We start from the raw sequence: 72089 nt of genomic DNA, 5'->3' as shown, positions 1-72089 counted from the left end.
GTCTCAAGTATTAAACTTTTATGCCCTGCTGTAACATGAACCTTGGATCCTGTGGGTGTATTTTAAATTTTGTTTCATACGTAATTGTCAAGATTAGTGAATTCTTTATCTGAACTTGATCGATTGCTAGCCTGATAAGCATGTGTGGAGGTCTAAAATCCATAAGGTCAAGCCAGCATCCATACTATTGGTTGTTAACTGAAGTTGATGGCGCCATCTAGCGATGAAAATAATCCGGTGTTAATTCAAGGTTTTTTTTTTTTTTCCCAGGAACAAATTTTAATGGTTATGAATGGAAGAATATATTTGTGTATGTTTATATGGTTTATCCAATTAGTAATTTGTATTTGGTGTTTCTTGTTAATTTGTTTAATGAGGTAGTTTTGTCCCAGTGAATACTATATTCAGGCTTGCTGTTATAAGTTTAGTTATTCTTTAAACATTTTTTTTAAATCAGATCCTCTCAAATCTCCTGTAATTTCAGATGCATATTCAACATTTATTTTCTGCATTATGTGAACAAAAATATCATAAAATTGATATTAACGTACAAACTGAAATCCTATTTTTATGACTTTACAAAATTAAAGGTCGTAAGGTAGTTTTACAATCTTACTAACTATGGTAATATTTATCAACATTCCATAACGCATTTCTATGAAGATGTGGAAACAGAGTGGATACCTCATATATAAATCATGAGATTCTATTGAATTAAGTAACGTAACCTAATCCCTGGAATTATACAAAAGAACAAAGATAGTAGAATATATAAAGCATCGGGTGCTAAAACAGGAAATGTTTTTTATGATAACAATTAAGAAAAGATGGCAACGTAAAGTAGTTTCTGAATATTTGAATAATATTTGACAGGACATACGAAATTTATATTTACCCAGACTACATATCAACCAAGATACACAGATGATTTTTTTTTAAATGAATAGGTTGTAACGTATTTCAGCATGAGTTATTTAATATTGCCAAATAACAGTTAAAATTGTAAATTAAGTACATGTTACAGGATAAGTAAAAATATAATAATTTATTCCCAGATAAAAGTAATGAGTATTAGGCCTGTTTCATTGTAATGGTTGGTTAGCTGTTGGCTGGAAAATGTGTACATGTATTATGCAGGAATAATATAGAATAATAGATAAACAGCAAAAGGAACTAAAATTTATTTTTATGTGAAAGAACAATGTGGAGTGGTTTTCTAATAAACTTTAAAAAAATGTACTTCCAATCTTCGCCAATTACATCACGAGAAAAAAAAACAGTAGTACCTAAAACCTAGTGTGTTATGTGTATGACGAATAAGATTTCGATTGTAGTATGATTCATCTACAGGGGCGGTCATGTAAATGAAATAAGACACCCTACACTGTTCTTGTGGAAAATACTGATGTGACAACGAGTGGTTTATAAAAGCATGATTGATGTCTTAGAACCTGCTGTTACATGAAACGTTAAGAAATATTACACAAAATGAATAACAGCATTTTTTATTTTCAGATAGATTTTTTTTCTATTTGACAATAGGCTTCACATGAACAATTTTTATTCTTGTCTTTTTAAACCTTAATGCCTACATTTTCAAATATATTTTTTCTTTTATCTAGAACCAATGTTCTCGAATAAAAGTTTGACTTCAGAGGTTTCTTGAAAATAAATTTTATAAGAGCAGTTGGGGGCTGCCCAATCTCTTCTGAAAGCTCCCCAAAATCCATTAGACCTACGTTTCGCCTACATCAAAAGCCTATTTTACACTTAAAAAACACTATGTTACTTTGGTTATGAATCAGATGATTTCAAATAAGTTTATTGCCAAAAGTTGGAGAGTTTTGTCTTCAATGTGTCATTTTTGTTATTATAGAACCCCTCGCTAGTACAGCGGTATGTCTCCGGATTTACAACTCTAAAATCAGGGGTTCGATTCACCTCGGTGGGCTGAGCAGATAGTCCTTTGTGGCTTTGCAATACGAAAAACACACTTGTTATTATAGAAATTGTGAAGGTTATGTTTGTTGTATATCTTATGTTCTAGCTGAAGCTTATAAAAATACTTGAGCTAATTTAACTGGAAGTAACCTTATTCATTTGCAGGTTGTTGCTGTGAATCAGAGATTTCCTTACGTTTTCAGGATACGAATGTAATGTTGCGTTACATTTTTCAAAGGAGAATCAAACCAAATGCATATCCATTACAATTACTTTTAACACTAGACCAGTTAAAAATTGCTCTTTCTTTTTTTCAGTGTTTTACGCAAAACTAAGCTTTTCCTCAGAGTAACTGATTTTATTTTTATCTGTTATCAGATGCTATTAATAGTTTCCTCCAATTCAAATATTTTACAAAAAATAAATCCGAGTATTGTGCTTTTTTTATATTGTAATCTTTAAATAACGTTTAGTAGAGAATTTCTTCTTGATAAGCAGTTTTTATTAAAGAATAAATGATGTTTAGACGACATGGGTCTCAGCCATTATAGGGCTTTTCTAGTAATTTTAGGAATGTATTCAGATATTAATAATTCTTTTTGCTTTTATCTTTATGAATGATGAATCCGTTTAACATGTATTTAAAAAGACAATATGGTGAAAAATGTGTAATTTGACGAAGCTAATGAAGGTTCTGAAAGCTACTGAAACAATCAAAAATTTATCTTTTAAGCATTGTTACCCGTTTTATCAAGGTTCGAAAGTGAATATGTTCTTGATAGCTTGAGGCACCAAATATAAATGCTTGTAAATATTATTCTTAACTTATATGAAATGCGAAAGAAAAAACAAAGGAGTGTGTGTGTTTTTATAACAAAGCAACATTTGCTATCTGCTGAGGCCATCGAGGGGAATCGAACCCCTTATTTTAGCGTTATAAATCCGTAGACTTACCGTTGTACCAGTAGGGGACAAAACGAAGGAAGTCACACACACCAAAATCCTATAAAACGTAATCCAACGTGTACCTAATCAAAGTCCATTGGTATAAATTGAACATAGACACAATAAGAGATACCTGTTGTATGTCTTTTTTAATGGACGAATTATTGGACAGTCATACAGACAGATAAGTAGAGTTTGTTAAAAAAATGTCGGAAGCTCACAGTATTAAAAGTTTTACAGTCTTACCAACTGGGCTACAATCGAATTAATAGTGAAGTTATTGTTGTTTGTTTGTTATTACGCACAAAGCTACACAAAGTGTTATCTGTGCTCTGCCCACCACGGGTATAGGAACAGGGTTTCTAGCATATATACCACTGTGCCACTTCGGAGGTGGGGGCAGTAAAGTTATAAGATCCAATCTATAAAATGCTTTATCGTGAATTTACGGTACGTGTTATGGCGTTCGTCATGCCGTAAACTTTCATTCAGTAGATTTATCTCTCAGACTGTTTAGGTTTCCACGGTGACTTGAATAATAAGTCTTCAACTCATATTTGAAGTATGTCTGTTTTTGAAAAAGAACACATATTGGTACCGGTGTAATCTCAGCCTGTGCAGCTCAGAAACAGTTTTCAGTTATTTTATTCAATCCGCGAGTTAAAATGAAATAATTAAATATCTCAAATTATACTAATCTACACAGTACAGGTACATATAGAGATTGATTTGTTTTGTTTTGAATTTCGCACAAAACTACACGAGGGCTAACTGCGCTAGCCGTCTCTAATTGAGTAGTGAAAACTAGAGGGAAGGCAAGTTGTCACTACCACCAAAAACTGCCAGTTCTTAGTCTTCTCTTTTATCAAACGAAAAATATGATGTATCATCATATTATAACTCCTTCATGGCGGTAAAGGCGAGCATTTTTGGTGGAACGGGGATTCGAACTTGCGACCCTCAGACTGTGAGTTGAGAGTAGCACAGTCTATTATACTGATAATAAAAAATAGACCGACTGTTATATCCAAGATCCGAACATACGTATCTGTTAATACACCCTATGAGTGAAAGTAACAAATACTGTATAAGTAACATGTGAAGTACACTATATCCAGTGCAGTATAACTTGTGTAAAACAGTTATATTTTCTTGGATTCATATCACATTAATTTATTTTCATCTGTGACTGTATACTGAATTTGTTACGTAATGTAGCTGTAGATGTGTTAGAACACCACCTGAGTACTTAGTGATTATATCCATACATGGAGTCTATAGCAATGTATCTATGACAAAAACGTGTTAAAAGACTACCTGAGTATTTAATGAGTATATGCACAGAAAGGAGTCAAAACTATGCGCATTATGACGTGTGTACTAAACCGATCATTGTGACTGTAGAGTATTCTCTGTATATTTTACATATAAGCACGCTTTTTAAAATTTCCTAACATCTCCAGAGGAAAACACGAAGTTATGAAATGTATCTTTCTCCAGGACATACAAAAAAACAACAACAAATAAATATGCGGTGGGTAAACATAGTCCCAGCTACCATAAAAAAGCACACACAGGACATAAGTGGATATCAGAATCTCCAGCTACCACTCGAACACGAACATACGAAATAAATGTGGAAATATACGAACTCAATAATAATTTAAACAAAGGCACATCACTGATGTGTAGTTATGAAACTCAATCCTAACTATCACTGAAATAAACATATACACGCAGAGTGATATAAATTGGTAGAACGTTACAGAAATGTATTGCACTATTCATAAAACATCACAATAATCTTTAGTACAACAACTATTCACACGTATGAAATACAATATCTAACTTTTCGTGCATAGCAATTCCAAATTCTCAAGCATTCACACAGTTATTACTTGCTTTGTTTTATAAACATGTTCACGCCTCTTTAAAATCCACAAAACATGTTATGAAGTACATTTATGTATCTCACGTTAGAACTGTCTCTCTCTTTTTATATCAACGATAAATCTTCTTAAAATAAATCTTATTTTACGTTCCGGACGTGAACAGCAAGAAGTAAACGGATGAAATAAACTGTTAAGTTCCATCACAATTTCTCCTCAGTTTTCCGTCCCTTTTCCTCAACTATTAGCTAAAACTCTTTAGACTTTTTGTACAAAAACAATCTCCACATTACACTTCCATTAAACTCAAACTGACTTACGGCTGAGTTTGGAGTACCCTTGAATGACGAAAACAAAGTGAATGATTTTATAGTATTATTTGCTCACGAGCTTCGTGTATGCATTGGACTTAAGCTTCGAAGCTTTCGCATTATTTTGAAGAATAAAATTTTATTTACATTTTTGGCTATTGAAAATTCCATGTGGTGTTGCCATTCGTGACATTTATTATCTAGTCTTAGAGTTGTCAAACGAATATGAAACTGGTGAAATATTATATAACATAAAAGAAAACAAGTAGTGATGGTTCTTTTGTATACAAGAAAACACAAGTTTTTGTACCTTAACAGTTTGCGAAGTCGTAAAGTATTTTTCTTTCAGTTTTTTGTTTGAATTCTTTTGATGTAAGCTATATAAAACTTTCATTCGAAAGGATCGAAGTTTATTGTTTAGGATACTCACATTCGAACAGTTTCAGCAGTTTTTTGCAACAACGTTTTTACCATTTGTACAGACAAGACTTCTGAAAGTTACTTTTCAAACGTTTACATGAAATCTAACAATGATTATTAAATAATATATATAAATTAAGTTGTTAATGGAGTTATTTCATAACAGTATAGGTGGTTTTTATATCAAGTCAAAGTTTAACGTGACAATTTTGAATAATTAACACATACATTGTTTTAACACAAAGAAACAATGTCCAGAATATCTGATTCCATATAACTACTTTATACACTCACCTACTTTATACTGTGCACATCACGTTTGTCTGTGAGGGAAGAGTCGAAAGTACCAAATGAAATTGAAAAAGCAAAACACATGTACTATAACTGTAGAAAAATTGCACTTTTTGAAATTAGCGATTATTGTATTTATAACTAAGCGAGACAGAATGTTTAATTTAGAAAGGCTATTATGTTTTCCTGCATATCTGAAAAATTCTTGAAATTTGGTTTCCCTCCCTCTGATTTCTCTAATTCGATGTATGTCTTGAATATTTTGATTAATGAACTCCAAATTAAATCACACCCTATCAATAAAAGCATCTTGCACAAAAATGTTCCGTATTATCAGGCTATTGCATGTGAAATACCGGATTTTTAAAGGAAAATGTGAAACAACTACATCCTTTTGTTGTTTTATTTATTTAATGAAAATAAGCTATTTCAGACTTAATACACTTTTGTAAAGAGCTGTAAATTTATAAATGCTATCTTTAAAGAATTGGACGTCCTTTGATACAATGAAATCTTCAAAGAGAAACGTTTTTTCTTTCTATTAAAATTGTCCAATTGTTTTATACTGAAGTTCGCTTAGTTTTTGGACAGTAATGATACACGAGGTCGAGCACTGTCGTGTGGCACTATGGTCCACTGTAATTGACTACTGCTGGATGTTTTCGTGGAAACATTTGATGCACAATTTCAAGTTCACAACAATATTTCTCTGCTGTAATTCTTTCTCTTGGGTTTAAGAATGAATAATGGACAATACCTGCTGACAACCATTAAACACTGATCATAAACTTCTTAGGGTGAAGAACTGGTTTTGGCATATATTTTGGTGCTTCTTTATAGTCAAGTCACTGTCTGGATCGTCGTAAAAAATCAATTTTTCATCACAGGTGACAATTCTTTTGAGAAACTGGTTGTATTTGTTGCGAATGAAGAGTGAGAAACAAATTTCACCTCGTTTTGTTTGATGGTTTTCAGTCAGTTCATGAGATATCCATTTATTGAGCTATTACACCTTATCAATAGCTTCAATATGTCGGGAAACTGTTGAATAATAAACACTAAGTTTGTCGGAAAATTCTCTTACTTATCTCGGAACGACTGATATGGGTATTAACACTTTTATTAATAAAGCAGAGGACAACATTTCGACCTGAAGATGACCTAGGAAGGTCGAAACTTTGTTCTCTGCTTTACTAGTAAAAGTGTTAATACCCATATCAGCTGTTCTGAGATACATTTTTATTTCATGTGGGTATCTCGTCGTCAAGAAATTCTCTTACGGTTTGGCGGATATTTGATTCAACTGAAGCTTTCAATTCTTCCTCACTAATGGCTGTCGGAGAGTTGCCCCGAGGCTCATTTTGAAGGCTTGTGCCACCAGAGCAAAATGTTCTACCAACGCCGTGCTATGCGCTCATTAGCTCTACCATCCAGAAATGCATGATTGATATTACGAACTGTTGTTGTTACATTGTAACCCAGCTTGAACTCGACAAGAACATTACACAAATATGAATTTTATCTATTGTGGCAAAAATCAATATAAATATGATTTAGTTTCTGAAATAATAAAACTAAAGTGAGCTTGAAATGAACCAAACAATAAACAATATTATTATGACAAATTTATAATCGTGCTTCCATTTCAGCTACTAAAAATCGGGTTTCAGATTTGCAAATGAAAATCCAACATTTCATATGCAACAGCCTGATATAATATACTATCAGTACGTACATTTAAAAAGTGTAATAAATTACTACTTGCAGTATACTATATAATTTTCGTCATATTTTGAAGAAATCTAGGATATATATATATATAACATGCTGCAAATAGTAATATATAACTACATTCTACTATCGTAGTTTGAAATGTGCTTGCTTGTTATAAAGCAATTTTCAAAAGTTTAGCTAAACAATGAATTTACTAAATTGCAATAGAAACAATTAGAGTCGAACATAGTAATGTATATTTTGTTAAAAAGGCAGTTACATATGCTAAAACTTCTATCATAAACGATTTCAAGTTCATTGGCTCTTTACATAGTAAGAAATTTCCAAAGAGTAACAAGTCAGTAAGGCTGACTTGTATTTAACTTATAAGAGATAAGATGTATTAGAATATTAGGTTCTATTTATAAACATGGGGCAGTTTTATGAAATAAAACCCTAAGAGGTAACAGTTTGTTCTTCTATTTTTAACGGCCTAGCACAGCTAGGTTTTTAGGGCGCTCTACTCGTAACACCAAACATGCTCACCCTTGCATCCGTGGGAGCGTTATAACTCATGGTCAATCCCATTATTCGGTGTTAAAAGAGTAGCCCAAAAGTTGGCGGTGGACGTTGAAATGACATTTCAACATAATTTAGTTATGTGCTATAACTCACATAGCAGTTAATATTCCTTCTCTCTAGTCTTATACTACTAAATTTTGACGGCTAACGCAGATAGTCCTCGTGTAGCTTTACGCTAAATTCAGAAAATCAAAAAATATTTTTTAAAGAATTGCATATTCTGTTGTTTTTTTTTGGAATTTCGCACAAAGCTACTCGAGGGCTATCTGTCCCTAGCCGTCCCTAATTTAGCAGTGTAAGACTAGAGGGAAGGCAGCTAGTCATCACCACCCACCTCCAACTCTCGGGCTACTCTTTCACCAACGAATAGTGGGATTGACCGTCACATTATAACGCCCCCACGGCTGGGAGGGCGAGCATGTTTGGCACGACTCGGGCGCGAACCCGCGACCCTCAGATTACGAAGCGCACGCCTTAACGCGCTAGGCCATGCCAGGCCCAAAACTCAACTTGTTCGTAAATCTAATTTTGTTGTTGTTGTTGTTGTTGTTGTTTTGAATTAAGCACAAAGCTACACAGTGGGCTATCTGTGCTCTGCCCACCACGGGTATCGAAACCCGGATTTTAGCGTGTAAGTCCGCAGACATACCGCTGAGCCACTGGGGGGCTTCATATTACGAATGTTTTTCTTCTACAGAAGCCTTTTTGCTTTTAAATCAAGCATAATGATTTCTTTTACTAATTTTTCTTACCTTTAACCAGAAGAGGATGTAGTTTTCTTGTAAGTTAAGTAACTGATCATGTTGAAAATCGATAGACTATAATCTGTTGTTTTTATTCATGACGCATAGAACTAAATAGAAAATTTTAATTATATTTCGTATTAAATCCTAGTATCAAAATTTCCAATTTTTTTCACAAAAGGAAATTTATACAGAGAACTATTGGAAAATTCTAATTTGAAAAAAATTAAAAAGAGCTATTTTAGTCAAAAATTCATTGCACATTTCTTATTTGTCACAAGAAAGTATATTATAATGATTTTATTTTATGAAACAGATTTGTATCTGCAACTTACATATGTATGAATCAAGAGTGACATATGAATTATAACTAAAGTTTCGAATACTTTTTTATCTAAATTACACAGTTCGGATTTTAAATAAATATATCCATAATAACAAGCAACGTGTGACCACATTATTAAACTTGGAAGCAATTGAAGATATGCAAAAATGCAACAGCGTGATATACGGATATAATATATATGTACTGATATAATAATTACACAGTTCCGATTTTAAATAAATATATCCATAATAACAAGCAATGTGTGACCACATTATTAAACTTGGAAGCTATTGAAGATATGCGAAAATATTGATATTTTAGTTTATAGAAATGGTTGGATATTACTTAAAACTTATTTTTTTAACTTATATTTTACTTCTTCTAACTGAGTTTTATTTGATTATAATTTCCTAACAATATATTCATTAGTTAATTGATCTGCCAGGTGATGATTTTGGTTTTTAGAAATATAAAAGCTTTATTCTTCTATTTCAGGTTATATCTGCCCATATTGTTAATTATATTTGCTTATCCAGTCCATAGACACGTTTTAATGAATTTAGATTCATACAAATAAATTAATTACAATGTTTCGTGTATATTTTGCCATAAGCATACCCAGATGGTAACGTGCGTGTGAGAAGATGATTTATCGATGCGTGATTCCCATGTGTTGAAAACTTTCTATGTAATTGGTTATGATTATTTTGAAATCGCAAAATGTTTTAAAAGTAGCTCTTGTTAAAAACATATCCTTGGTTCAACAATTCCAGTCAATAATTTTAATGAACGTACAGATTAATTAACGTACTCTTCTAAATGCTTTAAAAGTAATTATATTAATTAATTTCTTAAATGTTTGTGTTAAATTTTTTTCTCGAAGTCTTTACATTAGAAGAACGTCTAAAATCTATTTGTTTCAGAATTTTTACAAACAAATGCTACAGGATAAAATTTACGGATGAGAAAAAAGAAGAGTATTCATACATCCGTTAAGTATTAACAAAAGATACTTATTTCCTGAATGAAAGAGTTATTGTACAACAGATTTGATATTGGATAAACGTGAGAATTTAGAAAAGAGATGGTAAGAACGAGTATGTTGAATCAATTACTTTTTCTGTCTAACGGTCAACAGAAGTACTACACAAGAATAGCAAACGAATTTCAAAAGCAAACAAATAGAAAAAGTAAATGTTTCTGTGTGTGTGTGACTAAAAGCTCCGCAAAATCAGGATCACATGAGCCACTTGTCGAAAAAAGCTTGATTGTTCTTATGACACTTCTCTCGTTGTTGAAATATCACAAGTGCGTGCAATCATTCTATATTTGCATTCTCATAAATTTCGAAAACAAAAGTTAGTATTGTTTAATACTGAAATACCTTCGATAGAAGTTTGGTTGTTCTTATGACACTTCTCTCGTTGTTGAAATATCACACGTGCGTGCAATCATTCTATATTTACATTCTCATAAATTTCGAAAACTAAAGTTAATATTGTTTTATACTCAAATATTTTCGAAGACGAATAGTATCAGTAGTTAAAAATAATTTCCAGTCATGATCATAGATGTGAAACGTTACATATAGCTATTTCTAATAAAAATATTACTTTATTGTGTATAAAATAATACAGAACAAATGAACCTCTAAGCCAACAGCATGAACATTTATGTTTTTATAAAAGCAGAAAAAAGTGTTGTTTTGATTTTCATGTTATTTTGTATTCTATATTAAAACGTTAAATACAAGGAATTCACTTTCGAATTCCCAGATCCTGTATTCCTGAATTTATTTGTGAGAAGTCTTGAATTGATTTCGTATTATAATTCTTTGATGCTTTTCAGATTTATTTTGATGAACATCTAGTTGTTGTTTTTATTAATCTCCCAATTGCATCAATATTTTCTAAAGTTTTTAGGAACATGGCTTTCAATACATCACGTTATGAGAAATACGTTTTTAATGTTTATTTTTGTTATGTAATGTAATTATTCGTGTTTGTCTTTCACTTTTGAAATCTAAATATCCTTTTTCTCACTTTTGCCATAACGAAGCTTTTATTCTATGGATGATGACACTTTACTGGTCACTCACATCAATTAATTCAGCTGAAACAAAAATGTTCGTGATTTGAAATGTGTAATGATTTTTAAATACAGCCTACTGATTGCACATTTAATTACGTCTTTCAGTTAAGTGGATCATTAATTGTGTCGTGATAATACTTAAGAAATGAATAACCATTTGTACTGTAGTTACAGAACTCGGGCATAAAACAGACAAGAATGGTAGGTAAAGATAAAAGTAATTTGTTGTCATTTGCTGAGTGAAAAGTGAACCCTGGATTTTAGCATTGTAATTATGTAAGTTTACCCCTAACCCAACAACGAACTCATGTTCTTGTACTTGGATTTATGACTATTACTGAATCTGTATGTAGATACATTTTGCTGTTATATCAGATTAGAATAATTAGAACTTACTTGTATGAACTTGGTCAAGGGAAACCCATTCTTTTTAGAAAATCAATATTTGAGGGTTGAACGCTGTGCATTTGTAATAAAGTTTTTTTCCTTATCCAGTCAAACCATCTCCAAACTTTCTTCTTTAGTTGTATAAAATTTTAGAAGGGTAAAGAATGTAGTACTGTCATCTTTAAAATTGTATCTAGAATAGAAACTAATTTTTAGAAATGTAAAATAAAAGTATTAGAATAGATAATACTACATCAACCTATTTATTTATCTTATCTAGTTATCAAATGATTGGTTTGTTTTGAATTTCGCGTAAGGCTACACGAAGTCTATCTGCACTAGCCGTCCGTAATTTAGCAGTGTGAGACTAGAGAGAAGGCAACTAGCAATCATCACTCACCGCCAACTCTTGAGCTATTCTTTTACCAAGTAATAGCGGGATTGATCGTCACTTTATAACGCCCCCATAGCTGAAAGGGCGAGCATATTTGGTGGAAAAGGAATTCGAACCCGTGACCATCAAATTACGAGTCGAGTACCTTAACCACCTGACCATGCATGGCCCGTTATTAAATGATATTCTTACGAATCGATTTTTTATTATAAAGTTCAATCTGTATTAGCGGTCACTTATAAGACTAAGTTGGTAAGTTACCATATGGTAGTTTTTCATACAGATAGAATACAACATGCGTGGCATGGAATCATATTTTGTCTAAATTAGTCAAACTCTGTTTTAATCACTTTTGAAAGTAATCGATATATAACATTACCGAAATTAGTAATAATACTGTTAATTGAATAAAACTATTGATTTCACATACATTCTACAATCTGAGAAAACAAAGTTTTAACGACCTTCTCAACCACTTATGTGAGTGCATTGTGCTAATGTGTTTGTGAAAAACGTTCGATATCAGAATATTTTTTTATTTAATTAGAGGAAGTTCATTTCTTTCCAATTTAACTGTTATTTAAGATCGCTTATCTTGCTTTTTTAAAAATAATAACAGGATAAAATGAGCTTTTGATTTTTTATCTAGTAAAATGTTTTTTGTTTAATGTATAGCCTTCTATTTTGTTTATTTTAAATTCAATTTCTACCGTTACGTAACAACATAAAAGATCTTTTTGAGGGCCTTGCATGGCCAGGTGGTTAGGGCGCTATAAAATTCAAATTATATACGTAAGTGTTGATTTGTGTTGTGCTGTTTGAGGTTAAACACAAAGTTACACAATGGTCTATCTGTGTTCTGTCCATCACCAGTATCGAAACCCGGTTTCTAGTATTGTAATTCCACAGTCACTGTGACGCTGGAAGGCATTTTAAAAGTAGCTGCTGAAACAATGAAGGTCTAACTTTGTAGTTGTGAATTTGCATTAAGAAGGTATGTAAATACAACTTTACTTGCTTTTGCTGTTCTTTAAGATTTGAGAAAATGTTTTCTAGTTGTACAAAAACAACTTGGTAATTTCATAACATTACAACTGGTAAAAATTTACAAGACTTATTTCTAAACGTTGTCTGAAGAGTTAGCAAGTTACGTAACACGTATCTTTACTTACTTGTGATTCATGACAAATAAGGAAGTATTCAGTATCTGTTACGCTGACTGACAACTTTATGATTTCCAGATCTCACATTTGAAGAACCTTCTGTTTATGTGCATATAAAAATAAACTGATTATTTGATGTATCAGTAATCGTTCGAACTTTATAATAACGGAGAGATAGTCACATCATGGATAGTCTGCCAAACGACGAATAAGAGTAGTGGTCTCTCCGGCTTTGAAAGAGACATGATGTTGGGAATTTTTGTAGCGGGAGCATCTTTATCAAATATTCTAGATTTTAAGTATATATTAAACAGTGCTAATATGAAAAGGAAAGCGAATGCTTCTAGAAAAATCAAAGATGTCATTCAGTGACTGGTAATTGATTGCACTTAATGTCCCAGTTGATCATTTCCTTCATCAGTGACCAGAATTTTACTGTTCTCAAACGTCTTATTCTTCTTTGCGATTGTTCCAATTACTTGGAGCCTGTTTTAGTGGTCCTTGTCCACCACTTTTTACTATTTTGTGTCAGAGTTGTACTCAAACCGCGTTTTCGCATGTCTTCTCTCATTGTGTTCTTCCCCACAGTATGTCTGCGAACTTATAATACCAGAAACCGAGTTTCGATACCCCAGGTGGTCAAAGCACAGATATTCTATTGTGTAATATTGTGCTTAATTACAAACAACTAATGACTAAATAACTCACTATATCCTCCCACCTTTTCTTCAGTGTTCCTTTTATTGGGTAATAACTTCTTTGATGTATCTGTTTCACTCAGGCTTTTCAAGTACATTTGAGTGGTAAAGTGTTTTATCACCGCCCTTCCTGTACCTTTAATTTTATAATTCATCACCGTAACACTACGTTGTGGCATCAGATTATTTTCAAGTATAACTTTACATATTCAACCCTTTTTCACTTCCTTTCTCTTAACCGGCCTGGCATGGCCAGGTGATTAGAATGCTAGACTTGCATTCTGTGGATCTCGGGTTCAAATCTCTGTCACATCAAACATGCTCGCCCTTCATTCGTAAGGGCGTTATTATGTGGCAGTTAAACCACTATTCGTTAGTAAAAGAGTAGCACAAGAGTTGGGAGTGTGTGCTGCCTTCCCTCTAATTTTACGCTGCTAACTTAGGAACGGCTAGCGTAAAAAGTCCTTGTGTAGTTTTGCTTGAAGTTTATAAAACAAACAAACAAACAACTTATCTTAACCGATAAGTCATATATACGATTCCTAACATTCCCACATACATATGTTATCGGGTGTTCTTTTTTTCCCTATTTTTTTTTAGAAAACCGAATCGGCTATGGCCAAGTCATGTACCTGAACCACCTGCAGGATCTCCTTGCCTTCTTGATTTCTTAACCCGTAATAACCATGTTCTCCATGTTATCTCTCATAGCCAACTTTCTCATGTTCATGTGTATTCATGTAAGTGAACTCCAACTACAACTAACTCTTGTCTTTGTCCAGATTCTTTCTAAATTCCCATTTTAAGCACACCACATCCACATCAACATCACTAGTTCACTGAAACGTTTCACTGCCCTTTCCTTTATTTATCTTCCGTTACAGCTGCTAATTTATTTCTTTTCTTTGTTGTACCTGTAAAGATGAATCTGTAACTTTCTCCTAGTTCTCGTGCTATAAATGCTCTTCCTCTCTTCAGGATGTCCGCAGGTTCTGCATGCTTTCCTCTCAATGTTTCTACATTCTAGTAGTTATTTTGATCTTTAAAAGTCTCACCTGACGACGAGTCTGCATTACTTCACTTTTCACACTACTTAAGCGACGACATTGTTGTTTCTAGAGGTGCTTTAGTTCTGTAATCTTTGTTTTTTGTATTTAAACCAAATTTCATAGTTTGTGAAAGTTTAGATTTTACGACTGGCTGCCTGCATGACGTCAACCCTCGTTTTTTGGTAGCTGGGCTTGAGACCAGCTTTGGTGGAGTTTGACTATTTTTAATTTTACGACACACACTCAAAAAGAAACTGTTGAGAGTATCACCCAGTCCGGCGATCTAGCATGGCCATGTGGGTTAAGGTGTTCGACTTATAATCTGAGAGTCACGGGTTCGAATCCCCATCGCACCAAACATGCTCGCCGTAAGGGCGTTATAATGTTACGGTCAATCCCACTGTTTGTTGGTAAACAAGTAGCCCAAGAGTTGGCGGTTGGTGGTGATGACTAGCGACCTTCTCTTTAGTCTCACGCTGTTAAATGTTAGATAGTAAAAATACCTTCGCTGCGCAAAACACATCGTACGTTTTTTTAATAATGTCGAGATGTTTATTTATTGAAAATAATTTTTGGGGAAAATTTCCAGACTGAAGACATACAAATAAACAACAAGATATTTCATTCTTCCAGTGGTAAACAAAAGCCAAAAAATCGGGTCATTAATATTACTTAATAGAAGGTATTGAGGTGAAATTGTATACTTAAATGACAAAACACATTGTAAGGAATCTTTTCTAAAATGTATTAAATTAAACTCACATACTTTATTTCTCATAATAATTAATATACATTTCAATGTTATAATAACTTGTAATCCAATTTACACAGTTACATATGCATTAAATCCCGAGGCTCTGTGAGTTAGTTGTATACTTAATTGTTAAGTTCAGTTAATCAGCTTTAAAACTAGAGCGTGTTATTGAACGGCTGATATAGCACATACCTGTTCATTTTATATTGTATTAAGGATTTATATTAACTTAAAGTCGTAAAGTTTACGAACTCACAACACTAAATTAAGATGGACAAAGGGCAGATAATCTATTGCGTAAATTTGCATTAATAGTACTTGTTCACATATCTTGGATGTATTCTGTGAGATTTTTATCAGTTTTTAATAAATTGTTATGACCGTTAAAGTAACTAGTTTACCTCCAGTAACAAACATCAATACTTCGTTATAACTGTTTTATACGTCCACATGTTTTTACTTTTTTTTTAAACACAGAAACTATTTATTTGTTTGTTGTGTTTCGCCCAAAGCTACTCAAAGGATATCTGCGCCATCTGTTCTTATCTTGTAAGTGCTAGACTAGAGGAAAGGCACCTAGTTAAAACCTACCACCATCAACTCTATAAAACCAGAACGAATAGCAAGTGTTCACAAAGTTAAAGTGTTAAAATCCTTCAATATAAATGTAAATTTCTGGTGAATTTTTTTACTTAATATGCATTGAAAGATGTTTACCACATCTACGGAAAAAAACATAAAGATTCTGTACAGATTATGAAAGTGGAAAGCCAAATATGTAAATCATTTGCACGTGTTTGTATTTCCATACGAATACGAACGTACAATTATGTTTCTATCTTTTCAGAATTCAAATCTTTGTTTTATCGCCTGTTCTGTTATTCAGCATATTTGAAAACTGATAAATATTAAAGCTGACAATATTCTTATTCCATGCACAAGTCCTCTAGTAATAGTATTACAGATCAAATTTTATTATAAACTGATTCTATATACAGCAATAAATATATCTTATATTTCTTTATATTTAAAGTAAAAACCTTTCTTGAGATAGGAAGTACATTGACTATCATGCTTCTAATAAAATAATTCATTTCTGGATTCACACACTACAGTAATTCAAGAGTTTCGCTTCACTGTATTAAAATAAAACAATAATACAACTGATTGGTTAATCCGAGTATGCCCAGCTCATACTATTTCTTTTACTTACCAGCTCTATTTCATAAACACCAAGTATAAAACTAAAAACTTTTAACAGTATTGCTGTTTCATTAACAGTTTTTTGGATTAAATCACATAGTTTATTATTTCATTTACGAAGTGTAAAAATAGTATTAGTTTTCCAGCGGCACAGCGGTATTTCTGCAGACTTAAAACAGTAGTAACCGGGTTTCGATGTTGGTGGTTGACAGAGCACAGATAGCTCATTGTTTAATTTTATGTTTAATTACAAGCGAACAGAAACTCAATGACTATCTTAGACAACAGCTCTTTAGACTTGTGTAATGGTTGAATTATACTATTGTTACTAACTGGTTCTACAGATATATTTTCTCTCACACATACACACACACAGGAGACCTAAAGGAGCTTTCAAAATGATCGCATACTATGAAACTTAATTGATTCGCATCGTCCACACATGCGTTCTCTCACCAGTTATTCCATTTCTTGGCGACAGCATCATGGCCTAAAACGTGAGGTCCAGTGGTAAGATCTGTCTAACGATTCCGTTGAAAAATTTGAGAGTACTACAAGCACCAACTAATGGTGTTAATGGTATGTTAATCTACTCATGAAAACGTTGCTAAGGATAAACTTAAAATCTGATTAATTTTATTTTTACGTTATAAATCAAACACTTCGTAGATACAAGTTGTTATTTGAATTATTTTGCAGATAGCCCTTGTGTGGTTTTGAGAGAAATTCAAAACAAACCTAATGAAACCTAACACAATTATATTTTAAGTACAAACAACAATACAATTTATAATAACGGTTATTACAAATAATGATTTATATTCAAAATTTTACAAACTTACAAACAATACTGAGTCTTTTATGTGCTCTGAAACTGTTTGTTTTTTTAATTTCGAGCAAAGCTATGCGAGGGCTATCTGCGCTAGCCGTCCCTAATTTAGCAGTGTAATATTAAAGGAAAGGCAGCTACTCATCATCACCCACCGCCAACTCTTGGGCTATTCTTTTACCGACGAAATGTTGGATTGACCGTCACATAATAACGCCCCTACGGCTGAAACGGCGAGCATGTTTGGTGTGATGTGGATTCGAACCCGCGACCCTCAGATTACGAATCAAGAGACTTAGCCACCTGGCCGTACCGGGCCGTCTGGAACTGAATACTTTATCGACGGTTCATAATGAGCGAATTAATTCTATGTTGATATAAGGGTACACTTTACTTGACAAAAAGCTAGTTCTCTCTAATCTTGGCCTTACGCAGTTTATAAGCTGACTTTTCCCCAGCAAAGATATCTACTGACCTCGTAGAAATAACAACTTCCAAAGTTAATTCTCTGAAGCTGAACAGTTTGTAATGTTCGAAATCTATTAAAGTTCCTGGTCAAATATCTGTAGTTTTCCGATTAATAAGTGTTCATTATAGTTATAGCTTTCTGAAAAATGTCTCTTGGTGCGTCGATTTATGAACTTTAGGCTAGGTTCTCGAAAGTTCAGTTGGCAACAATATTTTATTTACAGACATAGTACATTGTTGATTCTTACACTGAATCTTCTATATATTCAGAGAATATATGGGAATTTCGCAACAGATTTTTAACATTATAAATTACGTGCATTTTTAAATTTATATTAAACTAAAACATACATAGATATCAAAATAAATATATAATAGTAAACCTATCACATGATTTAAATAGTTCTCTTGAATAACTTTACTACTCAATATTTCTCGCAAGCGTAAATTGTACCATGTTTTTATCATGCATGCAAAGTTGAAAGGATGCTTTATATTCCTGATACTACCAAAGTATGCTGCGAGTTGTGTTTCATAAACATTTACATTAAATATTCATAAAATAACCAACATACGCAGCCCTATAATATAATAATAATTACACAACTTGCTAAAGTTGTAAGAAAATGGCCTGTCATAATATAGTGGTGAAGGCATGAATTATTATAGTGTCATAGAGTTTGGAAATGGAGTGCTGTATAGTGCAATAGTTTTGTAATTGTTTCTGTACAATAGAGAAATCTCAGAACGTAGCCTGCTGTACAGTTTAGAATTCTTAGGAAATGATCTCATCTATAGTGTAAGACCATAATGAACAGCTATATTGTAAATGAGTGTCAGAAAATGAAGTGTTTTACAGTATAAAAGTGTCAGGAAGTGAACTGATATACAGTAGAAGAGTGTTAGAGAGTGAATTACTCTTATGTTTAAGAGTGTTGGAAAACGAACTGCTTTACAGTAGAAAAGTATTAGGAAGTGAACTACTTTACGGCATAAGAGTCTTAAAAATTTAATTGTTATAACGTGTAAGAACGTCAGGAATTAAATTGTTATATTGTAGAAAAGTGTGAAGAAGTGGAATGTCGTACAGTATGAGCCTCGACTCATAAAATGAGATCTCAACCGAAGATTAAATAAATAACAAAAATACATTTAAACAACTTATTCCAATCTCAAGGCACTTGTGATAAAGAACGAATAACACGAACATTTTGAAAATTTAAAACCATATTACATAATTGCTTTTAATTGTTTATAGAGAGGACGCACTGCTATTGTATGCTAATTTCTTACTATCTTTTACATTTAGTTCAACACTATTATCAAATGTTTCTTACAGAAATGTTGAGCACAATTTAACTCAAATTTTATGTGGCTTTTATTGATTAGAATCTTAATTTCTATCCTGAAGACGAGAAGATGTTCTTACAATGTCAACTGAAGAACCCTCATCTGCAATGTCTGATTATGAATGATAATTTGAAAAAAGAATTATTGTTTGAGACAAAAAACGAGTACAGAGAGCGGAAAATAATAGCAGGTGTTAGTAGAATTAATATATCACAACGACATCAAACTTCTTTCTACATCTGTAAATCTACTAAACAAAAATCTTTAAGTTGTAAATATTAAACATAACACTTCGTAAGTATAATGAAAAACTAAATACATACTACATGCTTGAACAAAACATTTGTCAGTCTTCTACGTTTTTGTTATAAAGTCTACTAATTATTGTGTTATTTTTATACAAGTTGTCATGCATAACATGCCTTCCTACACAAATGAGAAACCTATAAGTACTTGATTGGTAAATAGGGGCGAAACTGTCACGTTATTGACGTACAGGTTTCAGGTATAGTTGTTCCTTCTTTTAATCAACTGACCAAAACATAGGAAACCAGTCATTAGCACCCACCCTCAGAAATAGAAGACAATTAAGTACAAGACCTAACCTTTATATTGATTAGGTTTTGGCTTGTAATGTTATATAATGTTATATAAGAAGTCTCACAGTTTTTTCTCTAGGAAATTATAGACTTCTGAGATATAACTTGTAAACTTACAAATCGATCCTAAGTCCCTACACCATTAGAAATCAATCCTAACTCTCTATATCATTACAGATCAATCCTAGCTTCCTACACCATTATAATCAATCCTAACTTCCTACAGTATTACAAATCAATCTTAAGTCTCTATACCATTACAGATCAATCCTAACTCTCTATCCCATTAGAGATTAATCATAACTTCCTATACCACGCTGTTATATGCTGTGTTATGCAACTTCATTTCATTTTAAATCAGTTTCCTGGATTGTGTTCTTGAATCTGTTCATATTTCAGTGGCGTTAGTGAAACCTGCAACCAGTTTTGCCCATTTTCTCTACCATTCTGATACGTAGCTTAGGTTTCTTTTACAAACCTGGATAATTATGTAATTAATTCTTTATTAATTTGGTAGCTAACCAATATTAAAGGAGTTAAGATACACTTTAACTCATCCTTGACTTTCTGTATACAAGTAAATTATAATTAGTATTTTAATTAGCTATTCAACTTTCTGAATTTAGTTTAACTATATGATACTTCTTTCTTCATTACGTATGTTCTTCAGAACATAATATACTGAGCAGTGTTTTTAGTTTCAGAATAAACATGAAACTATTACCACTAAATCTATTTCAGAACTTGCTACATTTGTAACTAGACACCAGAGTTATACAGATCAGGTATCGTTGAACTTGTAAACGTTTTGTTAGTTTTACAATAATACAAACCAGATGAATTCAGTCTACAACAAATATTGACTCACAAAGAATAACATCCGATTCGTTTTGATCAAATTTCAGTGTTGACTAAAATAAGTTATAGTGTGACACAAAACTACTTTGGTTTTACCATAGTTCTTTTTCTCAAGTTACGATTATTTTATCATTATTTTTAACATGTTTAGGACTAATTCTGTTAAACCATGTTTTAGTTGCACTCTCTTTATTGAAAGTTCGAAAAAAAACTGTTGGAAAGACCGCAATATATAAATATATATTACGTCATTATACAAAATGAGAAATGAAAAACTGTACTTTCCCAATCAATCAACTTACAATTGACGAGACGGTTGTTTTGGACTTTCAGGAATGAACGACAAGTCTATATGCAAAAACGGCTCGTTTGGGTTGATAAAATATTTTACATAGAAGAGAGAACAACGTTTCGACCTTCTATGTAAAATATTTTCTCCTCCCAAACGAGCCGTTTTTGCATATAAATTTCTTAACAAGTGAGTTTCTCGACATCACTGAATGACAAGTTAGCTGGAGTAAACTTTCGTGAGAAGTTAGTTTTCTATAAATATTAATCGTTTCGGTTAAGTTCATTGTTTCTGTTCGAGGACTGAACATTCTAGATATTTTTCATACTTGTTTTGCTAATATTAATCGGTCTCTTAGTTGTTAATTTTAAACCATATTAATTATATGATCACCGTAGCTTCTTTCTTATGTATTAAATGACCTTGTATACCGGTTTTAACGTCTTCTCTTTGGGGCGACTACAAGCGGAAATACATGTTTTTTGTTTTCGACATACAAAAGTCTTTGCTACACAATAGGCTCTTTGCATTCTGCTCATTCCGTAAACTTAACGCTGATCCACCAAGGAATGAATCAAAATGAAACGATATCATGACAAATAACCGGTTAGTACAAGTTCATAAAACTGGTTTTAAGTGGTTCATAACTACATTATTTCTTCTTAAGAGTCCCCACTAGTGTCATAGCGGTATATCTGCGAACTTATACCGGTTTAAACCAGGTTTCTATACTCGTGGTTTGCAGAGCACAAATAACTCCTTGTGCTTAATAACAAACAACATTAGTTCTTCATAAGAAATATGGTAAATTAAAAAAAGTTAAATTCATAAGTTAACATGACCGCTATATTTTGTTATTTTCCTGTTTCGTTTTTTACTTTTAGCTACAATTATATTTAATATTTTGCGGCGCTATTTGAGGTAGTTATTGTTTGAAATGTTTCATATAGATATTCAAGGATTTTTTCTTTTTGTATCTGTATGTTCTCAGAATCATCTGATGAACACAAACAGTAGCTGTTGTATTGATTTAAGATTTTCTGGTATTGTTAAAGCAAACAAACATTAGACTCTTGCATGTGTTATCTTATAGATGTGTTATGCACATATAAAACGGGAACAAACTAATATACAAATTATATATATGTATTTTTATTTTCATGCACAACAAACCTCCATAGAAAATATACTTGTACACACGAGTTTTGTGTACAACTGAACATGCGAATACCTTAAATATTTACTATTTTAAATTAAGAGTTAATGACTGTCTCTGAAATAAATGCTAAACTACTCTGGCAAGTGTTATTTCTTCTTTCCAAGTTATAGATTCCTCACTCGCAGTCTGATAATTTGTAAGTGCAATACACAATGAAATTTGATGCATTTCTTAGAAATTATCAGATAACCAATCTGTTTGTTTCGAATTTCGCACAAAACCTTTGTTTGTTTGTTTGGAGTTAAGTCCAAAGCTTCACAATAGACTAACTGTGCTCTGGTCACCACGGGTATCAAAACCAGATTTCTAGCGGTGTGAATCAGCAAACATACCGCTGTACCATTGGGGGACAAATAAATAGTACATGTTGATTGGTTGGTTACAGCTAAGCATAAAGATATACAATGGGTTATGTGTTTTGCTACCCATGAGTACTGAAACCAACTTTCTAGCAGACATACTGTTGTAACATGTGGGGGCATTTGCGCAAAGCTACACAGGTGTTATCTGTGTTAGCCGTCCCTAATTTAACAATGTAAAACTGCAGGGAAAGCAGCTAGTCATCACCAACCACCAGCACATTTGGGCTATTATTATTTTTTGTTTACCAATGAATTATGGAATTAACCTTCACGTTATAACCCCCATGGTTGAAAAGGTTAGCATGTTTGGTGTGAGGAGATTACAACCTGCTTCCCTCAGAATGCAAGTCGAGCACCCTAACCACCTGGCCATGTGGGGCCAAAGGAACCAGTCCTTTATTAAAGAAGCTGAGTGAGGATCATCATACGATTTACAATATTAAAATTTATTAAAGTAAAATTATGCAATATTTCAATAAATTTATACAAACAACGTTATGATATTAAATAATCGCAAATATTAACGTTATATCTTTGAGAATATTAACACGCACACAGTTACAAAGCATCATGAAATATCAAAATCAGATAGAGATGAGCTTGACTTATAAGGTTTGCGTTACAATGCTGTATAACGATTATATTTTCTGGCTTACAAAAGGAAAAGCAAAAGTTAGACCATGAAATCAGGATGTTTAACTCTCTTGTAAATAATATTGAAAAGTAGTACATTAATAAATACATAACACTGGAAATTAGTACAAAGAAAATCCTTAATCGTTACTTCTCCAATTGTTCTTTGATTAACATATTTTATCTATTTTTTATTAAAAGTTAAGATACATTAGCATAGATTATCTTGGTTTAGTTACTAAGATGAAACCTCTTGAAAATGAGCATAGAAGTGGTTGCTTAATTTATTCATGCCATTTCTTTAACAGTGCATGCTTGTTTTGTGTTCAGAATACAAAATATTTACTGATATAACATTACTAATTTCATACAAGTATTCAAATCAAATGGACACAAACTACTATTGCATATTTTTCAGTTTACCAAAAAGTAAATATATCTTTAAAATGTTTTGCCACGAATGTGACCAAATAATCTTTACTTAACTTTTATGTCTCGCAGAAAACGTTATATATATTTCTTTTTCATCATTGCTTGATGCACTTCTTTATAAATTAAATAAAACTGTTTAGACGTAATAAATTGCAAGGAAAAGAGCTTCTGTTCCATTAAGTAGTTTCAAAAACATTAATTTTCCAGGTTTAAATAATCCAATAATTATATTTAAGAAATCTAAAATTGAAAGGACTGTGGATTTTTATTTAAATTCCCTATGCCAAGGAATGCAATCAAATCCCACAGGTTAGTGTAATTATACAATGGCTAATTTTCTAAGAACTTTATGTTATGGTATTTATCTTGTTGAAAGGTTAAAAATGAGGAATCCAATTTCTTGAAAAATAGTTTTAGTGTACATTTAATATTGCTCTTTTTATATTTAAAATTTTCGTTGTTTACTGACGAAATATAGTTACAAAAGTATGCCCAACCAGTTAAGTAATATTTCATGACACCAACATTTAGTTTTTCTACTGAAACAAAATTACCAGTGATTGAGAAAAAAAATTTAATTTATCTAATGGTGGATGTAAAAAATTGGATCTCGCTTATTTTATATAATTCGATTTCTTTCTGTGGCTAGATTAATTTGATTTTCTGGGTGTGTGTTTTCTTATTGCAAAGCCACATGAGGCTACACCGAGAGGAATCGAACCCCTGATTTTAGCGTTGTAAGTCTGTAGATACAGTGGAGCGTCGTTAAGTCGCGGTATTTGGGGGGTCAACCTGCTTAACCGTGGCTTAAACCTTTGTGACTGAAAAGCCGAAGTCGCCAACAGCTCCGCCGAGGAGCCTCATCCGGGCCATTGCGTGATCATTATATCGGATTATCGAATTAAAAATAATACTTTAATTATTGATCACTTTTCTCACGGATTTACCGCGGATTAACTTTAATGTATGGAGAGATGTTATTCGGTAACAATGGCGGCCTCCGTAAAGCTGACATAGAGAGCGGATAAGGTAGATTAACGGTCGATTTCTTTTGTAATAGGCCCCCCGCTGGTACAGCGGTATGTCTTCGGATTTACAACGCTAAAATCAGGGGTTCGATTCCCTTCGCTCACAAGACTTGCTACAGCGGCTTAAGCGATTTCATTGTTTACTGGTCCGGGGCTTAATGGTGCTCCACTGTATACTGCTGTACTTACGGGGGCAATTTTCTGGGAATAAAAAAAGAAACGCAATTTGTTTCATAACTTCGAAACAGAATTACTGTAGTAAATGAAGAATTTAATGACAAATTTTGAGAATTATCTCTTTAAAAATACTTTTAAGCTAACAGGACAAATTGAAAATGTATCTGTTTTTGAGCCAAATTTGTTGTACACACCATATGACTCACAACCAAAATGTAGCATTATAAGCCCTAAGATAGGTAAAAAATAAGGTTTCATGAAAAATATTAAGAATTTTTATCGATATAGATAACGTTCAAGATACAAGGAATTTTATGTATTATAATTTATCTCGGACGAATCTCCCATTTCCTATGCTGCGTATTATGATTTCAAATAGCTGGTAATTTTGAATTTAATTTAAAGGTTAATTAAATGTTGATATATATAAAATTTATAATATTTACCAACAACATTGATACACAGAATTTTTTTATTAACACAAATATATTTTAATTTTACAAACAACAATACAATTTATAATAACAGTTATTACAAATAGTTATGACAAATAACGATTTATATACAAAAGTTATACAAACATACAAACAATAATGAGTCTTTTAAATGGTCTAGAACTAAATATTTTATCGACGGTTCACGATGAGTGAATTAATTCCTTATTTATATATAGGTACACTTCAATCAATTGACAAGAAGTTAGCTAGCTTTTTCACGTGCGTTTTTTTCACAAATATCTTTAGCTCTCTTTCACTTCTCTCTCAGAACTTGATCCTTCTGCTGTTAGTATTCTATCTATAACAACTGTTTGGAAGCAATAACTGATTGTATTATTCAAGCAGCTGCTCATTTTATCCTCAAAACCTCGAGACGTTTCCTAAGGTAACCTCGTCCATGATGGTTTCCTACCTGTCAGCGAGCATGGAATGCTTATAAACGGGCCTGGGATACCTGCAAAAGGTATCCCACTTTTTACAACCATGTTACATTCCAGTGTGCCCCAGCTCAGCAGGTAAGACATCAAACCCAGAATGAATCTTTGGTTAAGTTCACCACCAGTTCGAAAGTCACCTGAAACAAAATTAGAAGGTCGATGGGAAGTATTCTTCCCACCCCTTCCTTTTCTGCTCTCCAATGGCCAGATAGTTGTTGATATTTAGAGCAAACTGATACTCTTAGAGATTGCTTTTCCCATCTTGCAGCTCCTCTGTCTTTTCTCCCAATATTTGATCATCAAGTCTCAGACTGAGAGATTTACCCTTTCCTTTGTGGCAAATTGTTTCTATAATAATATTTGCTCACTTACACCAGTGGAACTTAAGCTTGCTCTTCATTAGTCTGGGAGTCTATCAGTCAAACTATGACATTCTGCAACATCGCTCTCCTCACTTGCTCTTCTCGTTATTTTACCCAGAACTGGCAGAATAAGGTTTTCCAAATGCTTGGAACAGGGCTATTGTTTTTACCTTTTCAAAGCATGGGATCCCAAGACTTTTGTAATTATTGTCCAATTGCTTTGAACAGCTGTGTATGTAAAGTATTCGAGGAGATTGTTAATACAAGTTTATTTAGTTCCTAGTTTAAACACCAGTTCTGAAATTCGACTTAGTAGTGTTATTATTCTTGTGGTTCCTGAGGCAAAGTTTTTGATGCTTATCGGTGGCTGTAAGCTTACTCTCTTTTCTCACATCAAGTAGCTTCGTGTCAAGAATGCAAGTGCATTGAATATCTTTCATGTTATCTCTTGGGGAGCAGATCGATGTTATATGTTGAGAATTTATTATGCTCTCATGCGTTCCAAGCTGGATTTGGATGTATAGATTATTATTCTGTCAAACACTCTGCCTTGAAGATGTTGGACTCTGTTTACCTTCTGGAAAAACTAGTTTATCCGTGAATGGTAAGAAATGTAGGTTATTTAGTGATGGTTGTAAAAAAGATGGATTTCACTCTTTATGACATTCGATTTCTTTGGATCGCTAGATGAAGTAGATTGTGTGGGAATAAACAAGAAACGTCATTTGTTTCATAACTCCAAAACTGACATACAATAGCAAACGAAGGATTGAATGACGAATATTAGGAAGTATCTCTTTAAAAATGTTTAAACTAATAGTACGTATGTGAAAATATATTTATTGTTGGCTCAAATTTGTTGTGCACACCATATGATTGACGTTTAAAATTTAGCAAGTCCTAAGAATGCTGAGCCATCGAAGTAGGAGCAAGAATAGGTAAAAATAAGATTACATGAAAAATATTAATAATTTTATCGATATAAATACAGTGAAAGATGTAAGGAATGTTATATATTATAATTTATCTCGGACGAATTTCCCATTTATTGTGTTGTGTGTTACGATTTCAAATAGCTGATAATTTTGGTTTGAATTTATAGGTTAATTGAATGTCGATATATATAACATTTAAGATATTTGCCAAAAAGATTGATACACAGAATTTTCTTTACTAACACAAATATATTTTAATATACAAACAACATATACAATTTACAATTTATAATAACGGTTATTACAAATAGTTATGACAAATAACGATTTACATACAAAATGTTTACAAACTTACAAACAATAATGAGTCTTTTAAATGGTCTAGAACTAAATATTTTATCGACAGTTCGCGATGAGCGAATTAATTCATTATTTATACACAGGTACATTTTACTTGACGAAAAGCTAGCTAGTGTTTTCACAGGTGCACTTTTTCCACTGAAGTTATATGATGACTTATTCTAAATTTTAATATCCGTATTTAATTTACTGAAGTTAAACAGTTTGTAGTGTTCAAAATTTACTAACATTCCTCATCAAATATCCGTAGTTTTTCGACTAATAAGCGTTAATTATAGTTATAACTTCCGAGACTTAATGTATACGAACTGTATCAACCAGTAATACAAAGCTGTCTCTCGGCATGTCGGTTTATGAATGGTAAGGTGAGCTTCTAAAATTTTTAAATGTAAAACACATACCATTGATTCTTCCACTCGACAATCTTCTACAAATTTTGAGAATAGACAAGAATTTTGCAACACATTTAACACAATAAGTTACATGCATTTCTAAATGTATATTTAACTAAACCAAAAAGCGATATTAAAATAAATACCTAATAGTAACTTCGTTACAGGGATATGTAAGTAAAATATCAAAGAAATATCCAATGATAAGCATTAGAATTTTAGCTAACAAAAACGATTTATTATAACACACGCAAGATCTTAATAATTATTATTAAAGACAAATGACGACCTAATTTACGACGACTATTTCAGCACTGTGTGAGTGAACTTTCTATTCTATTACCGAGTGGCACAGCGGTATGTCTGCGAACTCACACCATTAGAAACCGGGTTTTGATACCATGGGTAGTCAGAGCACAGATTGCTCATTGTTTAGCTTTATGCTTAATTCTAAACAAACATACTTTTTTCTTAATAGCTTTTTCAGAAAGCATTTGACACAGCACCATAGGAAAGGCTTGTAAAGAAACTTATTTCAATGGGTGTGGGGGACTAATTAACTAAATGGATAGAAAAGTGATTAAAAAAGTAGAGGGTTGTTATAAATGTAGACAAACTGGATTAATGTTGCAAGTTTTGTGTGTACTTAAAGTCGTAGTCATAGAACTATTGCTCTTTTTGACATTCATGAATGATATAAATGAAGGAATAGTCAAAATATTACTTAAATTTGCTGATGATATCAAGGTATTTGGTGATGCTGGCTGTGAAGAGGATGCTGCTGCCTTACAAAATGATTTAAATCATTTAATAAGTTAAGCAAATAAATGGCAAATAAATTTTAATTATGATAAATGCAAGATATTGCATGAGGTTATAATTTGAACTGTAAGTTTAGATAGGAATGTTTTTAAGAGTGGTATAAAGAAAAGGGATCCTGGTATAATAATCGATCAATCTCTAAAGCCATCCATACAATAAATTGTTGAGGCAAATAGTATTTTAGGTTGTCTAATTGAATACAAGTCTAAAAAGGTAATAGTTTTATTCTGAAGGTCACTGGTTAGGACATACTTCGACTGAAGTATTGTAGGCATTTTTGGCATTTACAAATGCTTCAAATATTGAGCAGTTATGTGTATTAAAGAGAAGTGTGATGGATATACACAGAAGTTAAAAATAGTGATATAACGATGATTGCCTAAGAAGAGAAATGTAATGAGAAACTTCCTGTTTGTCTCTTTATGCTAACTACAAGCGATGATGTCAAGGTGGTAAAGAGAGTTATGAAAGCCTCATTAAAACACAGAACTGAGATTATTCCCAAAAACTTGGCATCAACACAGCATGGGAAAAGCTACAAAGAATATTTACTTTATAATGCACAAAACTGCCAACAAAGGAAGTGAGTCGGAGCTTTGAAGAAGTATCTGTGACAAAAATGTGTGTGTATTTACAAAAGAGAAGGTTCACAATTTACCGACTCTATCTGCAACCAATGAACAAGCAGTTTTGTTTTTGTTGTTGAATATTGCAAAAAAATCTTGGAAGAATAACCAGATAAGTTTCAGAACTACTCGTGGGTAGTTATGTGTACGTTTTGGAAGATTGCAATAATACTAGAAGGAGTTTGAATAAAAACTCGTGTTTGAAGCTGCAAAATCAGTTCTCATGAACTCAAAGGAGTTCTTCCGAACTGAGAAAGACGATTTCTGAACCCTGAGCCAATTCTCTTGAAAATTCTGCCTGAGCTGAAGTGAGTTACATCCTAAGCCAGCTGAATCTTGAAGACAGTCATGACCACTGCGATGATGAGTTTCCCAAAAGTTTCTCGTCTAAACTCTCTGTAAGTAAATTATTGCTGTTATTCGTGACATTGCATAACATAGTAAAATATAGTTGAGTTGATGTTATGGAAAGAGTGTTAAAGAATATTCTGTTGATTTATAATAAAAAAGGTTGCTAATCTAATCAAAGTATTCAAAGTTGGTTATAAACATATGATATGATATGAAGTGTTTATTTCTGAATTTTTTATCTAAGAGCCGGATTTTTTACTTTAACCGTAAGTGTCTCGAGTTAGTGCTCATGTGCTCCACTCGCCCGCTGCATTGCTTAATTAATATAAGTAAAGCTGTAAATGGTATAATTAGTGAAACTCCAACGGGAACGCCTACCCAATATTCCACTAAATATGAGGCAGAAAACAATAGCTTCAAATTTTCTGGATACGAATTGTTATTTACAATTTTTAAGTGTTGTACATCTTTTTCCACTTATAACAGTAACAAAAATATAAATCACGTGATTCATACAGTGAAAGCCAATTTCACACATGAAGACATTGCTATCTTTGGCAACCCAATAAGCAGACATTAAAAAAACTTGACAAGATGCTTCTAAGTCCAATTCGCTTTCACTGGGAATATTTGAGAGGGTTAAGAATATATGGCTATACCTTAGAGCTAAGATAACCTACCTTGACAGAGGCATATGGACGTGATGATGTAAGCATTAAATTCAGAACATTTGTAGGAAGAATAATTCCATGTTTGTGAGAGGAGATACATCTCACCACTAAAACTTCTAGGATGGAAAAACCAGCGAGGTTTTCTCAATGCTGATAAATATACGGCTTTGAATAAACTGCACGTGTGTATTTTCTACCTTAGTAAGTCGAGAAGTTCCATAGAAATTGAATTTAGTGTAATTTTTGAAGAAATTACATTCGGGTTAAATGCCATATATCTGAAATACTGGGTGTGTGTTTTCTTATTGCAAAGTCACATGAGGCTACACTAAATATATATCTGAAATAAATAAAACTAAGGTTGAACTAGACGCTACTCGTCATTGTACCGTTGTGTACTATACTCGTTACATTAAAAATTTGACTAAGCAAAAAAAAAAAAAAAAGTAAGATCATTCTGATTTGAAAAACCAGTATTGATTACGGACTTCTCGAACACCCCCCGCTGGTACAACAGTAAGTCTACGGATTTACAATGTTAAAATCATGGGGTCGACTCCCCTTGGTGGTCACATCAGATAGCCCAATCTATAAGAAAACATACACACACACACTTCTTGAACAAAAGCCTTTCTCATGATATGAAAACTTTAGATTTTAATAGCAAAAATTTGGAGAAAAATTACGGATAGACAAACGCAATCGTAATATTTTACAAATATCATCAAAACACAACATTTCTAGTATGTATGCATTATTGTTCACAACACATGTGAGAAAAAGTAGTTTGGACAGACTGTAAAAAAAAACACACAAAAATATTTAGATTTTTAACACATATTGTACGTAACCTAACTTTTAGATACGTTTTCACTGAAAAAAAAAGCGTATTTTAATCGAAAAATTGTAAAATTTTTCGTTTTGAACAGTATTTTATTCTTAGCGTAACAAAACATTAATACTCATCTTGTTACAAGCTGCAGACTTTACAGTAAGTAATATTTGTTTTTACTTGCTGGGAAAGCTGTAACTTGTAATAAAATATACTTAATCAGTAAGTAAACTCAAAACGAAACTATAAATAATGCTCATTATTCCAAAGTTAAAAAGCTAATATATGCTAATATCATGTTTTCAAATTTCAACTGAAGTAATATGTAATTATTTTCTAACCAGTTCTTATATGATACAACATATAAATTAATCATGAATGACTAAAGGTGAAAGCAGCAATAGAAAGCTGTCTTATTATGCAAATAATTATATTTATATGCTTGGTTAGTTTTGTTAAAAGCTCGCTATTCTATATTTTCGGTATTAAAAGAGTCTTATGCCTTATAATCTAATTTGATAGCACTGTTACGTTTTCCAGGTGTGAGGATACGTAAGATATATAATAACATATTCAATAAACCCAGTTCGCAAATAATATTTATCAAGGTTAACTGTAAGCCTGGAAAATGCATATAAAAATTTAAATTGAAGAGAAAGTTACTTTTATTCAAAAAATGAGCATTAAAATTAAAGGTTCTCTACCGAAGATTTATTCTGATAACTTTAACAAGTAACAATGCCAACGATGTGACAGCACTTTATAGGGGAAATGGGACGCAACATAAACATTAGGATCAAAGAACAAAACAATCCCGAACACACAGTTGCAAACACAGCACAACTTATTAACATAAAATTAATGTTATAACCTTAAAATGTTACGTAATGAGAACAACATTAATAAAAAACAGAAGAAACATTAATTATTCAAGAAATAAAATAAAATCGTAAAACAATCCTTGCTCAGTATTTTCCATAATAAATGACAGTTCCCTAATAATGACCGCACGAGTGATAGAAACGACGTAATAAAGCTCAACAAAGAATAATAATTAACAATCTACCCAAAAACTGTGTCACTGGTCTTTTACTATGTGATATAATGATAACTTCTGGAAACATCAAGCTCAGTGGTTGCATATAATTATTCATATAAAACGTTTCCTTCTTTCAATATCATTATAAACTATCTTATGTACTCGTGAGGAACCTTTGTTCACTAAACTTCTCATTTCATCATAAGAAAATAAAAAAGACACCAAGAAAATATCAGTATTTATTTAAATTAGTTAAAAAGGAAATCCTGTTGTTTTTCAAAAATTTTCTATAAACAAAAGAAACAAGAATTGGTTATTAAATATTTGGGTGTGAACTATAGTCTTTGAACATTTTGAAGTGGAGAGTAGTTACTATACGTTTAAGAGCAAACTGTTTCTGGCCGAATTACGCACACTAAAATTCCCGAGTGAACATTGGCCACTAAATGTTTGAGGGTGAACATTGTTCATTAAAAGTTTAAGGGTGGATACTGGTTATTAAATGTTTAGGAAAGAGCATCAGTCATTAGACATTTCAATTTGGCATTGACTACTAAATGTTTCAGAGTGGACACTGAGCACTAATGTTTCAAGGTGGACTTTGGCCAATAAGCGTTTCAGAGTGGACATTAGTCACGATATATATTTGGGTGGCCTATGGTCATTAAAAATTTTAGAGAAAAAGTACTGGTTATTAAACGTTTTATAGTAAACATTGACCTTTAAGGGATATTAGCCATAAAGATAAACATTGGCCTTTAAGGGATATTAGTCATAAAGATAAACATTGGCCTTTAAGGGATATTAGTCATAAAGATAAATATTGGCCTTTAAGGGATATTAGCCATAAAGTTTTCAGAACGGACTTTGTTCACCAAAGGTTTCAGAGCCTACTTTGATCATTCAATGTTTTACCAAAGTCTTCAATACATAAACTAACAACAATATAAGGTCATACTTTGTTACTAAGCAACATAACATAAAAGCTATAATATATATATCATCCCATTATAGTTAAAGGAAAATAACTTTACAATATCCCATAATGATTTTAGTAACTCTTTATACTAGTCCACAATAGTTGAAAATAATTCTATTAGAGTATATAATACTTTAAAAAAAACACTTTATAAAATCGTCTAATAGTTAAACAAACCATTTCTATAACGTTAATCTGCCCTTCAGTGGCTCAGCGATAAGTCTGCGAGCTCACACCGCAAAATCAAAACAAAACAGGTTTCAATATTCCTGGTCGGCACAGCGCAGACAGGCTATTGTGTACCTTAGTGCTTAACAACAATAAGAACAAAAAAACAAACAAATTATAATACCTAAGGAACCCATTCTTTATCTTTCCGTAATACTTTGAACAAACCACTCCGCTAGATCCCATAAAAGCTTTAAAAACTATAACATCTATACTAGTTAAACAAATCACTTTTCACAACTATTAAAACAAATTATCGCCAAATTAAAAAAAAAAGCTAGTTAGAGCTGGATACTGAACGTGCAAAAAAGGAATTAGACACGACAGGGATGGAAATTGACATATCACTTGATCCAGCTAATAGTCACTAAGCAGACTAAGCTGTCTCGATTTTACATGGAAAATAAAATTTCTACAGTACTGGAGAATGAATAATCTGACTGAAGATATCGTAAAATATGACATTTTTATTGATACAACATCTGTGAACGTATCTGGCGTGACGTTCTCATAGATGTAAAAAAATAGGAGAAAAAATTCTTCTTCCAAACAGTCCCTTTGTAAGACTAAGATATTTAATGTTAAAAGATATCCATAGGGCATATCGTTCTAAAGCTAGAAGACAAGTATAAAAGGTATAAAAAGTATGAATTCAGTTAATATTATTATATGTGATGCATGGTCGAACAAATGCCTTATATGTGTATATAAAAACAGATAGTTTTAAGTTGCAGGAGGTTCCTATTAGGTATCATAAGAAGTTAAGACGTTGAGTGATTTTTGTGATTCAGAGTTATTGTCTGGATTTTCCAAATTAGATATTTATGGAAGATGACAACTAGATACTTACCGTTGTCAAAAAATTAAATTGTTGACATCAAGAGATTGCGAAATAGGCAAAAGTTTCTCTTTTTTTTTTTTAGGACAAAAAGTATCCTTTTCGTTTTCGTGGAATTTAGAGTAAGACACAGGGGAGGACTTCAATGTTTTTACCATAACCTGAATAACTATTCTGTTAAGTTAATGATATTAATCGTGACTACAGTTACAAGGATATAACTGTAAGAACCCAAATACTTTTTATGAGTGAGGGTTCATTTTTTTGAGTTACGCCATTGATTTCAATTTTCGGGTCTATAAAGTTATTTTTGTGGAAAGAGATAAAAAATATTATCCTTTTCCAACAGGAAAGTACATGACACCATCTGAAGATGACCTAGGAAAATCGATACGTTGTTTTCTCCTTATCAATAAGTTTTAATACCCATACCAGCCGTTCTGAAATATATATTTCTTTCACGTCAGGCCCAGCACGGCCAAGCGTCTTAAGGCGTGTGACTCGTAATCTGAGGGTCGCGGGTTCGCATCCCAATCACGCCAAACATGCTCTCCCTTTCAGCCGTGGGGGCATTATTATGTGACAGTCAATCCCACTATTCGTTGGTAGAAGAGAAATCCAAGAGTTGGCGGTGGGTGGTGATGACTTGTTACTCGAGTAGCTTTGTGCGAAATTAAAAAAAACAAACAATCTCTCACGTCATAATCGTTTTCAATACTTTAACTAGTCGCAAATGATGTGTGTGTTTTTTATAGCAAAGTCACATTGGGCTATCTACTGAGCCCACTGAAGGGAATCGAACCCCTTATTTTAGCGTTGTAAATCCGTAGACATACCGCTGTACTAGTCGCAAATGAAGATGCAGTTTTTTTAGTTCCCCATACTGCTTCTTGAAGCTTGTAAAGTTATCAGTTGTAGTGTTTAACATTCTAGGAAAAGAAAGAAAAAGGTCCATCCATGTCTTTAGACTGAATCAGTTTCGATACGATGTTTACAGTTGTTATCGGGTGAACCAATTTTCTTACAAGTATCAGACAGTTAAACCTGCCAATAACAGCAGGCTTGATCAGGAAGCAGGAAGAGTTATTTTTGTTTCATAGCTCGATTGAGTTCTGGGTTTCATGAAAAAATAAACAGATCGAATACGTTTACTGAAAAATGAAAAGAATATATATACAAAGATGCAGCGTACAAAAATTAGAACATCATTTCTATACATCAGTCGTGTGAATCACTTTTCAGTGATTGGTTTGAAGAAGACGTGACTCTTGTAGAAAGAACCCAATGTTTCATGCTTTGGAAAAACATTATCATAGTCACTGCAAAATGTCATAAAGTTCCCTACATTGAGGAATGTTCATGAAAGTGTCATTCATCACTGATTTTAAATTGTGAATAGCGCGGTACAAGTAGACAACTTTGAATTCTTTTTCGATTATTCTTTTCTCGATATCATTGTACTCGCTTTGTCGTATCCTTAATGTTTGTATTTCTCAACTGGCAAAGACAATATCTTCTATCACTTTTTTTTTTTTTTTACTTTTTGACATATAACGATTTCAATAATCATTTCATTTTGTACGTTTTGACAGCAGCTCAATCAGCTCATTCTGTATTTGGGGCTAATATTTTGTACTCGGTATCTTCTTCAATTAATTTTTTTAAGTTTCATATCAATATTCGTAAGAGTTCCATGATTGATAAAAAAGTTTCTTATGTTTTCAGAAAGACAGACAAGGTAAGAGTTAGGTCATTTTTTTATTCTTATGTCACCTGCTATTGATATTCAGTTTCTATTTTATGGTAGAAATTCTTGGTATATGTAGGTTGCTGAATGTGATCACGTCATTTTACGACCTTTAGTTTTTTTCATGAAACGTCTTGCTACAATTTTATTCCAACTTCTCATGTTTATAAGGGGGAAGCGTGTTTTCGATCTTCAAACAACCAATGCAGTTCACAATACGAAATGTTAACTTTCAAAGCATAACACAACCACTTCATGGGAATCTTATCTCCATTTATCAGTTAGCTTCTAATGACATTTACTCAGAAAGTCTGTATTTTTCATATCTGGCTGGAATTTTTTTAAGAATTGAAAGAACTGCTTTTAATAATGAATTTATGTACATTATAACATATTTACTGTTATATATTTATTTTAATGCCTACGTTTGTTTCATTATGATGCATGTGAAGTATATTTTTGGATGTGTATTGTGCAGTTCTCGCATGTACTATAAGATTTTCGATAACAAGAATCAACAATATACGTTTTGCGAAAACCCTAACATGTCTTCGAATATTGTTGAACTTTCAAGAACTTCACCTGTTGTGTATATAAACCGACGCACGAAGAGACAGTGATAGAATATATTATTCATCAGTTACAGTCAGTATACTATAAGTTTCGAAAGATAATACCGTAATAAACGCTTATTAATCGTAACTCTACAGAATTTGACCAGGAACGTTTATAGATCTCGAACATTACAAACCATTAGCATTTCTAAGAGAACATTAAATATCTTCGTCGGTAAAAAAAAAAAATCAGCTTGTAAGCGGCGTGAAGTCAGTCAAGAAAAGACAGCGAGCAAGCTTAAGCGAGGTGTTACAATATTAGCTGAGAATTAATTTGCTTGTCGTAGACTTGTTCGTCCATAAACTATGCAATTCTAGACCACATAGAAGACTCAGTAGAGCTTATAAGTTTGTACAACTCTTGTATATAAAACTTTATTATAAGTTGTATTGTTGTTTGTATAGTAAAATATATTTTTGCTAAAAAAGAAAATTGTATCAATCTTGTTGGCAAATATAATAATTTTGATAAATATTAACATTCATTTAACTTCTGTTCCCCAGTGGCACAGCGATATGTCTTCGAACTTACGATGCTAGAATTCAAGTTTCGATAACCGTGATGAGCAGAGCACGACAGTTCATTGTGTTGCTTTGTGCTTAACTAAACCAAACCAAATTAATGAACTTCTACATTAAAATTCCCGGTTATTTGAAATCTTAACACCTAATGTACGCAATTTAATAAATCGGAGGCTTGTGCGAGATAAATTATAATACGTAACAGTATTGTTTGGCCAAGCATGACCAGGTGGTTAAGGCACTCGACTCGTAATTCGAGGGTCACAGGATCGAATCTCCGTCACATCAAACATGTTTGCCCTTTCAGCCGTGGGTGAGTTATAATGTGCAGTCAATCCCACTATTTGTTGGTAGAAGAGAAACTCAAGAGTTGGCGGTGGGTGGTGATGACTAGTTGCCTTCCCTCTAGTCTTACATTGCTAAATTAGGGATGGCTAGCGCAGATAGCCCTCGTGTAATTTTGAGGGAAATAAAAAACAAACAAACAAACAATATTGTTACCATGATCGATGCCTACTTGACAGGTTTCTTTATATTAGTTTCGAACGGCCCGTGTGAATGACAATGAGTAGTTTCAGTTCAGGTTTATCTTGTTTTTTTCGATCAAAATTTTTTATTTGCTATACTTGTCTTAGCGTTAGCTGTTAATGCTGACGATATAGTAGTGAGGCCAAATGAGCAAGATAACAATTGTTAGTGAAGGAGAAATTTGGTTGGCTGTGATGATAACGATTGAGGATCATTAATAGTAGAGGAGATGTTATTTTATGCCTGCCTTTACTTATTTCCTTTCTATTTGTGTCATGGGACTTTAAACTCCATACAAGTGTTTTCTTACACCACCAGAACAACATTCATGAAATTAAAGAGACAAACGGGCTGCCAAATTCTCCAACTAAGTAATCAAGCCATCATTTCAACAGATTATTTTCAATTAAGGTTATCTCACGTTTTACATCGTTGAAATAATTCCCAACACTTTTAAGTACGTTCTAGCTATTATTTTCTATATGTTCACAATGTGGCATTCAAAACATTTTGCAAAAAAAACAAACAAAAGTCTTAATTATAAACAAACACATAGGGTAGAACAGGATTTTAGTTGGGCAATTATAATGTGATAATCAACAACATATTACACACATATAATAAACTGTAGTTCAAATAGTCTAAGTTTCGTATTGTCATTTAAACTGTCAAACCCTGATAGGAGGCAAAAGGTCTCGTCGGTTCTGGTTGTAGTAAATAAAGTGTGGTTGGCATATTGTTATACAATCTTATTTCATTGCACTTATAAGGTATTAGAATTAAAAGTCACCCTGTAGAAGAGCAGTAACTCTACTGATGTAAGAAACACTTAGAAAGAAATATTTCTTCATAACATTCTCTGAGATGCTATAAAGAATCATATTAAGTAAATATAACATTTTAGCTGATATCTGTAGGAATTTCCATACTATTTATTGAGTCTTCTTGTTTCAATTAGTAACACGTACGTTACACGAAGATTAATAAACGTTGGGTTTCTCATCTAAACAATACTTCTTTAGTATTCTAAACTTTACTTAATGCAAACAGGAGTTTATTATAAGGAATTTCTATAAACTTAAATAAAATCACGAATTACATTTTCAGAATTTAACTTTATAACCTTAATATTTTGCTCTTACAGCTTCTTCAGGTGCTATAAACATCTTAACTATCCTACTTAGAGTACAATATGGAAAACAGTCTTATGACTTTGTGCAACTAAAATTTATGACTATTTGCAGCACACTTGTAGTTTAAGAATACTATTTTTCTAAAACATGGTTGAATACCAGATGTTCGAAATAGCCTACAAAAACTGGAGTGGAATGAACCATCGTTGTTTTCATAGTGACGTCATGACACGGGCCTGCAAATTTAAACATCATAAAAGTTATTTTGGCTTTCATAACTGATTTTCCATTATTAAGCTACGAAGATTTTGAAAAAAATACTCATTTTTCTATCTTACATAGATCAAATTATTATTTCCTTTACCAAATTGAAAATATTTTTATTTTTTTATCAAAAATACAAATAAGCTGAAAAAAGAAGAACATTGATTTTAATCGAATACGCATCTTCATTTATCTTGATTTTTTGTGCATGAAATCTACGTCTTTTAATTTCAAAACTATGTTTTATATTCTTTCTTTTATGTATTGCGTCTGGAGCATATTATTTCAATGACCAGTAGTAACTCTCAGACGTTAAAGATTGTGTTCTCTAGTTGTCAATTAAAAGCTTTTACTTATATTTCTTTATGGTATAACTATATACTGTGCTGTTGTTGGGTTTAAATTTTTTCTAGAGTAAGTGTCTGTGATTTGATGGCGATAAATTCAACGTTAAAGAATAGAACACACTCTACTCCAACACACTCAAAGTAAAACGTATGTAGAACAAATTCTCTACACTAAAGAGATCATAGGGATTTTATAAATGGTTATATGTGGTTTTATTATTGTTGTCAAAAGTCCACTTACACCTACTCAATTACTTTAGAATTTCAGTTGAAAAATCGAACTACCGTTCTATATTTCTACCGCACTAGTGTTCTGTGTATAATTCAGTAATAGTGTGGTCTTTTTCTTCAAAACATTCTCTTCTCCTTTTGTCAATGTACGCTCAGACCAATTCAGCTATTTTAGAACCATGCTTAGACGGAATAAAGTCTGTTTTTTATTTCTTTTTTCTAATGTTAGTCTAACTCTAGCATATTAAAAGTTAGGCCTATCACTTCGATCAAAATTAATTTCAAGTTGAACTTTCCTTAATAGAGTCTTTACTCTCTTTTGCTATTGTCTTTGCCTGTCTACTTTTTCACACTAATCTTACACTATTTATATGTTTATTACTTAATCGTCTGTTTGCTATATTTTTGACATCAATGAGTTGCAAAAACAACTTCCAATAATCGTTTGCTTTTAACTCTCTTAAAGTAAAACCAAACAATCATACAATATTCATCCACAAAATGAACTAACTTATAATATCTACAATATTTTATATCGTGACTCTAATTAGCCATTATACTGATTTTCCACTTTTCCTGATATCTTCCTCTTCATTTTCCTGATATTATGATGAAACATTTACTTTTGTTCTTCGCACCGAGATTTGTAGGGAAATAGACAATATGTGAGTGTAAGAAAGGAATTTTTAAGATTTGAATTTATCGAACATATTTTTACCAATATTTTCATAATTTTGGTTCGTGTCGTTTCCTAATCATTTATCAGTAACATTTTTAAAGATAATCCACGTTTCTTTTTCAACTTTCCTGATTGTCTTTTCGAGCTGTTCATCCGAAGTCAATTTCTTAATTTGAAGCTCAACAAAATTATCTTCTTTAAGTTTCATTTTTGAAAGAACTTGGAATTGTTCACATAGATACTTGAAACAGTCACCATCTTTATCTAAGGTCTTTTAAACATACGTCATCAAACCAACTTTTATGTAAAGCGAAGGTAATGGGACTTTTTTGTGTCAACCAAACTTTTACATTCAATGTTTTTCGTTCTTGATATCAGGCTGCCTATGTATGACCATTGATTCTTTATTCAGTGATAATTTCGTGCTCTGTTGTCCCATTTACACAAAAAATCATGGAAATGTTGTGTAACCGAAATGTTGACTCCACATTCAAAAACCTTCCACGTTATATGAGCAAAAATAGTAACCAGCTCTGTTGTTCCTAGACTTACGCCAGACCATTGGAATTACAAAAGGCAAATACATTTTCTTACCTTTAGTTAATCATCTTAACTCTTTGAGACAAAAGTGCAAATTTTGCGCGAAGTTCATGATTTATCTTGTTCCCTAAATTTTATTTCAAAATACGAGTAATACGCTTTATGACGAGTTTTGAAACGGTTCTTTACGATAAATTTACCACAAATATAATACAATATGTTCAGGTCATTTAATCATCCCATTGTTTCCATAGCGACAAATAAATAATATTGAGAAGAAAAACATAATGTCAAAGTGTACGCACAAACAAATACTATTCAGAAATTACACATTATATGGCGTATTAACCGTTTATATAGTAGCCGGGTGTGCCGGTGGAACAGCGCGAAGTCTATGGATTTACAACCCTAAAAACAGGGGTTCGATTCCACTTGGTGGACTTAACAGAAAGCTTGATGCAGTTTTGCTATAAGGAAACACACACTAGCGTTGTGTTTTTTCATGGATTCCAGAACGATAGATAAGGCACTCAAGTCGCGAACGATTTAGAGAAATATATAGCTAGTGGTTTAAGCATAGTAAAATGTGACGTGTTTCAGTGAAAATGATTCACTTATGTAAAAGTACATATGGTGTTTTGTGAAAAATCTGTGTGTGATGGAGAAAAATGAATTTTCAGATTCAGCGCACAGGAATTATGGCACAACATATACAAAATTCAAGACAATAAAACCATCGCAGGCCTGTGCAATTCATCTGTGTATATATGTTCTAAAATTGAAATTAAATTAAGTTTAGAACTACATTTGTCACTCGAAGAAACATGTCAGTAGATGGGTCTTGGTAGCGTCTTTTGTCAACAAAGAACTTAAGCATCTTCAATGCTTTAGTGGGCTGGATTATAGTTCCTAGATTGATGACGTCGAAAGTAAATAAAATATCGAGACAAGTAGAAAATCGAAAATTGTCAATTTTGTTTAAGTCATTAGAGTGGTTTTAATAATCTTAAAGTGTGTTTGAACAGGGTGAAATATGTTATCTAAAAATTTCTATATGATTTCAGTAAGGAAGTTACAAATAAACAAAAACAACAAGATAGGAACATAAAATGTGGGGAGTACCTACAGATTAGTCAACGGATATTAAAATAGCACAAAAGTACACATTTCATAGGGAATATTAATATTATTAATTAGGTTATTGACTATATTTTGTGTACTAGAAACTTCAAGGTTTTAAATATATCATCCCAAGAGATAAATTTGAAAAGGAGTATCGGATAAATGTCTATCAGCTTCAGCCATGTGTAAATCTTTCCACCAGTTTGAATAGAATGTCTTTGCACCTTTTGGAAACGTTGTTTGTTGAAGCTGCACGAACTTGTCTAATCAATAAATTTCATTTCGTCACAACAAATTCGATATCCGTGGTGAACACAGCACAGATAGTGAGTTGTGTGTCTTTGTGTTTAACAATAAATACCAGAACACATTTTTTTTAATTTGTTCCTTAAAATTTCATTTTTTCGCATCGTTGATTTTATATCTGGAATGGAAAAAAACAAGCGAAATATGGTAAGAACATTTACAGTTAATCTGATTTTTATTATACATTGTAAGTTTATTTTTGTTTTACGTTCAATGCCTTCTTTCAACGCATTTCTAATAGTAATTTAGAAACTAGTGATAAAACTCTGTAAAAATTTTATCTTTAACTCAGTTTGTTATACCAAACGAAAAACTGTTGGAAATAATATTTATAATGTAAACTACATTTCCATCTAAAGAAACTATATAAAGTTATCGGTTTATGATGCAAACTATTTTATAATTTCTGGAAAATGTATTTCATAAACGTTTTGTATCATTAATCTTTGTAAACATAACTCTGCAAAATGATCAGATTGATATATGTAAGTAAATAAGAAAAACAAACTGCTTTATTTTACTCTCTGAAACTTGAACTATTTGGTCGGAATTTTATTTTATGTGAATATTAGGCTTTTAAGCTCTTCTTACCATATAGTCTGATGTATATTAACAAGTAGTAAACTGTTAAGCCATATGTGTGTTGGTTGTGTTCTCTCTATTGTTGCTTCTGTTCCGAAAGCTACCAGAAAGCCATTATCCAATACGTTTACTAGATATTTTCTGAATTATCGCTTACGATTTTCATTTGAGATGTACTTCTGTAAAAACATGCCATTTAATTTCAGCATTATTTTGTAGGAAATTGAGGACCTTTCTGATCTTTTAACTGTGAAACATTACATTAGCTCTAAATAAGATATCATTGTCAAAAGATGTCAATCCGCCATTTCTGATGTCTTAATATCATATTCAGTATCTTGAATGGCTCTTTTGCATTAGCCTACTAATTATATTGAATATCACAATACTTTTCGTGTCAGTGTGCTCAGCTGATAAATCCAGTTTATTTCTCTAGGTGGACATTTTAAACGTTATATTTTGTTGCTCCAATCTAATTGTGTTTATGTGTGTATAAAACCAGAAAATCTGGCTAAACGAAATAAATATTTTAATTTTAATGAGTATTTCTTTTCTTAGCAAGTAAATAGTGTAATTATTACTTCTATTTTTTCATGGATATAGTTTAAGTAGGATTTTTATACGCTTTTCTTCAAAAAAATATCTAACACGCGTCTTTAATATTTTTCACCTTTTTTCAAAGATATTTATTTAAAGATTTACAACAAGAATGTTGCCAAAATTAAATTTACATTGGAAGCGCAATTATTTATTGTGATATTTTTTAACATTACAAACGTTTGGAACCATTTTTACAAATTATGAGTCACTTACTTCACATTCTGTTAAAAGTATAGTTCTAACAAATACTAAAATAATATTTTGAAAATGTCAGCCCGCTGTCACTATTTCCCGATTTCTACACTCTCTAATATTTATATGATCTGATATTTATATCTTATGGTAAATTAAACTGCGAAGTTATGGATATTTTTAAAAGGACATTTTTCTAACATACTTTAATGCATCACCTAAATTCAAAACAAAAGCTAAATAGTAATTGAATATCAATTAGAAACTAATTCGCATAGGAGAAATTTATTAATCTGTAATATATACAAAAATGGACAAAATCTGAGAGATAGCCCTTTTATTACCCTCAATAATTTTGTATGTGTGGAGTGCAAATAAGGAAAGTTGTCTGAATAGAGAGAAATAAAATTAGAAACATTCATTTTATCTTCTTAATTCTTAATAACTTCAGCACATGAGCTGAACATTTAAAAAAAAACACCTTGGGTTGGGTTTTAAAAGTTACTCACCTAAATATCAACTGCATTAGTTTAGCACTTGAGGCCGAAAGACATCTTCCCTTGTGCTGTAAAAACGAGTATTGAATCTGCAATAAAGAAAAATAATTAATTGTTTTGAATATGCTATAACCAGCTGCTGCTTTAATTGTTTTGAATATGCTATAACCAGCTGCTGCTTTAATTGTTTTGAATATGCTACAACCAGCTGCTGTTTTAATTGTTTTTAAATATGCTACAACCAGCTGCTGTTTCAATTGTTTTGTTTGAATATGTTACTTTCCTTAATAATAATAATTTACGAAACCTGCAGAATAAATTAAAATTATGCACTTGTGCATTTCATTTTAACTGTAGAGCTTTTCCCCAATAGGTATACCTGCCGAATTTGTTTTATAACGTAATCTGTTATCAGTACAGATTATCTCAAATCAATGGTTTTGAAATACCATAAATGGTAAGTTATATTTCATTCACCAAGACAAAAACAAAACAAAACCAATGTCACTCATTCTTCTTCTACATGATCAAATTTTTTGTTATGTTATGTAAAGTATATCACCTAAATACCTAAAAATTATGTTATTCGTACATTATTGTGAAAATATTCTGCTAGCGTAACATAAAAGCGGACTCTGAAATAAATAATGAAAAGTTATTTGTAAATGGTAGAATTTGAGCAGATAAAATTTGTCAGGTTGGTTCTGCATGAATTTCATTTTGAACTAACTATATAGTTTGTGACTGAATAAAGCAAATAAAACTAACAAATTAACTATAACATAAATCTTTACCCAACAAAAAATATATTTACAAACCAAAATATTAGCTATAAAACATGGTTTAATAACACTAAGAATGACTAATATGTTTATTTTATCTAGGGTTCATGTGTCATTTATGTTGTCGCGAGAACACACTTACAGTTTGAAGTCTTTGATATGGTATAAGAGTAACCGTAAAACCTAACTATTCAGCCGTATAAGATTATCCAAGAACTGTGGATATGCTGTTGACTAACTGCCTATCAGATGTTGTTTTTTTTTTCAAATTAGGGACGATTAAACGCAAATAACCCATATTTACTATTACGTAAACAAACTATATCCGTATAGAATATTTTCCATATTATGTGAAATCAAAAATGAAAACATTTACGATACACTAAAGAATAACTATATAAAATGTGTATATATAAGATACTTACTTTGTAGTCTAATTTACATGCCATTAAATTTAATATACTTATTTCTTAATGTAATATTACCAGCTGGTATGAATTACACAATGTAATAATTTTTTTCTTTTTCTTGTTCCTGGACAGAAAGTGTTATTTCCCAATTGCGTATGCTCAAAGTAAATGGAAAAGGCCTGTTTTTCTCTTTAAACTTTGCTTTTGTGACCTGGTGACGTATAACGAAAACATGACGGGAAACTATTTCTTGGGGCGGATACGTGAAAATGATTTACATCACAGTGGCAAATCTCGAAAAAAACTACTCACTTCTAAACATTTTTGTATAACTTTAGTATAAATACATGTAAATCGTGATTCACATGTCGCTTTATTCAGACCTTATGTAAATGAGAATTTACAAATTTGCACATTTTTACCGAAAAAATAGATTAATTTATAAATTTCATTATTCAGGTCACGAAAGCAAAGTTTGAAGGGAATAGTGGTCATTTTCTGTACTTTTACAACATAAGCAATAACACTTACTATCCAGGAACAAACTTTATGTTACATAGGGTTATGAGCTTCATTATTTTATAATCATATTAAATGTACTTTAAGAAGTGGCAGCGTTCCATTGAAAAAATGAACCAGCCATTTACTGGAACAAGAAAGTTTGTCGTGTGTACTTTAGAAAATTTGTGGTAAGCCTTTCGTAGGTTTACTCTAACCTAATTTTTATTGCGCATAGTATGGCATTAATTCTTATGGTTTGCTTGCTAATGAATGAACTAAGCCATTTAAATATTTTCAAGTTACTTTAAACATGAACTTTAAGTTGAATCAAATTAAAGTTCTAGATAAATGCCCGAACTACGTATTTTTAAGTTCACTTTTGATATGTAAGAGGAACGAAGTTATATTAATGAAATTTAAAGAAATACTTTGGGAAAAATGTAAGTGGAATAAATAGTTTTATGAAATATATGATTGATAATAAATACTTTTAATAAAATATATTTCAAAATGACATGACGAATATGAAAACGATTAATGACGTGGTTCTAAAATGAAAATGTAAGGTGTTCAAAAACATACTCTCTAGACACCATCCGACGCATACATACGTATGTGTATATATTGTAAATGAAGACATCTAATGAAAAAGCTCATGCAATATCCGCCATGCAGCAATATCAAATAGATTTGATGCTTAACTTAGGATACTTTATACAAACATTTTTAAAAAGAGTGAAGAAATTAAAGGTATATTGTTAACTTCAGGAAAACAATACACATTGTGGTTTTAACAAACAGAATCCAATTTTTAACGAAAGCAACAGCTAGCACAAAAATGTGAACAATTATACTACAAGATTTGGACCACTTACCCGCCTTAAGAAATTTTAACAATATCAAATCATCTGGAAAAAACATAAAGGGAAACGATTTTATTTGATGTTTATATCTTGTGGTAGTGTACGCTATAAAGTTATGGAAATTTCGAGAAAGATTTTGTATATTTTTCTTATTTTCTTTATTCAAACAAAATTCAAAATTGTACTTGTAATGTGTAAAGAAGAAGCTATAATTTTGTCGTTTCGTGTTACCCATTCTTATATAAGTTATTCTTAATTACCGCCAACATGGAAATGGTAGCAGTGAGAATAAACGCCATAAAAGGTAGTTAATATAATTATGTGTTATATCGTAACCAGATGGCGCGAAAGAGAGTTAGGCTTTGCAAAAGGAACATGCAATCAATATCATGCATTCAAAACTTAACCATGATTTACATATTAATTAGCAAACTATTCCAAATCAAATATATTCCAAAAAATAAAAAGGGACCTCTTAAGCTTGTCACATTTATGATATAAATTTTGAAGTCAACAGAAATGAAAAAGAAATTCACATTTAAGTAAAGCTAGGTAAAGAAACCTTAATTTATATTTAAAGGAAAGTTGAAATCATTGAACATTAAAAGTATTTTGCAAACACGTTTTGTGATTTTAAAGAAGTAATAAATATTTTCTAATGGTATTTGAACGCTTAAATTTAGTAACTAATTCAATAATTGTAATAAGCTTTAATAGATGTACTTATCTAAGACATGGTATTCTAATTAGCTCTTCACAATTAGATAACTCTAGAGTCAAACTAGCTCTTCACAATTACTTAACTCCACAGAAAAATTAGCTCTTCACAATTAAATAACTCAATCAGTTTTATTCTAATAGTAACAAGAAGTCAGTCTTAAAGGCAGAAAATGGCTATTTTAGTTGGTTGTAGGGTATCCCCTCAGATCTCAAAATCCGGAAACCTGAGAGTAAATGACATGGCTGTGTAGGACACGATCCAGAAGTAATTTTGTGGTGACTTTTTCTCTAATCCATGTAGTCGTTAAGGTGTTTCTATTCTACCAAACAGAAATATCCACACGCTATGCAATGCTATATCGTTATTACTTTAGTCCTCTTCTTATCTTTGTAATGCTTTTAGTAATTCACTGAGAAGAACTCTTCGTATTGTTCATTCCTTACATTACACCGAACTGTCTTCGTCCTCTTCTTGTTTGAGAGTAAGCCGTCGAATGCATCTCTACGTCCACTGTTCTTGAGAGTAAGCCGTCGAATGCATCTCTACGTCCACTGTTCTTGAGAGTAAGCCGTCGAATGCATCTCTACGTCCACTGTTCTTGAGAGTAAGCCGTCGAATGCATCTCTACGTCCACTGTTCTTGAACGCAACTTCTTCTTGAGCGCTTGTCAGCACCTATTATGGCAAGGCTTGTCTGACCTCTCTTACTACTAGCTTTTGTGAGTCACTTGTGTGCCACCAGTATCGTAATTACACCTGCTACACTTGTAACAATTCAGACATTTATTTACTTTACATTTGTAGGTTAGTTTTGAATCCGACATATTTTTTTCATTTTCATTAGAGCAAACACTCAGAAATTCTGGCTCGTTGTCTCAGCACTTCCTCAGATGTTTTACAAAAGGCTTGGGGATGGTTAGTGCTCCATAGATAATATATTACAACAATGCTATCATTGTCTAAATGAAGGTAAAAATTACCCAACTCAAAAGGCAAAAAAAAATCGAATACAATTCCTCTGATTATTATGTTATCCGATTATTAGATGAATGTACTACTCTCGATCCCTCGTAAAATAATGCATATTCCGGTAGATCTTCTGAAAAAACAAAGCTAAATGCCTGATATGGTTCCTACAAAATTTCCCATCATTTTTGCAGCCATTGAGTCAGAGATGACTTTTTATTAACTGGTTTAGCTTTAAGCTAACTAACAATAACATGTGAAAGTGGCATCTATTTTTCAAGTTATCATAAAATAAAGAGTCAATGGATCACCATAGATAACTGCAGTTAAGTTTAACTTTCAATCAGTTTGTTTGAAATTAAGCACGAAGCTACACAATGGGCGATCTGTACACTGATTACCACGGGTCTCAAAACCTGGTTTCTAGTAATGGAAGTTCGCAGACATGCTGCTGTGCTACTGGAGAACAAAGTTCCAATCAGAGCTAGCTATCTACTTAGAACGAAATTAATTAAAATCAAGATGATAATGAGTACAACTAATTAAATATACTTTTGTCACTTATAAAGATTATAACGCTTTGTCTCACCAATTGGGTAGCCTCGCTTTTAACAATATTTTTGGTTAAATGTCTGAAGCAGACTTGGAAGAACACGCAATACAACGCTATGGTGTTTTTTGGGTTGACGGAAAGATTGGGTTGTCAACCATGCATTTTCTCTTGCTTTACACAACTCATTGTGCCTCAGGTCTCGCTCAGTCAACACTTAACACTCACTTCTTAAGCACGCTTGACATGCTTTTCTCGCTTGTCATATTACCTAATTTTTTTCTTTACTAACAAAGACCAATGACCTTCCAGTTAATTCATTGCTAATTAATCATTCCACCTTTTAATTAATCATTCTGTTTAAGTTTCCCATTGACAAAATTAATGTTATATTGAATTATATCATCGAAGGCTTTCTTACTGTATTTATAGTTTTGGAAATTCTATTGAAAATGTATCTCATAACTAATTTTTTATCGTTTAATTGTGCAGATATTTAATTAGATAGAGGTCTTATAATACTGGAGTATAGAAAGTCAAACTCTCAAAATGTGACTATTGAAGGAAACGTTCGAGTTAGGTTTAATAATGTCACGTAATTAGATTAGAGCAAAAGAACACATTTGCTACTCAAAGGTAAAAGTTACATTCCAAAGATAAGTGAAAATTTCTTTTTGCAGAATTAATTCACTTTCACGGAATTTAAACCTTGGACTACACGACACACTATCTACGCTGTATATACCGCGGAGAATCGAAACCATAATTTTTAGCGTTACGACCCCTCAAGTTGACTGCTGAGCCAGCTGTAGGCTGGTGCAAGTTTGCACAAAGTATTTCTCATTTAAGACATTAAATATGTCGTAAGAGGCTTCATTGGAGTTCATATGTCTTTTTGAGTGTATGTGTGTGTGTTTTCTTACAGCAAAGACACATCGGGCTATCCGCTAAGCCAACCGAGGGGAATCGAACCCCTGATTGTAACGTTGTAAATCCGTAGACTTACCACTGTACTAGCGGGAGGCGTGTCGTTTTGAAATGGTAATCTTATGTAGGTAAGCTTCAAGTGCCAGAGAATAGGGGACGATAAAACATCTCTTAATTGTCCAATCACTTTTAGTAGGCTTGCACACGCCTCTTTAAATGCGAGATGAAAAATATACGAAAATTATTTTTAAAGGGAATTCTGTTCTATGAATTCTTCTTTGGTTTAAACGATCACTTTAACTGAATAGTTTAATATTAACTGTATTTTTATCTTATAAAACTATCCAGATATTTAAAGTTTATTTTTCTTTTCGGCAGTCACCGTACTTTATGTATCAATACCGCACGACAATTAGGGAACTACAATTATTTCTAAGTGACAAAAAGTATTTTACTTGATTCAGAAAAATCTGATAAACAGAGACTTAAAACACAACAACAACATAATATGTTTTTTCCCATAAACAAAACGTATAGGGAAAGTAAAGGATTACCAAAATATGACTTATTTAACACAACTGAAATCCACATACTTTTTAAAACTTTCTTACTCGCATTGTTTACCACTCTTAAACTACACGAATAAATATGACCTATATAGAGTAAGTGTTGTTTTTCTCAGCAATCCAGAAGTGTGTAGAAAAATATTGTGAATTTATTTTTTTAAACAAGTAATTTTAAAATATTGCGCTAATAAATATCATTAACAACCTCATCGCAGATAGTAATTGTAATTAGACAGCAGGTTGTATATTAGTTTTCATGGGGTTTTGTAAGCTTAGGAAACATGAAAATAAAAATAAACTTGACAAAAATAATAAATTTCCTCATTATGCGTGTAATAAAAATATCTTAATAGCTGAAGTAACAAGTAAACAATATTATCGTGATAAAAACTGCGATTTATACCAAGCACTTACAATGCAACAGCAATACACGTTTTGATAAAAAGGCAACAAAAATGGGGAACCTATGTCCGTTGACAAACTGCTCTGTTGAGTTTTTCTTTTTCATCTTAGATGGTCCTTATAATGTTTTGAATATAGATTTTATAATATTTTTACTGCCTTACTTATGGAGAAGCAAGCCATACTGAGCCCAACTATTGAGACAGTAGTAATACTGTTATAAAACTAAAGATGAGCTTAACCTCCGCGACGCTTTTATAATATATGTGCATGAGCTTCTCGAATATGTTTTGCTTTACATAATAACTTCTTCAGATGCGAAGAACAGAGTTACTACCAACTACATAGGGTAAATATGTGTAACAGGATGGTTGAAGTAGTTTTTCCATTAATGTGATATAAACTGAACTGCGTCTAAAGTGGTCACTCTAAAGCAGTACAATGACCGCATGTATTTGTATTACATTAACGGCAAATATGCGCTTGGAGGCTTAATCATCCAAGTTTACATCAGTTAGTTTCTAAAAGAGTTTCATAAAACAGGTTTAACTTAAGAACAAGCCTTTCCTAGTGAACAGCTACCAATATTAGATTCGACTACTAACATAGCCAGTCATTTATATCAAACAATCTGTAAAAAGCTTTTGCTTCTTTTTAAGTATGAAGCGCTTTACGATTTCGGTCAATAAACACGAGTTTTCCACATCTTAAACACAAAATATTTTTTAGATGTCATTCATTAGCTCTCACGTTTCTAACAGTTTTAGAAAATAAGTGAGAGAGTCAGGTTTGTCAATACAGGTGGTAAAGAAGTCTGAAGAGTCAGTTTGTATAGACAAGAGGTAGAGAAACATAAAGAGTCTTTCCAGAGTCAATTAAAGCTATAAATCGCTGAATTGTATGCAAGATAAAGAAAAAGCAATCTATATTATTATTTAAGGTGTATGCAATGAAAGCTATACTGGAAAAGAATGGGTGACCGTTTAAGCTTCTACTATATGGAACACTTAAAGTAACTGTTCCATTTTTTTATCTATAGGCCCCCTAAGTATAACCATTTTGCTTCACATTCCATCTTATCCACAAATATAAATGATAGTTTTCACTAAATTTTTAACAATTCTTCAAACCCATGGTTTTATATCTGTAGCAATATGAAAGTAAAAAGTATTTTTTATCGCCTTATAAAACCCTCATTAGTATAATACATTTGAACATATATTTCTTACCTCGTTCTTTTGTACAGAAATATATAAATTTAGAAAGTATAATTTTAGACTCATTTCTTGTATCTTTCTCTAGTAGCTTTATGACAGTGCTTTTAAATTTACTGTTTGTCAGAGTTAGAACCTTATTAATATTATCTTTTAGATGTTAACCTACTTAATAAATTTAAGAAAAAATCGTCAAGGTAATAAGACTGATTATAAATTAATGTCTGTTTTTATTAATTATTCTTGTAAAATAAAGAATCAATGAAATGAACTGTTTTTGGTTAGTAACACAAGAATTTATAAATTATATGTTATCAAACAAAGTAAATGTTACAAGTTATTAAGGAAACTTTTAGAATAAACATAATTATTTAAGTAAGATATATTTTAAATATATAAATATTTTAAACAGTCACGTTACAATATAAAATAACGAGAACAAAAGGGTCAAGCTAACCCTAACTGAAGAAAGACATCAGGATCTCACATTTTATCAACCATTATAATAAAACTTGGAAATCTTAATTAATCAAACTAGAATAAATAAATATAAGACAAAAAGCCTCTAAATTACGAAGCGTAATTCTGTTTTATTTTTTAGAATCTACTCAAACAGTATATCGCTGTTCTAAAATGAACACCTGGGGTGTTTTTGGTTATGTTTAGTTTATGTAACAAATAATTAGATGTTTAAATAGATTTTGTTTGGTTTGTTTGGAATTTTGCATAAATCCACACAATTACTTTTTTTTTGCGTTAGCCGTCCCTAATTTAGCAGATTAATATCAGAGGGATGTCAGCTAGCCATCATCACCCACCGCCAACGCTTGTGCTCCTCTTTTACCGACGAATAGCGAGATTGACCGTTACATTATAACGTCCCTACGACTGAAAGAGAGAGCATGTTTAGTGTAACGGGGATTCGAACCCGTCACTCCCAGGTTAAGAGTCGAGTGTCTTAACCATCTGTGTTTAAATAGAAACTCTTCGTATGTTTGGTTAAGATATTTCAATTTAAGTGTTCATACGTTATATGTATTTGTTTAATAGTTATTAATTTCGCACAACGCATCTCAAGGATTGTCTGTGTTAGCCATACCTAATCTTGAAGTTTTAGACTAAAATGAAGGGAGCTAGTCAACACTATCTAACGTTACCTTTTGGGCTACTTTTTAACAACGAATAGTGGGATTAGTCATTACATTATTATACCCCTGGTTGTAAGGGGGTAGAATTTTCGTAAATAGGATACAAATCCGTTATCCTTTGGTTGCGTCGAGTGACTGGCCATGCCAGGTTGTAAATTAATCTTTCATATGCTTAGTTCGTTTCAGCCCATGCGTTGCGTATAATATTTGTTTTAAAATTTAAAAAAAAATCACTAAAAGCTAAACAAAGGCGATCTACACTAGCCATCCATAATTTTGAACTAAGAAACGAGAGCTGTAATCGAATAGTGTGCCTACTCCCCTAAAGTACAGAGCGAGTCTTTGTTCTAGCAAGATGCAAAACATGAAACTTTAGGTTCACAGTCCAAGCACGATAACCATTAGGCCACGTCAAACCATAGTTATGACCATCTAAGCGAAACAAGCTATTGTAGATCTTTTATTTTAAGCACATCTTATCAGGTATATTATATTATATCTTATATCCTCCTTTTGTATAACGTTAGTGCGTGATCTATTTGAAAATTATCTCATTTAAACGTTAGGTATATACAAGCTCTTTTTTTCTCCTAGTAAGAAGGAAGTTCTAGTTAACATGCGACAAAAAGTAAACTTATGAGGAAAGTGATACCTGAGCAAATCTTATAAGTTATCACAAAATCATTGTTATTGCGACTTTCGTTTAAAAACTGTATTGTTATTTAAACACGTCTCTAAAGTGACCCCTTCACACGTAAATAATTATGTACGAAATTTGAAATCGTTAAGTAAAAAGATTATAAGATGTTTGTTGGTTAAAAAATGACACCGATTAAAAGCTGTTCTAGGCTCTACTTAATAAATGTATTTTTCACTTACAACCCAAAATAACAGCGTAGCAAATTAATAATGCACGTTTATAAAGTACGCATATGTAAAAATTTTATTTCTTCTCGTATCCCCTTCACTTTCATTCATTTTTTGTTTGTTTGTTTTTTGAAATTTCGCACAACGCTACTCGAGGGCTATCTGTGCTAGCCGTCCCTAATTTAGTAGTGTAAGAATAGAGGGAAAGCAGCTAGTCATCACCACCCACCGCCAACTCTTGGGCTACTCTTTTACCAACGAATAGTGGGATTGACCGTCACATTATAACGCCCCCACGGCTGGGAAGGCGAGCATGTTTGGCGCGAACTCGCGACCCTCAGATTACGAAGCGCACGCCTTAACGCGCAAGGCCATGCCAGGCCTTCATTTTTTGTGGTGTGTGTGTGTTTTGTTATAGCTTGTTTGTTTTTGAATTTTGCGCATAGCTACTTGAGGGCTATCTGTGATAGTCATCCATAATTTAGCAGTGTAAGACAAAAGGGAAGGCAGCTAGTCACCACCACCCACCGCCAACTCTTGGGCTACTCTTTTACAAACGAATAATGGGATTGACCGTGAATTATAACGCCCCCGCGGCTGAAATGGCGAGCATGTTTGGTGCGACGGGATGCAAACCCGCGACCCTCAGATTACGAGTAGAACGCCTCAACCCACCTGGCCATGCCAGGGCCTTTGTTATAGCAAAGTCACATTGGGCTATCTGCTGAGTCCACCGTTTTAATAGTTATTCAAATATATTTCGTTAAATTAAATTACTATGTTCTCTACGCTTCTTATTATTTTATTCAAATGTTTTAAATAACATGCATTCAGCCTTCATGCAGATAACTGTGAAATAAAAAATCGTAAAACATTTTCATGATAACCTTAAATACAATTTAAAACTAAAAAAAGTAAATATTTAAGTTTGAAATTTCTTAGTAGTTTTGTAATTATTATCTTTTGTCCTAATTCGACGTAATATCTATGGAGTAGTGGTTACGTTTGTACCATATATGTGTATTTGAGGCATAATGATATACGTAGGGTAGCGGAGATATGTAATATCTCCAGTTGGCTAGCTAATGGTGGAAAATGTTTTTGAGTATTATAATTTATGTATTAATAAATCTATATTCCTTGCAGGTCGTTATAATAGAAATGTTAAATAATTAGATACGTTGAATTCAAGTGACATATGATTAAAAAAATAAATGCTTAATTCCGAACACATTTTAACTAATAATTTATTTGCAGTTTCACCAGCAAAATCAAAGTTTTATAAAACATACAAAAATAGCTTTCCAACTCACCTATGAAACGAAATAACCGAATATTCTTAACAGTAAATGAGAACAACATTTAAGTTTACATAGTGTTTCATGTCGTACCTAACTTTTCCAAGCGAGAACTAAAAGTCTGGGGTTCGATTCCCCTCGGTGGACGTAGCAGATAGCCCGATCTGGCTTTACTAGAAAAAATCATGCACACACACCAAGTGTGAAAATTTAGAAAAAAATAAACAAATATTAAAACTTGTTAAATAAGTCTATATCCAAAATAAAGTTTAGAAACCTATTAAACTCATCCATTCGACTTTGTCATTAAAGATCGCACATCGACCCTATAATTAACCTGTAACATTTACAATATTCGTCTCGTAACTGTATTTACTGAGTGTAATAATAGCTTACACGAAAGTTAAGCGTTCAAGAACATAAATAAAGGAATTTCTCTTGGAAATGAAAAACAAATTAACCACAGTGACTTTATAAAACGCAAACACTGAAAACCAGAAACATTTTCTCAGAAAATCGCTATAAAATTCTAATAACTGGCCATTCTGACGTGGAAATGTTGATTAAGGAGCTCCTCGTTCCAAGAAAAAATATCGTGTAATTCTATAATGCAGCTGATTTCAAATAATAGTTTTTACTATTATTTATTATCTTCCTTTTCTACGTTGCATGTACGTGTTTATAGATATATGTGCCTTCTTTTTTCAACTAACACATTTAATATTATGTCCAAAAAATATCGTTAACAGTAAAAGTAAGTAACTGTTGAAACAATGCATTATAATTTTTATAAACCAAAAATATAAGAAAATTGTATCAAAATGCAGTAGGGTCTCATGCGGTCAAAACAACCCGCAGAACACACTGCATGTTATTAACAGGAAAGTTTAACAACATTCCACTTTCTATATCTCAAACTCCGACAATACAAACTATTATATATTTTCAGTAGAAGTGCCTTACTGTATTCTTACTCCACATAGAAAATTTGAAAGCAACCGACTCAGAAATACACGAGATATTTAACATCTCCAAATTTAAATTGAACCAAAATGTTTGCGCACGCCTACTCACAAAGTACAGTGAGCTGTCGGTCTAACACTTTTACAAAACTTCATATAAGAATAAAAGTGGATAGTTTTTTAGTCATTTTTTTCATTTGGATAAAAGACGACTCAACTACAAGGTAAAATTCTTGATTAGGCCAAGTAAACTAGATTAGCAGTTTTTAGTTTAAGTTTTCAAAAGAATTATGTGGGAGAACAGTTATTGTTGATTATTAATTGCCATATTTACTAAATTTTATAAAACTCTCCTATTTAAAAAGCGTTTAGCGTCAGGTGATATCAACTTTAACAATTGGGATATATTTTGTTTCTTAAGTAATGATGCTTGACATGCTGTTCCGACTGGATAAGGGATGATTACAAGAAACTGTTAATCAAGTTCCCATGGCGTTACTATAAAAAAAGACATTTTTTAGGGATATAGTATTACCACCATTATATTTTAAAGAATCTGTTTGGTTCTGTAAAGTACAGCCTGTTTTGAATATTAGGCTTACGATGTTAAAACTAATATTGGCTACTACTGACTGTCACGTTTTTACTTTCTATGGTTTGTTGGTGTGTCGACAAAAAGTCATTATATTTAATCAAAAACACTTTAGGTGAAAAATGTGCGACCAAAAAGGATTGAGTGTACGAATTAAAATAATTAAATCAAAGTTAGTGGTCAAACTGGTAGCTACACTTATAGCATTCATAAAGAGTTTACAGCAAGTATTCATTCATTAGTTAGCTAACCGCGTATTCTGTTTTACCCACAATCACATTCTAAGTTGAACAAAAAATGCATTTTGGCATTTTGATTTCCTTCTTTTAAGTCGTACAATCAGTGATTATTTTTGGCCGCACATTTTTTCACACTTAAAGCGTTTTGATTAGAAATATTTAGCTGTAATCATTGGCAGATTGATTTTTTAGTTTCGCTCTAAGAAAGTAGGTTGCTCTGATCGGAAATTAATTTAGATGGAAATTTAGCTCCCAAATCTTCTTGTTTTTATTATTATTTTAGTTTTATACTAAAGACAGAATATATTTATTTCAAAATGCCCGTATGAAGTGTATTTTAAACTTGTAAGTATACTTTCTGTGCTATTAAAATTTATTCGACATAAACATATAAATCGTGTTTTTGGCTTTTAATCTAAGTGTAAAACAAGTAGCATAGTGAGACCCTGATTCAATAAAGTTAACGACGAAGGTTTCAGTACGAACTGTTTTATCTCCAACTTACTTATTATTTCTCTAAAACACACGTGTAAGTATTTTTGTTTACGAGCAGCATGAGAAAGGATAGTATTAATTTTTAGTGATTAATATTTGTAAATATTCGGTGGAACTATAATGATTCTTATGATACATATTACGATAATTTAAACTGAGATCACCAATTGGTTTAATAAGACTCATGGAAAACCTGCTCTCGAAAAGAAATTTCTAAACACAAGGTTATAGAAATAACATTTAATGCGCAATTAATCTAGTATTTACGCAATGAGTAACATTAATAATTTCTCTCAGTATTTACATAATTTAGTGGGTTCATTAAGTCCATTGCTATAATTGTTCCCAGCATGCGGAGTGATTTTCAAAACCTGCAGAGCCTAACAGAATCCATCAAAATCTTCTCTCGGGTTCTTGAGAACCTACGCTCTTCTAATCTCGTTGTATTGAAGATAATGTCAGAGTTGTTTACAAAACTAATTACTTAAAGAAATCTTTGTGTCTACCAGTGTGGCGCCCTTAAATCCTTAAAAGTTCGCGCCCGAGTCGCGCCAAACATGCTCGCCCTCCCAGCCGTGGGGGCGTTATAACGTGACGGTCAATCCCACTATTCGTTGGTAAAAGAGTAGCCCAAGAGTTGGCGGTGGGTGGTGATGAGTAGCTGCCTTCCCTCTAGTCTTACACTGCTAAATTAGGGACGGCTAGCACAGATAGCCCTCGAGTAGCTTTGTGCGAAATTCCAAACAAACAAACAAACAAACAAATTCTTAAAAAAATAGAATGTTACTGTATGGTCTCTATGATTTATCCACACGACGCAGTTTCGTTACTTTGAGTTTCTAGACATAACAGATTACTACTTTGAAAAACAAAATACACTTTTGTTATGTTGTATTTTTCATATTTGTGTAAGTAGGTTTTTAAGACGTATTAATCTGATGCTCCCCGTTAGTATAACAATAACTCTACGGATTTAAAACGCTAAAATGAGGGGTTCGATTCCCCTAGGTGGGCTCAGTAGATAGCTCGATGTGGCTTTGCTATGACAAAAACACACATATTTTACTGACGTGTTCCTGTAATTTTCACAGAAACTCAGGTCCATTAATAATGAAGTAAAATTAAATTTTTTTTTCTTATAGATGATTTCTTGAATACACTTAAGGCGAATAAAAGAAAATTGACCTATAATGTCGACGAGAGCCGCTTGGGCACATTATTAAATTAGCTGCTTTTATTTCACAATTTTATTATTATTTTACGTCAACTAAATTACTAAAACTAGGTGGAATTATTCCAAACCGTTTTCCTGAAATTATAAAAATCAATGGCGTACTAAAACACGTGATCACCCGTGTGCAATTATCACCGAGTCTTTCAGAACGTTAGTCAGCACAAAGACTCCTATAGTCGGAATTATTATTTCTGTCGTACTTTACAAAACTAAATAGAAGTTCTTTATTGAGCTTCAACAGAAAGGCTAGAAATAATAGCAGAGTTATTCATCGTAGATTAGTTTGTTCGCTGGGAATCAGCATCTTCTTCTCCAGAAAGAAGTGGGGATTATACATCAGCTATTATGTGCCATGAAACTAATCTTTAATAATAAATAATCTCAGTATTAGGGTTTTGGTTTGTTTTTCAATTTCGCGCAAAGTACACGAGGGTTATCTGCGCTAGCTGTCCCTAAATTACAAGTGTAAGATTAGACGGAAGGCAACTAGTCTTCATCATCCACAGCGAACTCTTGAGCTACTCTTTTACCAAAGAATAGTGGGATTGACCGTCAAATTATAATACCCCGACGGCTGAAAGGTCGAGCATACTTGGAGTGACAGAAATTCAGTATTAGGGCAATTACTATAACAATTTTATCTTTTATACAATTTATTCAAAACTCTTAAAAAAGCTATTGGTCTTGAGGTTCATGGTTATTAAGATCATGCATGCAAGATTTGAAATGACTGTCAAGACCTAAGCATTAGAATCCTATACTCTTAAAAGTCTTACGAATTATCAAAGAAATAACTCGTTTATAATATTATAAGTGTCAATAAACCAAATAAATCTTAAATATCCAATACAATAAATTTAATTTTATTAAAGATGACCTACAAATTTGAATAAATTCAAACCAGGAAAATAACTGTCAGCTCATAAAATAAAATATTTTTAAACAATCTAAGCTATTAAAAATTATCATTTCAAATAATAACTCATCAGGCTGAATTTTTATGTTTCAGCCATTTATATTTAGAATTCGAAGCCACATTGTTGATTCTTAGGGTAGTTTGTTTGTTATTAAGTTTACAGCTACACAGTGAGCTATGCGTGCTATATTCAACACTAGTATCACAAAAAGCACTCAAATGTATTGAGTAACTAGGGGGTCAGAGTTACCCTAAATTTTAAGATATTTTCTGATAGACCGATTTATGAGATATTATTGAATATAACTTATTACTTTTGAATAATCCGTCTCAGATTTAAAGAAAAGTGAATACCTCTTTCCTTCATACAAAAACTATAAAAATAAAATAAAAGAAGAAAAAGGATTTATAATGAGTTTGGCTTTTGTTTTCTTTTGAATTTCGCACAAAGCTACACGAGGGCTATTTGTGCTAACCGACCATAATTTAGTAATGTAAGACTAGAGGAAAGGCAGATAGTCATCATCGTTTCCAGCCATCTCTTGGGCTACTCTTTTACCAACGAATAGTGGGATTGATCGTCACATTTTAACGCCCTCACGGGTGAAAGGGCAAGCATTTTTGGTGTGACTAGGATTCGAACCCGCGACTCTCGTATTACGAGTCGAGTGCCTTAACCATCTGGCCATACCAAGCCGTTTTTATAGTGAATACTGAGCTTGCATCAACTTACCTACAAAGACTATAAAATATAATTTATTTGTTTTTAGTGTCCTGGGTTCGAATCCTCGTCCCATCAAACATGCTTACCCTTTTAGCCATAGGGACGTTACACAGTGATGGCTAATCCTACTATTCTTTGGTAAAAGAGTAACCCATGATTTGGCGGTTGGTGGTGATGATTACCTGCCTTCCTTCCAATCTTATACTGCTAAATTAATGACGGCTAACGTAGATAGCCCTCGTGTAGCTTTGCGCGAAATTGAAAACTAACAAACAAATAAAACGTTTTCCAAATGCATTAATTTCACAGATAAGAAAGAAAAATATTTCTTTTGATAAAACGATGTAAATTCATCTTACACTGACAATGAGAAACTTAGGTAGGTCCCTTTAACATAAATAATTTGTAGTTTTTGTCACATTTAGTTACTCATAGAGACTCTCGCTGGGAATATATTTCAAATTCCAAGTATGAAATATGAAAACTTTAAGACTTTCCGTATGAAAAGTGCTAACATTAAACCAAAATAAGGTTTATTAATTTTTTTCAATTTCGCACAAAGCTACACGAGGGCTATCTGCGCTAGCTCTTCCTAATTTAGCATTGTAAGATTAGGGGGAAGGCAATTAGTCATCAGCACCCACCGCCAACTTATGGGCTACTCTTTTACCAAAGAATAGTGGGATTGACGGTAACATTATAACGCCCCCGCGGCTGAAAGGGCGAGCATGTTTGACGTGACGGGAATTCGAACCCGCGACTCTCACATTACGAATCAAGTTCCTTAACCACCTCGCCACGTCGGGCCGATCGTTATTTTAAAGACACAATTAAGAAACATTTTAATGTAATACTTCTTATCCTAATATTTGTAATCTCTGACAAGATATAGTGTCAAATGCCTTTTAAAGTGAAGGAAACGCTGTTTTGTATCATTACCTAAATTATAACTATTAGTTTGTAAAATGTAATAAAACTTTTCAGTGTTTTAATTCTTCTCCAAATCCATATCGTTTTTCTGAGAAAACTTTTTATTTCATCTTTCAGTTTTTTCCTAACATTCTAGAAAATATTGATTACGGGAAATTAATCTATAATTCGTTAATATTTTAACATGTCAGACTTATATACAGCTTTATCGAACACTCTGAATACATACTAACAATTATATGACATAATATATGCACTCTTTTGCAAAACTCGCTGATATTTCATCATTTCTTGAACTTTTCCCATTTTGATATACATAATTATGGCCTGATAGTTAAGGTGTTCAACTACGTTAAAGACGAGTCATACTCACAATTACAGTTGAAGGAGTCATAAGATGACGTTCAATATCATTTTTTGTTGGTAAAATAAGCCTACTACGTGGCGGTTTTGACCAACTACTTTACCTCTAGTGTATCACATTTAAATTAATGATGTCCAGTAATTCTGCACAAGATTCAACAAACCAAACTTATTATGGTTTTCTTGTCATTACATGTAACAAATAAAGATATTGGGTTTCGATCCAATTTATTTTCAATGTCTCGTATGATCAGGTATAATTTTGTTTTATAATGTTTGCTACTACATTTATAAAATAGTTATTAAATTTATTTTCTAGCTATGACTAATTTTATTCTTAGAATTTATAAAAACGATTTCATAATATTGATTAAGAGGATGTTTCTACCTTTAATAGATTACATCTCCTGCTTTTATCAATTTTTATGTCATCAGTATTCTATGTTTTTTGAAATTGGTTTATTTTATGAAATCTCATATAATGATTAGATTGTTTTTCTTTGATTAATATTTATATAAATGTTGCATTATTAGACGTATAGATGTATTAAGGCGTAGTTGTACCCCAGTCGGGAAACGGTATGAATACAGACTTACAATGCAACAATCCGAGGTTCTATTCCTTTCAATAAAAAAAATAGAAAGTCAAATGTGGCTTTCAGCGACACCCAAAGAAATATGCAGCATTAATATTTGAACAAATAAATGTTTATTTCTAATTGATGCCGCAGAAAGTGTTTTATAAAAACATTATTTCTGTATTTTGTTCCTCGATATTTTCTTGGCTTTTATGGTTTTTGTAACAGTCAATACACTAATAGATCTTTGCAACTTACAATTAGGAGCTAATTTGGTGTAAATGTGAGTCACACGTTCTAAGTTATTAAGCAAAAACCGCTAAAAGTGGATCAAAATTTTTGCGCATGCCTATTTAAAAAGTACAGTGAGCCATCGGTCTGACAAAACTTCACCTAAGAATAAAAGTGGATAGTTTTTATTCGTTTTCCTTTTTCATTTGGATTAATGATGAGTCACTTAGAGCAGCAAAACTATAAAGTGAAACTGTTGGTTAGGCCAAGCAAACAAGATTAGCAGTTTCTAGCTCAAGTTTTCAAAAGAATCGTACGTGCAGACTGCTATTATTAATTATTCATTGCCAGTTTTTTAGCGTATATTTACTAAATTTTATTAGATTCTTCTAATTAAAGATTGTTTAGAGTTTCGCGATGCTAGCTTAAGCAATTAACATAAATAATGATGCTCGACACAATTGTACTGATTGCATAGAAAAGATGAAAAGGAACTGCTTATCTAAATTCCATGGCATGACTGTAAAGGAAGATATTAAAACTGTTTAAAAGAGGAAGAACTATGACCATTTATTTTTAAAAGACATGTTGGTTATGTAAAGGAAAGGTCTGTTCCGAATAATAGGGTTACGATCCTAAAGTTAGTGCTTGTTACTATTAGTGTCACATTCTTTCTCGCTGTGGTTTGTTGGTGTGTATTGACAAAAAAACAAACAAACTATAATATATCTAATCATAAACACCTAAATGTTCTAAAAAGGATTGAGTGTGTGACTTAAAGGAATCAAGTGAAATTGGTGTCAAAACTGCTGTAAGTTCAGTATTTATAATAATTTTACAGTATGTATTTATTATTTAGTTAGCTTGGCCGAGTTTCTTGTTTTACAAACCACCGTGCTAAAGACTAAATACAAAACATGCGACCCAGATAACTAATGAATAAATATATGTTCCAAATTATTTTCTAGTGCTATAAGTGTAGCTACCGATTTGGCCGCCTATTATGACTTCATTTCTTTAATTCGTACACTCAATTCGGTTTTAACCCCCACCATTTTTTCACACCTGACGTGTTTTTGATTACTTTATTACATATTATATACTTTCAATTTACAGTCCTTCTGTTTAATCTGTTTTAGCATATTTCTCATATATTTTACACTCAATTTTGTTTTTTCTCGTTTATTCCTTAATATCTTGAGTAAGTCCACGTAGAACATTTTAAAACTCGTGAATCATCTTTAATTTATATTTTATTGTTTTACTTTACTTTGCACTATTTGGTAAATTTTAACTCCACTATTATATTTTTATATTTTCTGTATAATTCTTCAACAAAGTAATATTTTATTTATTTAAGATATGCTGCTACTTCAAAGTGTTTTCCACTTCCATGGTCAAGTATTGATAAACTACCATCTTTTAAATATATAATAAATAATATCTGTCCTCTTCTGTACTTACTTTACTCTGTTTTTGGCCCAGCATGGCCAGGTGGTTAAGGCACTCGACTCGTAATCCGAGGGTTGCGAGTTCGAATCCCCGTCACACTAAACATACTCACCCTTTCAGCCGTGAGGGCGTTATAATGTGACGGTCAATCCCACAAATCGTTGGTAAAAGAGTAGCCCAAGAGTTGGCGGTGGGTGGTAATGACCAGCTGCCTTTCCTCTAGTCTTGCACAACTAAATTAGGGACGGCTAGCGCAGATAGTCCTCGTGTAGCTTTGTACGAAATTCAAAACAAACGAAACCATACTTTGTTTTTGGCTTTGCAGTGGCCCAGCGTTATATCTGCGGACTTACAACACTAGAATTCAAGTTTCGATACCCGTTGTGAGTAGAGCACAGATAACCCATTGTGTAATTTTGTGATTGATTTCAAACAAAAAACAAACAAAACTTTATTTCTAGCTTTTCTGTAGACACATTACGCAGTTATTTATTGGTAAATCTGTGGACTTATAGTGTTTAAAATCTCGTTTTGATAACCACATTATTTAGAGCAGAGATAAATTACTTATTTATCTCACATGCTAAGCTCTTCTAAAGATAGAGTGTCAGTTTTCAGTAGCGGCATAGAGGCTCATATTATGGCTCTGAGATTGTTTTTGTTCTTTTAAGTACACACTTTTAGCTTAACTTATTCTTGGTCTAATTACAGTTTTTTTGCTCAGAAGGTTAAGCCCTTTTGATTGATGTGTCTGACTACGCCGAAGGTTTCAGATTAATTTACTTTAATCCTGCATAAAATAATTTCAATTTGAGGGAAAAAAAAGGGGATATTGATGAATACTTGTTTATTTATTTGTTTTTAAGTTTTGATTTGTATAAATAGCTATATTTGATAAGAATTAAAGTATATATAATTATACAAAAAATATCTGAAATCTGAACAAAGCATGTTAGGATACTTGTAAGACATCTAATGCATTAGCTAAGATGGAATGTTTACCAGAAACTTAACATGGAACATGTTCTGCTATTGCATTTAAAAAAGAAGTTAATTCTCAAATCTTTCAAAACCTCAAAACAAACGTTATACAATATTTAGGTTTAGAAATTGATAAATATTTAGTTGGAAACTAGATATTAAGGATTTATCTAACACATCAAGGTCCATACTAATAAAAATATATAAACAATTTGTAAAATTTCAGATGTTAGCAGCTCTTTATTTGTTTAGCCCCAGATAGTACAGCGGTATGTCTCCGGATTTACAATGCTAAAATCAGGGGTTCGATATCTCTCGGTGGGCTAAGCAGGTAGCCCTTTGTGTGGCTTTGCTATACGCAAACCACACACTTTATTTGTTTTGAAGATAATCACTTATTAAATGTAGAGTTTGGATTTTAGTGGTAAACTTATTGTTTCAATACAGAACATTATTATAAAAATGTAATTCTCTGAGAGTTGTTTGTTTGTATTTGAATTTCGCGTAAAGCTATACGAGGGCTACCTGCATTGGTCGTCCCTAAATTAGCAGTGTAAGACTAGGCAGCTAGTTGTCATCACCCACCGCCAACTCTTGTGCTACTCTTTTACCAACGAATAGTGAAATTGACCGTCAAATTATAACGTCTCCGCGGCTGAAAAGACGACCATGTTTGGTGTGATGGGAATTCGAACCCGCAACTTTCAAATAACGAATTGTGTGTCTTAACCATTTTGCTATGTTGGGCCTTTTGAGTGTTATTTATTAAAATATATATTTATTATTATCATTAAAGACTGAGTTATTATGTATAAAATAAAAAGTTGTTTGCCTCAGTAACTTCCTGATCCAATATATATAATTCAAAAAAAGAGTTAATGCACATACACTTTTGTTAAAAACTACAAAATATGTTTAATGCTTTATTATTAATTTTAATAAATGAAAATAATATTATTAAATTTAAGGTACTAATGAGGGAATATTTTCTCAACTGTAAAAATATATGAAGTTTAGTTTATGTAATGAATTATTTTTATAGACTAAGTTAATTTTGCAACAAAACGAATTACTAATTTTGTTTCATGACTAGTTAATGTTATTAAACTGGACGAAAATTTTGAGCTTAATTATAATTTAAGTTTCACTTTTGTTAGAAATAATTATAAAAAGATCACTTCGAAAAATAATAAAAATGAAAAAACTTTTTGTCTAACGTAACTATTACGATTTTAAGTATTTTCTTAATATGTAGTTAATTTACATATTGGGTAAACCGAAGTAATAAAGCTAAATTTGGTTAAGAATTTGCTGAAACATATAAGTGATAATGAAATAGTGGAAAAATAATGCTAACTGAAAATATTATAAACTAAAAATACACAGTGTAATGTAACTAATTAATTAATGCTATATTATTAAAAAAAAACTTTGTACAAATTCCGTCAAATACAGTGATGTGTGAAACTCACAGGAGAAGAAAACTAACAGTGCTCCCTGCACTAAAGTTGTTAATTACTATCTTAAAGCTCCAGTTGAAAGTGTGAAAATCTATTTTTCGATACAAATTGCAGTCAGGTCATATCTACACACAAATAAATTGATTTAGAAATAGTTAAGAATTTAAAATGTATACCTTACAGTATTGACTAGGTTTCAAGGAAATTATTGAACTTGCTATAAAAATTGAATAAAACTGTTCTTCAGAATGTGGGATGAGAAATCTCAATTTTGAAATAAATGACAAAAAATAGAACAAGTTTATGAGCTTTGTCTACAAACTTTTTATAGTTCAAAACTCCTATTCCATAGGTTTGTTTTCTACTTAGGTGTTGCTTACTTTCTTGTTATAATTCTGGTGGCTCAGAACACATGACATAGGTATATATAACATTGCAGTTCAACATGGGATGTAGGGATCAAAATCCCTAAATTCCAACCCAGAGTAGTGGAACTTTGACTATCTGGTTGGAGCTAGGAAAAGTTGCGAGTAGGAAAATTTTGAAACTTAAATTATATAAAGTTTCTGGATACAGAAATCAACTTAGCATTAGTCGCAAACAAACTGCAAGTCCGAGGGCTCATTATTAGTGTTCAATTAAGAAAAGAACAAGCTTCGAATTTTGAGGAGTAGTTATCGGGGTACTTTACAGGCAGAAGTTGACATGCCGTCATGATATTTCATGTTGGAAGTTGTTTGCTACTAAAGAGTGCAATGCTGGAAGGTGTCACGTAAAAACATAGTTCGAGTGTTACTCAGCAGAAGGCATGTTGTTTGGAGAGCATTGGTAGGGATGACATCATAATTAGAGTATCACCAAATATTGGCTGTGCTTGTATAGGTGTACGACCTTATAAAAGATAGTGTTTGTATAGGTGGGTTAGCTTACTAAAGATAATATTTGTATAAATGGGATACCTTACCAGGCATTGTATGTGTTACAAATTTTATAATTCCAGATCTTTACTTTCAACGCTGTTGATTATTTATTTTGTGAGTTTTTTGACCACGTAATGACCTCCTTAGTCATACGTTCAATGATCCTTTGTGTATCCTAAAATTGTCCCCCAGTGACACAGCGATGTCTACAGATTTTCAATGCTAGAAACCGGTTTTCGAAACTTGTGGTGGGCAGAGCACAGATAGCCCATTGTGTTGCTTTGTGCTTAACTTCAAATAACATTAACATTTCCTAAAATCAAAATTTTCGAACTTCAAGACTAGCTGATAACTCGATGAACTTTGATGTTTAGAATATACATATAGTACTTTTCAGGAGACGTAATGTGGTTAAAGAAATAGCAGTCCTTTAAAAATGTTAGAATAAAATGTCAATAGTATTGAAAGTAACGGTATGAATTTGAAATTTTGTAACACACAAACATATGCCATTTTAAAAAATGTGTTATTTCTAGTTTGTAATACGTATGAAAATAAAGTCACATCAATTTATGATGATTCAAATGCATATAATAGATATTTGTTGAAAAATTAGAAAATGTATAACACTAGAATATTTAATATTATTATTCCAGCAAAGCATCAATACATTTTTCACAAAATTAGCACAGTTTATAACCGAAAAAGTGTTAACAATCGAAATATTAAAAGTTTCAATTATATATCAAATGGTTGTTGTTTCATATTTTATAAATTCAACATATTTACTGCTTATCACGAAAGAATATACTTTAATGGATGTTCGAAAGATCAGCCGTAATTTCTGCTCATTGTAACAGGTGTTGTAAATCAGTAGATTTTTACAACAGACAACAATATATCGAATTAAAAAAAATGAAAATTAATGATCCGGATGTGGTCAATTTTATCAGGGACCCCAAAGTAGTTTCCTGCCAGGATGTATATGATGCTTTCAATGGGCGTAAAGTCAACATAATAAAACTTTTGTATGATACAAAGAATAGAGAAGAGATTAAAAATATAGACTTCACAATCATATTTATATGGACGAACAAATACAATGAGTGTCTGGCTATAGAACTTACCATCATAATAGGACTTTCACTGATTTAAAAAAAAAGTTTTGGTGTTATAAATTGTAAAATCCTAGCTCTGAAAAAAAATCTGTCATCTCATTCTACCTATTAGAAGTGATGGCGAATTAATTTTAATGTTGGGGATTGTTTTGGGAATTTACAAATGAGCTTAGTAGTCATTACATCACACTGTGTGTCAGTTGTGGTCCTAAGAACTATGGATACTTACGTGATAATGGAAAGTCCTTGATTTACCCTAAATTGAATCAACAAGGATAAATTAAACGTTTCAGAAATGAATACTAAAATAATAGATATACAGTCATGTGAAAAAGTTAAGACACCCTATGAAAGCCTGTGTATTTTTGTAACATGTTTGGATACATAGATATTAAATCTCAATTTCAACAATACTGAGAGATTATAATAATATAACTAAACAATTAAAACTGAAGAAAAGACTTTTCAAGATCTTCTGTAAATGTAATTCTACAAAAAATGTATATTCTAACTGAAGAAACAGTTTGGACACTCTACCCCTTAATAGTTTGTGTTACCCACTTTGGGTGAAATAACTGCAGTGAGACGCTTCTTGCAGCCATCTACCAGCCTTTGACATCGGTCTGAAGAAAGTTTGCCCCACTCCTCAATGCAGAATTATTTCAGATGTGAGATGTTTGAGGGGTTACTTTCATGTACAGCCCATTTCAAGTTATTTCACAGCATCTAAATGGGATTACGATCTGAGCTTCACTCGGTCATTCCAGGACTCTCCATTTCTTAGTTTTCAGCCGGTCCTTGGTGGATTTTGGGTCATTGTCGGGTTGCAGGGTCCGGTTTCGCTTCAGTTTTAATTTTCTTACAGATGGTCTTACATGATCATCACACACCCTCTGATATACAGTAGAATTCATGGTGGATTTCCTGACTGTGAGCTGTCCAGGTCCTGCTGCAGCAAAGCAGCCCCAAACCATGACACTTCCACCTCCATGCTTCACAGTTGGTATGGGGTTCTTTTCTTGGAATGCTGTATTTGGTTTACGCAAACATGTCCTCTGTTATGGTGTACAAATAATTCAGTTTTGGATTCATCTGTCCAAAGAATATTATTCCAGAAGTCCTGATCTTTGTCTTCATCCTCTCTGGCAAACTCAGTCTGGCTTTGATGTTTCTCTTAGAGAGCAAAGGTTTCCTCCTTGCACGCCTCCCATGCAAGTTAAACTTGTGCAGTCTCTTTCTGATTGTAGAGGTATGCACTTTCACATCAACAGTAGCCATAGCCTGCTGTAGGTCCCGTGATGACATGTTAGGGTGTTTTTAAACCTCTTTTAGCATCTTGCAGTCTGCTTTTGGGGTGAATTTGTTTGGACGACCAGACCTGGGCATGTTGGCAGTTGTTTTGAAAGCCCTCCATTTGTTGACTATTTTCCGGACAGTAAAATTGCTGATTTCAAAATCTTTTGGGATCTTTTTAAATCCTTTACCAGACTCATAAGCTGTTACAACTTTCTTTCTGAAGGTATCAGACAGCTCTTTTGCTCTCACCATGGTGCTCACTCTCACTTCAACAGTCAGGAGCACACCAAGCTAAATGTCTGAAGTTTAAATAGGGCAAGCCTCATTCACAATGCTGACTAACGATCTTCTAATTATGTGCACCTGGTGTGATACACCTGTGTGTGAGTTGAGCCATTTTAAGTGGGAATAAACGTGGAGGTGTTCTAACTTTTTCCACAGGTAGTATATGCATTTTTGTAGAATTACATTTACAGAAGATCTTGAAAAGTCTTTTCTTCAGTTCTAATTGTTTATTTATATTTCTATAATCTCTCAGTATTGTTAAAATTAAGATTGAATATCTATATATCCAAAAATGTTACAAAAATGCACAGGCTTTCATAGGGTGTTCTAACTTTTCACATGACTGTAATTAATCCTATTACTTTACTATAATTCAATTTTTTTCAGCTAATTGAACTAACTCTTTACTGTAGTCTATGATCCGAAAAAAGGGTATGTGCAGGGCCTTAGGGGTTTGTGCTGAGTGTTCTGAAACGTGATTCTCAGATCAGTATAAGGTGAGTTCTGTTTCATTTCTTTCTCAGTAGAGTTCTAAATAAATAACCATTTTAAAATCCTTTTATGCGTTTAATGTCAAGCCCTAGATGAAATGGTAAATCACAGTTTGTTAACAAAGTATCAACTTATCAGTGTAAAGTTATTTATTCTATTTCTGAAAATGGCATGTGTTTTTATGGTGAATTTTAATCCACGTATACTAACTTAATTCAAAATATTCCTAAGATTCAATTTCTCAAGAATTGCCAGCAAAAATGTTATAAATATTTACAGTTTAATAGACCAAACATTTTCATCATTCATGATCTTATGAGTGAAAGTGGAAAAAAAATAAACGAGTGTCACAACTTTTTTCACGTGCGAGTCACCATTTTAATTTGTCAGTCAATGTTTTGTATTGTACAAAATCCATTTCATCAGAGAAAATAAGTGTGTGATATATCCATTTAAATTTTCAATACATTATAGTATTCAAGACGTCAGAGACAAATCCTGATTAAATGTTTTAATAGTACAAATGTTTCTGGTATGTGTCGAGTACTTTAAAAAAAGCTTATGAAGGTGTAACGAAATAACCATATCGTTACTTGTTCATTGACTGGAAGCTACAAAGGTCAGAGCAGCTGAGCCCAAAGACAGGACCTATTCCTGAAGATAAAGTTACAATGTACATACCAAAGATCCCCTGCTAGTATAGCGGTAAGTCTACGGATAAACAATGCTAAAATCAGGGGTTCGATTCTCCTTGGTGGACTCAGCAGATAGCCCAATGTGGCTTTGCTATAAGAAAACACACACATATATATATCAAAGTTAAAACTGATATTTTATTTATTATATACGCATTTATCAACATGACTATGGCTGTGAAAGAACTAGAAGAACAACTAGCATTCATGTGTTTAGTCACTAGATATATATTTGTGATTTTGCTTAAATAACTGTTTTCGAGTGAATATTTTTAAGATGCAAATCATAATCAGTGTGAATGATTCACATGCAACATTCATTATGTTCTTTAGAAACCTCTGGAGTGTTGATAGAAAGAACTTTACCACCGTTTACAAAAAGATAATGGAGAAATTCGGGTTACTGAGAACTCTACTGAGAATTCCTATTTATAATACGAAATTGTTTGGATGCTCCAGGGTTAATCAAAACAGATGTTTTTATATGTTGCAC

Source organism: Tachypleus tridentatus, chromosome 11, assembly GCF_004210375.1.
Source record: "Tachypleus tridentatus isolate NWPU-2018 chromosome 11, ASM421037v1, whole genome shotgun sequence".
NCBI classification, from domain to species: Eukaryota; Metazoa; Arthropoda; class Merostomata; order Xiphosura; family Limulidae; genus Tachypleus; species Tachypleus tridentatus.
This window is presented reverse-complemented; position numbering follows the sequence as displayed.